A 63,376-nucleotide genomic window follows, 5' to 3' on the forward strand; every position below is an offset into this window, starting at 1 on the left:
TTAGGTCTGCACAAACTCTCCATGGGAAATGTTCCAACAGCTGAATTGATTTTTGCCTTCACCATTCTGAGAATCTTGCACATACAGCCACCTTTGAAAGAAATATTTCCTATACAGAGTGCATGCATGTTTCTATTACTCATGTTCCTCAATTGCTTAGCCCATTTTCTAAATAACTTTAAAGACTGTCATCCCTGTAATCTCAAATTCAGGGCCACTGTCTCCTCCCTGGGGTTTCTGACACTCTCAGGATGTGGTTTTCACACTGTGTCTCTCGCACAGTAATACACGGCCGTGTCCTCAGGTCTAAGGCTGCTCAGCTCCATGTAGGCTGTGCTCATGGGCGTGTCCCTGGTCATGGTGACTCTGCCCTGGAACTTCTGTGCGTAGTTTGTGTTACCATTACCAGGGTAGATCCATCCCATCCACTCGAGCCCTTGCCCAGGGGCCTGTCGCACCCAGTGCATAAAGTTACTGGTGAAGGTGTATCCAGAAGCCTTTCAGGAGACCTTCACGGAGGCCCCAGGCTTCTTCACCTCAGCCCCAGACTGCACCAGCTGCACCTGGGACTGGGCACCTGTGGAGAGGACACAGGAGTGGGTGACGTCTCACTTGACTTGCCTGGTTTCTCCCTCAGCCCTGGGACTGGAAAGCCCTTTACCTGTTGCTGCTGCCACCAAGAAGAAGATCCTCCAGGTCCAGTCCATAGTGATGAGCTGTGCTCTGGGGCTTCTCCGAGGAGGGGTGTGGTTGTTGGGTGATGCCCTCAGGCACAGAGATATCTAAGTTCACCTCAGTTATTTGCATATTCATGAAGGATAATAGTTATTAGCCCAATTCCTGACCCAGTATGAGAAAGAGCAAATAGACGACACATGGAGGACACAATCGTAGAATCTGAGGGTTCAAGCTGTAATCCTGTGAGAAGCCATGTGTCCCCAACATATCCCTGAACTCTGTGTTGACAGAGCTTCCCCCACTGGGGAACAGGCTCCCGCAGGACACGCACCTCAATTTGAACCCACATTTGAGTGTCTCAGGGGCAACTTGAACCATTTCTAGACCTTGATATGTGAATGTGTTATTTTGGGAATGAGTGTGTTACTCCAAAGTGGAACTTATAAATAAGAATCTCTTCCTGACCTCCAGCTGCTTACTGCTAGGCTATCTAGCAGAGTTTGAAATCCCCATTGTAAAAGTGGGTCTCATTACAACATTCAGTTTGACAAATATTCACAATTGAACAGGATATTTATGTGAACATCAGCAGTCCTTGTGAAATACTTATTTTAGATATTTTTAAAGGAAGTCCCAGGACCTGAGAGGAAACGGTCCCCAGCCTCCTATGCTGTGCACCTGCTCCGGCAGGAGCCTGTGCTGGGTGTGTCCTGAGCGCCCCCTGCAGCCCAGCTCTCATTCTGCAAGGAGGTGACACAGTATATTCCTGCCAGTGTCTCTAGCCCAGTATAAAGTGTCTGTGCCCAGGCCCAGAATTCTTTTTTAGTGACACCATATGCTTCACACAACATCTTTTGAAATACTGAATTGGCCTCAGGGCACCCAGAAAAGACTGCAGGGTAACCCTAAGAAAAGATCTCATGCATCACCAGGGAGACCTTTCCTAGAGCTCAAGAGGCACTGAAGCACTGGACACATGGAGAATCCAAAAACTCTTCAGGGTTTTGGGGGAGTGTCTTATTTCCTTTAGGATCCTGCAGTTGATTCTTGCACCTGAGAATGCCTACAAGTGCAGGTGCACACACACAGACACACACACACACACACGTTGTAGCTGATTTTTATATTAATTTGTCCCATGTTTTTTCTATGTAGTTGTTTGAGATCCTGGTATATTGTCATTATTAATCCTTTGCTAGATGGGTAGTAATGTCTTTTTATTTCAAACCGTGAGAGACATGATGTCACCATTCACAGGTGCATTCCTGGATATACACACAATGTCGATGGAAAAGAGTCATTTGGCAGTGTTGCCTTAGACAGCCTCTGCCTGATGTCTCTGAGAGTCTGTATTTCTTACAATAACAACTGGATGTTATTCTGTACTCATTACTGGCATAGTGTCACTGTTTTGTGTCAAAAATGGATCCACAGCCTAATGCAATTATATTTGTTCCTATTTTGAGGGGCAGTTTTTGAGCTTTTTTCATAACCCAGAATGTTATTTTCTTTTTGGAGAAAATGGGTCTAGCAATGTTTTTCAGGCTGGCAACGAAATCCTGGGCTCAAATGATCTTCCCACATTAACATCCTGACTAGTTGAAAATATAGGCACATGGCACAGTGTACAGCTGATTATTCTTAAATTACACTTTTTCTCATTGTGCTAAACCAAGTGTTTTATTGCTCTCCTGGAGCTGTCAGCTTTTCATTACTTACTTATAATAAAAATATATTATGTGCATAAGGAGAACTTTAAGGTAGAAATGATTCACATTTGACTGCAAATAAAGTCACACAATGTAGAGAGTTCTGTATCTCTGTTTTTATGCCCTGCCTCTTTCACTATAAAAACATAATAGCCTATGCCATGGTGCACACAAAGTTATTCATGATTCTCAGTGTGACACTCCTGCTTCAAGAGCACAACACTGTATGTGAATAGTGGACCCATATAGTCTCACTGTGCCTCTCGCAGGAAGCTCCCCAGAAGCTCTGCCATATGAGTGAGCAGGGGGGAGAATCAATGGGGTCCCTGTGTTTTTGGCCTATAATGCTTGGCATGGAAACTCTGTCTTTTAAGTGAAGCTGGGAGGAGATACGCATCCATCACATCACAGATTGTAAATAATTCTCCGCCGTAGAGATCTGACACCGTGGCCTCAACTGAGATATGGGGGAGAGGAAGCACCATCTTCTTGTCAGATCAGCTGAAGGGCAAGACTCTGTCATCCTGAGCTGAAAATGAAAGAGTAATGCTCATCTCTTAAGTATAGTGAACCCTCACTGCCCTTCCTGAGACTTCATAAATGTTTTAGTCTGTTTCAGCTGCTATAAGAGAACTCAATAAAATGGGTGGCTCAGAAATAACATAAACATGTATTTCTGAATTCCCAAGGCTAGGAAGATACAGATCAAGATGCTTTTGAGATTGGTATCTGGTGAAGACCCAATTAATGATTCATAGAGGAGCATCATCCTACTCTGTCCTCACATAGTGGAAGGGGAGCCAGAAAACTCTGGATTTCCACATGAGGGCACTAATCTTACTTATAAAGATGGCACCTCAACACCTCCCAAAAACACCTATTCACTTACCAAAAGCCCCACCTCCTAACACCCTCATGTTGGGTTTATTCCAACATCGATACTGTGGGGTTAATAAACATTCAATCTATAGCAGCATGTTTTATCGATCAATAACTTTCATTTACTGTGTTTTCTTAGAATAATTTGCATTGATGTTGAATGGCTGAAATTTCCATTTATTTTTACCAGATGTGGTTGTTTCAATGGAAAGCGTGGGGCTTCCTACACCATCACTACTGTAATTAGATAACTCTATTCATCCTGTCTTTAAAGTTTCTTTAGTAGGTCCATAAGTATTTTAAATATTTTTCTGCTAAGCCGACTGCCAAGATGGAGTTGATTTGTTCACCCTCTTTGATGGTATCACTGTTTGGAAATACACATTTCTAGCGATTAATGCAGTGAATTCACCTGCTTTTTATTTGGCTTCATCCAGATATATTTCTGTACATGTTAAACTAGGCAATTATTTCATATATTTTTCCATAGTCTTACACTTTGAGAAAAGCCCCCCTAATGAAGTGTGTTCTCATGTACAACTTGCCCTGGTTCCCACACACAGGTCTACACTCTACAAAGCTGGGGTCACCCTCCTGCCATCTGTGGGGCTCACTCTCTGAACAGTGTTCTGCAATCCTCTGTGTATTCTGTGGTCTCCACACTTCCTGGCCTGTCTGAGATCTCAGCTCCTTTTCCTCAGCTTCAGATATACCTGTTCCTACCTGAGCACTGTGCCTGGAAACTCTCTCAAGAAGGTGACCGTGCATTCATCAGGGGCTCTGTTTTATGCTTTCTCTCTTTCAACAATCACTGTCCTTATTACTTGATGTCAAACATTTTAAAATCATGTTTAAGAAATGTCACTGTTTTACATCCAGTGGAAAGATATATCTTGTTTCTGTTGTACAGTTTGTTTGAAAGTGATCATTTTGCAAATACATATTAGAATCAATTTTATAATGTTTGCCAATATTTATGTATATGCGTGTGTATAATACCCACGAAAATTGCAACTCTGTTCCAGGGTGTCCTGCACAATGACGAAATAATCCTGCAGAACTACCTGGAACAGACGAAAGTGAAAATCACAATTCTTTGCAGTCTGCACACATTTTCATAGGCCGTCCAATAAATTAAGAAAAACGTGCGTCCTGTATAAAAATCCGCAGCGTGTTAGCTCTGACAATGCACCTTTCTCCCTGCACCTACAGGCAGAGCCATGTACCTGGATCATGCATCTGGCTGCTGCTCTCCGATGTGCATTACATGGCTCATGCCGAAGCCCATGTCCTGTGCTCCATTCTTGGGAACGGAGTGAGCTCTGCACTCTTCTGAGCCAGAACCCCTGCTGGGGGTCTTGGGGGTTTCCTGAGGGGCAGCATTGACTTTCAGAAGACTCAGTGATATTCTGGACTTTCTTAGCACAGTACAGAAATATAGGAAATTTCCACCCAATCCTCCCTCCATCTCTCCTTCACTCAGGGACAGGCTTCCATCTTATGCCATCAGCTTCCCCAGCCTCATTTGCCCTCCACACATTTTCCCTCAAAAGAATTGATGCCCTTCTTCCACAAACGCATGCAAACTTAAACAACTCCTGGAGATTTCTGCTCGGAAGACCAATAATAACACACATAGTTTAGCAAAATGATTATAACATGAGTCTGATCATATCATCAAATTTAAAATATTAAGTAATATTAATATTGCATTGATTAATGTTAACATTAAAATATTAATCAGTGTAAAATATAAAATATTAATCATGGTAATAATCGGTTTTGAGTGTCACCTCGACCAGAGCATAGTCTCAGTTATTCAATCAAACACGGATTTAGGTGTTGCTCTGATGGGACGCTACAGGCGTTATTAAAGCCTCTCATCACTTTTCTGCAGGTCAGGAAGATTGTCCTGGATGAATTTGGTTGGTCTGATTTAATCCCAGCAGAAGAGAAGATAATGGAACCCTATGACTTGGCTGTGGAACTTCTCAGGAATTCCAGCCTGTCTTTTCTGATGGTCGGCTCCATTGTCTTTAGCTGTGCCTAGCCAGACCTCACAACCGCTGTCACACAGAGCACACAGCACAACAAAGTGTCTATCCTCAGCTCACTCTTGAGTCACAGGTGAGGGGGGCTCTGTGACAGGGTGAGAAGCGCAGGATCAGCTCTTCATCAATATCCCATTCGAAGAAATGACTATCAGTGTCCACTTGCATTTCCAAAATGCGTCCATGCATAGAAGACGGCAGGGGCGTCAAGGCAATGGGGGATAAGAAAGACCCCTCAGCCTTCCAGGTTCTGCAGGAGCCACAGCCTGAGCCACCCCGATTTCCAGGTAATGTGTCTGAGACCTGCGGTTTAGACCACAGGAAGCACACACTCCATTTTCAGAAAAAAGAAGGAGAAAAGGGAAGTGTAAGAATGAAGCCTGGAGAAAAGGAAAGGGGAGCAGCAGAGAAAGGGACAGATGGACTAGTCCTGAGCCAGACGTTCAGCTTTAAAGGACAGTGAGGTTCCTCTGAAAAATGTCAGGGTTGTAAGGACCCTGGGCCTGGATGAGCCTCCCTCTTGGTCCCAATCTGAATCCCAAAGCCTGTTCCAATCAGAGATTCCCACGGAGATGTCTGCCCTGAGTCTGAGTGGAAAACTCTTCCCAGCTTCTCCTGGGCTTCCTCGGGACTCTGATTCTGGTGGCCAGGGGAGGGCCATTTCTGTACCCAGGGTGACACTCGGGCTTCTGTGGAGGTGAGGATGTGTCCTCCTGCTAAAATAAACACCAGGGGGAAAGGTTTCACATTCAGAGACATTAAATGTTAGTACAGAATCATAAATCTGAAAGGTTCTCTGAGGAATCCTGATGAGGAGTCAGCCCCAGACCCTGACATGAAGCCAGCCCTTAGCAGCACCTGCACCTGCCAGAGACAGCCCCGTGCACAGCGCCCGGGGCCCCCCCGGTGGTGGCGGGGTCCCCTGCAGGAGGTTTGTGTCCGGGCTCACACTGACTTCCCCTCACTGTGTCTCGCACAGTAATACACGGCCGTGTCCTCGGCTCTCAGGCTGTTCATCTGCAGATACAGCGAGTTCTTGGCGTTGTCTCTGGAGATGGTGAATCGGCCCTTCACGGAGTCTGCGTAGTATGTGGTTCTACCATCATATCTAATGTATGAGACCCACTCCAGCCCCTTCCCTGGAGCCTGGCGGACACAGCTCATGGCATAGCTACTGAAGGTGAATCCAGAGGCTGCACAGGAGAGTCTCAGGGACCCCCCGGGCTGAACCAAGCCTCCCCCAGACTCCACCCGCTGCACCTCACACTGGACACCTGCAAACAAAGAGACACCCTGGTCAGAAACTGCCACAAATATCCACCGTTTATCTCACTCTTATCACTCACACTCAATTTCAACAGTTCTCCATGAATTACCTTTAAAATAGCAGCAAGGAAAACCCAGCTCAGCTCAGTCTTCATGGTGAGTGCCCTGTGTGCCTCCTGATCAGCAAGCAGAAGCACCTGGGAATCCTGGGCTGGGCTCCTCTCCCAGAGCTGCAGGGTCAGGGCTGCGCTGACTTTCATCAGCAGAGGGAGGGCCCTATTTGCATGTCTCCAGCTATATAGCAAGCTGTGGGGTGAGACACGTAAAGAGAAAGCAGGGCCCCGAGCAGATGAGGGTGTCCTGAGGTAAACTGGTGACAACACCTGGGTTTGAGAAAATGTGCTTATTATTAAATTGTACTGTGATAGAAACTTTGCACTGATCACCTTATTTCAGTTTTATCTATGCGAGTAAATTATGTTCCACAGGAGTCGATGTTCTCTATTTACAGATGTGAAAGTAAGCACACACATGGACGGGCTCTGTATGTATCTCAGGGTTCATGTCTGGGATGAGCGAGTGCTGGTATCTGAGCCTGCGCTTCTCACCACCGGCCCTGACTCCTCCCTCAGCCAACACTAGGACAGAGCTGCACATGCGTAGTGTGGTTTGCAGAAGCCACTGCTGGATCAGAATCGATTTGATTTTGCTGTATTCTCCTGTTTACCTAAAACTACGGAGAGAACTAGGGTTCAGATAGATCTCTGACAATGAACATACTGGCATCTATCTTTCTGCCACTGCTACCTTGTCTGATACTCAACTTGTTTTATTGTTATAAATTTTATAGGGTTTGACTGACAGATTATACACTTTACAGATTTAAAGTATAAAATTGATAATCATGACATAACTATTACCATTATCAAGAAAGTGGACAAGTTAAATTACCTCAACTTTTCTTCTGTCCTTCTACATTTTCTTATCCTTTCTCCTTCCCTTCTTCTGACATATTCACAGACAACTACTAATCTTTTTTTTTTGCTTTTTTTTTTTACACTTTAAGTTCTGAGGTACATGTGCAGATTATGCAGGATTGTTACCTAGGTATACACATACCACAGTAGTTTGCTGCATCCATTCCCCCATCATCTACATTAGATATTTCTCCTGATGTTATTCCCTCCCCAATCCCCCACCTCCTGTTTCCCCAGCCCCCAGTCCCCCATCCTCTTCCTGTGTCCATATGTTCTCATTGTTCAACACTCACTTATGAGTGAGGACATGCAGTGTTTGGTTTTCCGTTCTTGTGTCAGTTTGCTGACAATGACTGTTTCAAGTTTCATCCATGTCCCTACAAAGGACATGAACTCATTCTATTTTAAGGGTGCATAGTATTCCGTGTTGTGTATGTGCCACATTTTCTTTATCCAGCCTATCATTGAAGGACATTTAGGTTGGTTCCAAGTCTTTGCTATTGTAAAAAGTGTCGAAATGAGCATACATATGCATGTGTCTTTATAATAGAATGATTTATAATCCTTTGGGTGTATACCCAGTAATGGGATTGCTGGGTCAAATAGTATTTCTATTTCTAGATCCTTGAGGAATTGTCACACTGTCTTCCACAATGTTTGAACTAATATACACTCCCACCAACAGTGTAAAAGTGTTCCTATTTCTCCACATTCTCTCCAGCATTTGCTGTCTCCAGATTTTTAATGGCTCCTTTATTTTAAATATTATTTTATTTATTTTTATTTTATTTTACACTCATTTTATCCTATTTCATGAATATGTAAAAAAACTGAGTACCTATAAATTTTAAATTTAACAGTCAATTATTAGTAGAAGTAGTAAAAAAAAAATGGGTATGAGGAAGATGCCAAGTAGAAATACCAGAAAATAAAACAAATAAATCAACAAGTTGTCCATGTTTAGAGTGAAACCTGAGGACACAGACTCTGAGAACCTTGTGCTGAATTGTATATGAAGAAGTTCAAATATATTTAATGTCCAAAATGCTGGTCATTTCAGTAAAAAAAAATTTGTACGTGGTATAAGGAACTCGATAGGGATGAAATCACAAACTTGGAAAACCAGGAGACACTCAGTGTATTCAGTATTTTCCCCTTTCCATTTTGCTAGGAAGAGAAAGGGGATGGGCTATACTGTGGGGGTCCGTCACGTCTGCCGGGGGTCTTCCGACCAGCGGAGAGCCTCGGCCCCACTCAATTGTTCTTAACCTGGAAGAGGGAGTGCACGGAAGAAAAGATAGATAGAGAGCGGGGTCTGGAGGACTGCCAGGCAATGCCAGAGCAAGAAGTGCCAAGACAGCAAGTTTATTTGTGCAAACTACAGGTTATATACCTTTCAGTGTTTGAGGAGTGACATACATTCCATTGTATCTTGAAATAAAATCAAGAACAAAAATCACAAGAAAAGAGGTACAGAAAGTATGACTCTTAATCAAATGGTGTACAGCAAAGGGACAATAAAGCTTGCAAAAAGGGGATCATAAATCTAAACATGTGTTTTTCTAAAATCAGTTAAGCAAGCAAGTAAGATTGTTAACAAGGTATAGCTGGACCTTTCTAAATGTCATTCTAACCTTGCCTATTCATATAGGATCATATGCAAACAATATGATTGAGTTAGCAGAGGTAAATGAAGTCATACAGTTATTGTGCAGAGAAGGAACTAGGAGGCACACAATGTCTACCCATACAATGTCTCATTAGACCACAAGGCTTGAGCTCAGCCATTCCCTTGCTATTGTCAGAGGCAAAGATTGATGTTTATAAAATCAGTGCAACTAGACTTCCTCCTTTCCCTTAGCTCAACAGCCTTCAGGAGAGGAGAAACGTGTATGGGCTCAAGCTCAAGATGGCGAGGGTCCTGTCAATGGCCCTTCGCAGGAGCGATCCCCATACTATACCTTCCTGGGAAGTGAGACAAGTGGTTTTTAAGATGGTTCTCCAGGGGAGGTGTCTATTCAATCACTCCAACCGTGCTCTGACACAGGATGGAAGGACTAGACTTGCTGGGTCTTCCGGCTTTCATTTTTCTATCATGCCGGATGCTTCTTGCCATCAAACGTCAGAATCCAACTTCTTCAGCTGTTCACTCTCAGGCTCACACCAGCGGTCTGCCAGGGGCTCTCCAGCCTTTGGCCACAGACTGAAGGCTGCACTGTCGGCTTCCCTACTTTTGAGCTTGTGGGACTCGGACTGGCTTCCTTGCTCCTCAGCTGGCAGGTGGCCCATTAAGGGACTTGACCTGTGATGGTGTGAGTCAATACACCTCAATAAACTCCCCTTTAAATGTGTGCATCTATCCTATTAGTTCTGCCCCTCTAGAGAATCCTGACTCATACCATGAGAAAAGGGAAGATCTCACTACGTAGACCACATTTCATTGATGAGAACTTGTCCCACAGAGAGCAGCGGATGTGCAGGCAGTAGAGAGGAATTGGGGGATATTTTCCATAAAAGAACAGGTGCATTTTTTTTTTTACTTTTCAACATCCTAGTTCCTCACCTCTACTCAATACATTCCTCTGAACACCTGATTCCTTGTGATTCTCCCGTCCCACTGAAACCTCCAATCCATAAAAAAAGAAACCTCCTTAGCAAAGATTATAACTGAGAAAAAAAAAGAACAGATGCAGCATACCTGAACTCCCCAAGGAAGGAGGGTTTAAATGTTTGTTCACAGCTAATAATGGCTTGTGTCATGACCTCCACAAGGTTTCAGAAATAGTTTCTATTAAAAAATATAACACTTTATCCAGGCTTTTTCCCCACAGCTTATACTTCCTCTCTAGGCAGCAGCACAGAATGATGTCTTCAGAATTCTCCCCAATCTTCTGTGAGCTCCTGGTGCAGTTCCTGGAAGAAAAGCCTGCATGGGGAAGGGAGCCCTCCTCATGTGCAGCCCTGAGGCTGTCACACCACCTCACCCACCTCTGCCCTCAGTCACCTGGTCAACATTTCTGAGTTAACCTTCCTTAAACATGGCATTTGGAAGTACCTTTCCTATTTAAAAAAATACTTAAGTTCTGTTTATCTCTGCAGACACCTGTCCTTTCTGGAATGCAGGTTGTTTTGAGCATGTGGTAATTGGTAATTGATAGAAGGTTTGTGTGCAACCTGTCATCTTCCAGAGTGCAGCCACCATGGGGCTGCCACCAGCAAGCAAGGAGGTGGACTCACTCAGCTAAAGGACGAGGCATTTCCATAGCCAGTGACCCCAGTGGAGCTCTCACCTTCCAAGATCAATCGGGCTCATTCCTCTGGCTAATATGCAGCCAGAAATGGGGACCAGTGCCCGCCTAGGAGAGGGTTGCTTCTATTTACCTCCCATTTTACAAATGGAAGCTATTGCTTCTGCCTGAAATACATGTATGTGTTTTTATTTTCTATAAAAAAAAGTCACACAGAAACACCCACAAAAGTTTACAGTGAATCTAATGGAGCTATAGAGAATCATACATGATGTGCCTCATGGCCACGGTCTCCACTTCTCACTAAGGGACATTTCTGATGGGATTCACCAGAACTTGCTGGCTTTCCATAGACATGGGTCTACCTCTAAGCACTTTGGGACCTTAACCTCTGAGAAGGGACAGAAATTACAGAACCTATAGGAAATATACATTTTATGAATCCCCTAAGGAGGAGTCCTAATAGGAATAGCCCCACCCACTTCTCCTAGAACTGGCATAATTCCCAGGAACCCACATCAAGAACCTGTGGTACTTGAAGATAATTTAAGCTTGGCATGCCAAGGAACAGCTAGAAGAGGAAAGTAACAATTCTTCCATGTAAGTTCATTCATTCTAATATATTTATGACTCTGGGGCAGGATGGTGATAGTGGGGCAGGCTGCACACAGATGAAGAGGGGCACAGGGGAACTCTGCACCTTCTGTTTAATTTTGATGTGGTCTTAAAACTACCTTTTGATACATTTTATGTAAAAGGAGTGGCGGAGACATTTTAGAATACATTTTGGCCAGTTTTTAGGAATGATATTTAGTCTTAGTCATGTTACTAGCAATTGTGCTCCAAATTATTTATGTATCTGCTTTTAAAACTATGTCTGCACAAAGTCTCCATGGGAAATGTTCCATCAGCTTGACTGATTGTTGCCTTTACCATTCTGAGAATCTTGCACATACAGCCACCTTTGAAAGAAATATTTCCTATATAGAGTGCATACATGTTTCTATTACTCATGTTCCTCAATTGCTTAGCCCATTTTCTAAACAACTTTAAAGACTGTAATTGCTGTAATCTCAAATTCAGTGCCGCTGCCTCCTCCCTGGTGTTTTTGACACTCTCAGGATGTGGTTTTCACACTGTGTGTCTCGCACAGTAATACACGGCCGTGTCCTCAGGTCTCAGGCTGCTCAGCTCCATGTAGGCTGTGCTCGTGGACGTGTCCGCTGTCATGGTGACTCTGCCCTGGAACTTCTGTGCGTAGTTTGTGTTACCATTACCAGGGTAGATCCCTCCCATCCACTCGAGCCCTTGTCCAGGGGTCTGTCGCACCCAGTGCATAGTGTAGCTTGTGAAGGTGTATCCAGAAGCTTTGCAGGAGACCTTCACGGAGGCCCCAGGCTTCTTCACCTCAGCCCCAAACTGCACCAGCTGCACCTGGGAGTGGGCACCTGTGGAGAGGACACAGGAGTGGGTGACATCTCACTTGACTGGCCTGGTTTCTCCCTCTGCCCTGGGACTGGGGAGCCGCTTACCTGTTGCTGCTGCCACCAAGAAGAGGATCCTCCAGGTCCAGTCCATGGTGATGAGCTGTGCTCTGGGGCTACTCTGAGGAGGGGTGTGGTTGTTGGGTGATGCTCTCAGGCACAGAGGTCTCTATATTCACCTCAGTTATTTGCATATTTATGAAGGATGATAGTTATTAGCCCAATTCCTGACCCAGTATGAGAAAGAGCAAATAGACGACACATGGACGACAGGATCGTAGAAGCTGAGGGTTCAATCCATATTCCTGTTAGAGGCCATGTGTCCCCAACATATCCCTGAACTCTGTGTTGACAGAGCTTCCCCCACTGGGGAACAGGCTCCCGCAGGACACGCACCTCACTTTGAACCCACATTTGAGTGTCTCAGGGGCAACTTGAACCATTTCTAGACCTTGATATGTGAATGTGTTATTTTGGGAATGAGTGTGTTACTCCAAAGTGGAACTTATAAATAAGAATCTCTTCCTGACCTCCAGGTGCTTACTGTTAGGCTATCTAGCAGAGTTTGAAATCCCCATTGTAAAAGTGGGTCTCATTACAACATTCAGTTTGACAAATATTCACAATTGAACAGGATATTTATGTGAACATCAGCAGTCCTTGTGAAATACTTATTTTAGATATTTTTAAAGGAAGTCCCAGGACCTGAGAGGAAACGGTCCCCAGCCTCCTATGCTGTGCACCTGCTCCGGCAGGAGCCTGTGCTGGGTGTGTCCTGAGCGCCCCCTGCAGCCCAGCTCTCATTCTGCAAGGAGGTGACACAGTATATTCCTGCCAGTGTCTCTAGCCCAGTATAAAGTGTCTGTGCCCAGGCCCAGAATTCTTTTTTAGTGACACCATATGCTTCACACAACATCTTTTGAAATACTGAATTGGCCTCAGGGCACCCAGAAAAGACTGCAGGGTAACCCTAAGAAAAGATCTCATGCATCACCAGGGAGACCTTTCCTAGAGCTCAAGAGGCACTGAAGCACTGGACACATGGAGAATCCAAAAACTCTTCAGGGTTTTGGGGGAGTGTCTTATTTCCTTTAGGATCCTGCAGTTGATTCTTGCACCTGAGAATGCCTACAAGTGCAGGTGCACACACACAGACACACACACACACACACACGTTGTAGCTGATTTTTATATTAATTTGTCCCATGTTTTTTCTATGTAGTTGTTTGAGATCCTGGTATATTGTCATTATTAATCCTTTGCTAGATGGGTAGTAATGTCTTTTTATTTCAAACCGTGAGAGACATGATGTCACCATTCACAGGTGCATTCCTGGATATACACACAATGTCGATGGAAAAGAGTCATTTGGCAGTGTTGCCTTAGACAGCCTCTGCCTGATGTCTCTGAGAGTCTGTATTTCTTACAATAACAACTGGATGTTATTCTGTACTCATTACTGGCATAGTGTCACTGTTTTGTGTCAAAAATGGATCCACAGCCTAATGCAATTATATTTGTTCCTATTTTGAGGGGCAGTTTTTGAGCTTTTTTCATAACCCAGAATGTTATTTTCTTTTTGGAGAAAATGGGTCTAGCAATGTTTTTCAGGCTGGCAACGAAATCCTGGGCTCAAGTGATCTTCCCACATTAACATCCTGACTAGTTGAAAATATAGGCACATGGCACAGTGTCCAGCTGATTATTCTTAAATTACACTATTTCTCATTCTCTCCGCTAAACCAAGTGTTTTATTGCTCTCCTGGAGCTGTCAGCTTTTCATTACTTACTTACAATAAAAATATATTATGTGCATAAGGAGAACTTTAAGGTAGAAATGATTCACATTTGACTGCAAATAAAGTCACACAATGTAGAGAGTTCTGTATCTCTGTTTTTATGCCCTGTCCCTTTAACTATAAAAACATAACAGCCTATGTCATGGTGCACACAAAGTTATTCACGATTCTCAGCGTGACACTCCTGCTTCAGGAGCACAACAGTGCATGTAAATAGTGGACTCATATAGTCTCACTGTGCCTCTCGCAGGAAGCTCCCCAGAAGCTCTGCCATAGGAGTGAGCAGGGGGGAGAATCAATGGGGTCCCTGTGTTTTTGGCCTATAATGCATGGCATGGAAACTCTGCCTTGTAAGTGAAGCTGGGAGGAGATAAACATCCATCACATCACAGATTGTAATTTCTTCTCCACCGTAGAGATCTGACACCATGGCCTCGACTGAGATATGGGGGAGAGGAAGCACCATCTTCTTGTCGGATCAGCTCAAGGGCAAGACTCTGTCGTCCTGAGCTGAAAATGAGAGAGTAATTCTCATCTCTTAAGTATGGTGGACCCTCACTGCCCTTCCTGAGACTTCATAAATGTTTTAGTCTGTTTCAGCTGCTATAAGAGAACTCAATAAAATGGGTGGCTCAGAAATAACGTAAACATGTATTTCTGAATTCCCAAGGCAAGGAAGTTAAACATCAAGATGCTTTTGAGATCGGTATCTGGTGAAGACCCAATTAATGATTCACAGAGGAGCATCATCCTACTGTGTCCTCACATGGTGGAAGGGGAGCCGGAAAACTCTGGATTTCCACATGAGGGCACTAATCTTACTTATAAAGATGGCGCCTCAACACCTCCCCAAAACATCTATTTACTTACCAAAGGCCCCACCTCCTAAAACCCTCACGTTGGGTTTATTCCAACATGGACGCTGTGGGGTTAATAAACATTCAATCTATAGCAGCACATTTTATCGATCAATAACTTCCATTTACTGTGTTTTCGTAGAATAATTTGCATTGATTTTAAATGGTTGAAATTTACATTTATTTTACCGGATGTGGTTGTTTCAATGGAAAGCGTGGGGCTTCCTACACCATCACTCCTGTAATTAGATAACTCTATTCATCTCGTGTTTAAAGTCTCTTTAGTAGGTCCATAAGTATTTTAAATGTTTTTCTGCTAAGCCGACTGCCAGGTTGGAGTTGATTTGTTCACCCTCTTTGATTGTATCACTGTTTGGAAATACACTTTTCTAGCGATTAATGCAGTGATTTCCCCTGTTTTTTATTTGCCTTTATCCAGATATATTTCTGTATATGTTAAACTAGGCAATTATTTCATATATTTTTCTGTAGTTTTAGATTTTGAGAAAAGCCCCTCTAACGGGGTGTGTACTCATGTACAACTTGCCCTGCTTCCCACACAGAGGTCTGCACTCTACAAAGCCGGGGTCACCCTCCTGCCATCTGTGGGGCTCACTCTCTGAACAGTGTTCTGCAATCCTCTGTGTGTTCTGTGCTCTCCACACTTCTTGGCCTGTCTGAGATCTCAGCTCCTTTTCCTCAGCTTCAGATCTATCTGTTCCTACCTGAGCACTGTGCCTGGAAACTCTCTCAGGAAAGTGCGCATGCATTCATCAGCGGTCTCCTTTTTATGCTTTCCCTCTCTCAACAATCACTGTCCTTATTACTTGATGTCAAACATTTTAAAATCATGTTTAAGAAATGTGACTGTTTTGCATCCAGTGGAAAGATATATCTGGATTCTGCTGTTAAAATTTGTTTGAAAGTGATCATTTTGCACATACATATTAGAATCAATTTTATAATGTTTGCCAATATTTATGTATATATGTGTGTATATATACCCACGAAAATTGCAATTCTGTTTCAGGGTGTCCTGCACAAGGAAGAAATAATCCTGCAGAACATCCTGGAACAGACGAATGTGAAAATTACAACAGTTTGCAGTCTGCACACATTTTCATATGCCTTCCTGTGTGGATCGCTCCTGCGAAGGGCCCTTGACAGGACCCTCGACATCTTGAGCTTGAGCCCATACACGTTTCTCCTCTCCTGGAGGCTGTTGAGCTAAGGGAAAGGAGGAAGTCTAGTTGCACTGATTTTATAAACATCAATCTTTGCCTCTGACATTTGCAACAGAATGGCTGAGCTCAAGCCTTGTGGTCTAATGAGACATTGTATGGGTAGACATTGTGTGCCTCCTAGTTCCTTCTCTGCACAATAACTGTATGGCTTCATTTACCTCTGCTAACTCAATCATATTGTTTGCATATGATCCTATATGAATAGGCAAGGTTAGAATGACATTTAGAAAGGTCCAGCTGTACCTTGTTAACAATCTTACTTGCTTGCTTAACTGATTTTAGAGAAACACATGTTTAGATTTATAATCCCCTTTTTGTAAACTTTATTGTCTCTTTGCTGTACACCCTTTGATTAAGAGTCATACATTCTGTACCTCTTTTCTTATGATTTTTGTTCTTTATTTTATTTCAAGATACAATGGAATGTACGTCACTCCTCAAACACTGAAAGGTATATAACCTGTAGTTTGCACAAATAAACTTGCTGTCTTGGCACTTCTTGCTCCGGCATTGCCTGGCAGTCCTCCAGACCCCGCTCTCTATCTATCTTTCATTCCGCGCACTCCCTCTTCCAGGTTAAGAACACTTGAGTGGGGCTGAGGCTCTCTGCTGGTCGGAAGCCCCCCGGCAGACATGCCGGACCCCCACACCTTCCAATTAATTAAGAAGTTAAGAGCGTGTTAGCTCTGACAAGGTACCTTTCTCCCTGCACATACAGGCAGAGCCATGTACCTGGATCATGCATCTGGCTGCTGCTCTGTGACATGCATGACATGGCTCATGCCAAAGCCCATGTCCTGTGCTCCATTCTCAGGAACAGCGTGAGCTCTGCACTCATCTGAGCCAGAGCCGCTGCTGGGGGTCTTGGGGGTTTCCTGAGGGGCAGCTTTGACTTGCAGAAGACTCAGTGATATTCCGGGCTTTCTTAGCACAGTACAGAAATATAGGAAATTTCCACCCAATCCTCCTCCCCTCTCTCCTTCACTCAGGGACATGCTTCCATCTTATGCCATCAGCTTCCCCAGCCTCATTTACACTCCACAATTTTCCCTCAAAAGTGTTGATGCCCTTCTTCCACAAACGCATGCAAACTTAAGCAACTCCTGGAGATTTCTGCTCGGAAGACCAATAATGACACACACACTTTAGGACAATTATTATAACATGAGTCTGATTCTATTACCAAGTTTAAAATATTAAGTATTAATATTAATATTGCATTATTAATGTTAGTATTACAATGTTAATCAGTCCAAAATATAAAATATTAATCATGGTAATAATCGGTTTTGAGTGTCACCTGGACTGGAACATAATGTCAGTCATTCAATCAAACATGGATTTAGGTATTGCTCTGATGGTACACTACAGGAGTTATTAAAGCCTGACATCACTTTTTTGCAGGTCAGGAAGATTGTCCTGGATGAATTTGGTTGGTCTGATTTAATCCCAGCAGAAGAGAAGATAATAGAACCCTATGACTTGGCTGTGGAACTTCTCAGGAATTCCAGCCTGTCTTTTCTGATGGTCAGCTCCATTGTCTTTGGCTGTGCCTAGCCAGACGTCACAACTGCTGTCACACAGAGCCCACTGCACAACAAAGTGTCTATCCTCAGCTCTCTCGAAAGTCACAGGTGAGGGGGGCTCTGAGACAGAATGAGAAGCGCAGGATCAGCTCTTCATCGATATCCCATTCGAAGAAATGACTATCAGTGTCCACTTGCATTTCCAAAATGCGTCCATGCATAGAAGACAGAAGGGTCCTCAAGGCAATGGGGGATAAGAAAGACCCCTCAGCCTGCCGGGTTCTGCAGGAGCCACAGCCTGAGCCACCCTGATTTCCAGGTAATGTGTCTGAGACCTGCGGTTTAGACCACAGGAAGCACACACTCCATTTTCAGAAAAAAGAAGGAGAAAAGGGAAGTGTAAGAATGAAGCCTGGAGAAAAGGAAAATGGAGCAGCAGAGAAAGGTACAGATGGACTAGTCCCGAGCCAGATGTTCAGCTTTAAAGGACAGTGAGGTTCCTCTGAAAAATGTCAGGGTTGTAAGGACCCTGGGCCTGGATGAGCCTCCCTCTTGGTCCCAATCTGAATCCCAAAGCCTGTTCCAATCAGAGATTCCCACGGAGATGTCTGCCCTGAGTCTGAGTGGAAAACTCTTCCCAGCTTCTCCTGGGCTTCCTCGGGACTCTGATTCTGGTGGCCAGGGGAGGGCCATTTCTGTACCCAGGGTGACACTCGGGCTTCTGTGGAGGTGAGGATGTGTCCTCCTGCTAAAATAAACACCAGGGGGAAAGGTTTCACATTCAGAGACATTAAAGGTTAGCACAGAATTGTAAATCTGGGAGGTTCCCTGGGGAAATGTGACTACGAGGCAGCCCCAGACCATGGCAGGAAGTCAGCCCTTAGCAGCACCTGCACCTGCCCCGAGACAGCCCCGTGCACAGCGCCCGGGCGCCCCCTGGTGGTCGCGGGGACCCCTGCAGGAGGTTTGTGTCCGGGCTCACACTGACTTCCCCTCACTGTGTCTCTCGCACAGTAATACACGGCCGTGTCCTCGGCTCTCAGGCTGTTCATCTGCAGATACAGCGAGTTCTTGGCGTTGTCTCTGGAGATGGTGAATCGGCCTTTCACGGAGTCTGCGTAGTATGTGCTACCACCACTACTAATGTATGAAACCCACTCCAGCCCCTTCCCTGGAGCCTGGCGGACCCAGTGCATGTCATAGCTGCTGAAGGTGAATCCAGAGGCTTCACAGGAGAGTCTCAGGGACCCCCCGGGCTGAACCAAGCCTCCCCCAGACTCCACCAGCTGCACCTCACACTGGACACCTGCAGACACAGAGACATCCTGGTCAGAAAGTGCCACAAATATCCACCGTTTATCTCACTCTTATCACTCACACTCAATTTCAACAGTTCTCCATGAATTACCTTTTAAAACAGCAACAAGGAAAACCCAGCTCAGCTCAGTCTTCATGGTGAGTGCCCTGTGTGCCTCCTGATCAGCAAGCAGAAGCACCTGGGAATCCTGGGCTGGGCTCCTCTCCCAGAGCTGCAGGGTCAGGGCTGCGCTGACTTTCATCAGCAGAGGGAGGGCCCTATTTGCATGTCTCCAGCTATATAGCAAGCTGTGGGGTGAGACACGTAAAGACAAAGCAGGGCCCCGAGCAGATGAGAGTGTCCTGAGGAGAACTGGTGGCAACACTGGGGCTTAAGAAAATGCGCTTATTAAATTGTACTGTGATAGAAACTTTGCACTGATCACCTTATTTCAGTTTTATCTATGTGTGTAAATTAAGTTCCACAGGAGTCGATGTTCCCTATTTACAGATGTGAAAGTAAGCCCACACATGGACGGGCTCCGTATGTATCTCAGGGTTCATGTCCGGGATGAGCGAGTGCTGGTATCTGGGCCTGCGCTTCTCACCACCGGCCCTGACTCCTCCCTTAGCCAACTCCAGGGCAGAGCTGCACATGCCTAGTGTGGTTTGCAGAAGATGCTGCTGGATCAGAATAGATGTGATTTTGCTGTATTCTCCTGTTTACCTAAAACTATGGAGAGAACTATGGTTCAGATAGATCTCTGACAATGAACATACTGGCATCTATCTTTCTGCCACTCCTGTCTTGTCTGACACTCAACTTGTTTCATTGTTATAAATTTTATAGGGTTTGTTTGACAGATTATACACTTTACAGATTTAAAGTATAAAATTGATAATCATGACATAACTATTACCATTATCAAGAAAGTGGACAAGTTAAATTACCTCCACTTTTGTTCTGTCCTTCTACATTTTCTTATCCTTTCTCTTTCCCTTCTTCCAACATATTCACAGACAACTACTAATTTTTTTTTTTTTGCTTTTTTTTTATACTTTAAGTTCTGGGGTACATGTGCAGATTACGGAGGATTGTTACCTAAGTATACACATATCACAGTAGTTTGCTGCATCCATCCCCCCATCATCTACATTAGTTATTTCTCCTGTTATTATTCCCTCCCCAATCCCTCCACCTCCTGTTTCCCCACCCCTCAGTCCCCCCATCCCCTCCCAGTGTCCATATGTTCTCATTGTTCAACACTCACTTATGAGTGAGGAAATGCAGTGTTTGGTTTTCTGTTCTTGCGTCAGTTTGCTAACAATGATTATTTCAAGTTGCATCCATGTCCCTGCAAAGGACATGAACTCATTCATTTTTATGGGTGCATAGTATTCCGTGTTGTGTATGTGCCACATTTTCTTTATTCAGCCTACCATTGATGGCCGTTTAGGTTGGTTCCAAGTCTTTGCTATTGTAAAAAGTGTCGCAATGAACATACATATGCATGTGTCTTTATAATAGAATGATTTATAATCCTTTGGATATATACCCAGTAATGGCATTGCTGGTTCAAATAGTATTTCTATTTCTAGGTCCTTGAGGAATTGCCACACTGTCTTCCACAATGTTTGAACTAATATACACTCCCACCAACAGTGTAAAGGTGTTTCTATTTCTACACATCCTCTCCAGCATCTGTTGTCTCCTGGTTTTTAATGATCGCCATTCTAACTGGTGTGAGATGGTATCTCAATGTGGTTTTGATTTGCATTTCTCTAATAACCAGTGATGATGATCATTTTTTCATATGTTTCTTGGTCTCATAGTTGTCTTCTTTTGTAATGTGTATGTTCATATCCTTTGCCCACTTTTGAATGGGTTTGCTTTTTTTCTGTGAATCTGTTTTAGTTCTTTGTAGATTCTGGATATCAGCCCTTTGTCAGATAGGTAGATTGCAAAAATCTTTCCCATTTTTTGGGTTGCTGCTTCCCTCTAATGATTGTTTCCTTTGCTATACAGAAACTCTGGAGTTTAATTAGATCCCATTTGTCTATTTTGGCTTTTGTTGCCATTGCTTTTGGTGTTTATACTCACTGTCCTACAAGACCCACACAATGAACCTGGTAACTCGTTTGGAATTGTGGAGACCACTCGGTTTCTGCACCTCTCTCACTGGGAGCTGCTTTCTGGAGCTGCCTCTTATTCAGCCATCTTGGGATCCACCATTCCCTTTCTTTATAATTGGAACAGTCACAAAAATCTTCCCTTCCCAAAGTGTCTGTCTGAAAGAATATGAGAGACCACACTTCTGATATGTGTCCAAGCCCAACTGTCTTGTCTTATCCCCACTAGAGAACTAAGAAATTACTCCATGAGAAAGAACCACAAACACACATACCCTAAAGGCACTGCTGCAACCTATTAGGAACGGAGATGGGAACAGAGTTCCCCACCAAAGTTGTACTGAGACGCAGTTCCCCTGTTTCTTATGGGATCAGAGCCTTAGTCTGCAGGGCAGGGCAGTAGATCTGGAAGGTGATGACACAGGTGGAGAACACTAGAGCTGTGGAGGAAACACCTCGGGGAAACAGGGAGACTCTACCCCAGGGGAAGGGGCAAGAAAACACAAACCAGCATGTCATCTAAAGAATGGTCAGGAAAAATCGCAAGCTCAGGCCCAGACACAGGGTCACAAAGCCTTCTTAGGAATATGGACCAAGGAATATGGACCTAGGAATATATAGCTTTTAGTCTAATGCCTTGCACTGATTTAGAAATTGTCAGTAAATAAAACAGCTTCATGAACCTGAGGGAGCTGAGAGAGATTGTCTGGAGGACAGAACAAGGTGAAGAGACAAAGTCAGGTAGAAAAGACAAGGAAGATGCCATTGGAAGATCTGTAGTCTCTGGTGGACGTAGAGTAACAGACTTCAATTAGTTTTGAAAATTTTATGTCAGTCTTTAGTAATTTTATGTGATAAAACAGTCAGCCTCATCAATGGAATTCTTTTATGCCCGTAACAGATGAGTATCTATGTGGCATGTGGTGAAGTTCTAGTCATGAGGACAGGGGAGATGGTCTGTTGAGGTGTTCCTGGTCCTTCAGAGGAGAGTTGCAAATGTCTCTTCCCCATGTCCAGCCAATATTTAATACATGTGTGTGACTCCTGGGAATGCTGTCACCATTCAGTGCATGATGGGAGTCCCCTGGGAAGTGGAGCTGACTTCCGGATATATCAGTGTGGAAAGTTGAGAAATGAAACTGCCTGGGCACATGAGCTGTCAAATTATTCAATCCCGGAGGCTCTCACATCAAGCTTCGTGGATTGGCATAGTGGGCTGATACTGTCTACAGCCTTGCCCGGCCTCCTATGCACTTTTCTGCCTCCTGCCTCTTCCCCAGACTCCACCACCTGCACCTCAGCCTAGACACCTACAAACATAGAGACATTTTGGTAAGAAACTGTTGCATATAATCATGTTTTTTCACTCATATCCACTCACACTCAATATCTCTAGTTCTCCATTATTTGCATTTTAAAATAGCAACAAGGAAAACCCAGCTCAGCCCTAATTCTATGGTGAGCCATCTGTGTTCAGAGCTGATCATCAAATCAAAATTCCTGGTAATTCTTACTGGGGCTCTTCTCCAGAGCTGTAGGGTCAGGGCTGGGTTGGTTTTCATCAGTAGGGGAAAGGTCCTATCTGTGTCTCATCCTCTGTAGCCAACTCTGAGGAGAGAGCAAAGCCCAGAGCAGACGTGAGACTCCTGGAGGAGTGTAGCGGTGATGGCAGCATTCGAGAAACAATTTCTTATTATGTGAATTTCCCATTAAAATTACTAAGCAATTATTTTATTTCTATTTTACATACTTGTTAAAATAGAAGTGTAACTGTATTGATCAGCTTTAAGTGGTATGAAGGTATAAATAGAAAACAATAAAAAAGAGGAGACTCCAACACCTCACCCTCAATAATGTATAGAACATCCACAAAACAATCTTAGGAAGCCAGTGGATTTACCCAACGCTATTGAACAAACTGACCCAATAGACATCTATAGAAAATTCCAACCAAGAGCAGCATAATATACATGCATCCCAAGCACACAATAAATATTCTTTATAATAGGTGTATGTTAGATAAAAAATGAATTTCAAAATTAAAAAAATAATAATGCCAACTATTCTCTTTTTCAAAAATTGGTGAGGTTCCAACCTTCTCAACTCTCTCTAAAAGGCTACAATAACCATATTACCAGTAATAGACAATGGCGAAAGAAGAAAGTTACACTTCAAATATTCTTAATATACATAAATATACTACTCCCAGTAATAGTCGATTACATTCTAGAGGACTTTAAAAAAATCATACACTGACTGGGTGCAGTGAGTCTCACCTGTAATCCCAGCACTTTGGGAGGGTGAGGTGATGAACCACCTGAGGTCAGACATTTAAGACCAGCAGGGCCAAAAGGTTAAACCTCATCTCTACTAAAAATACAAAAATTAGCGGGGTGTGGTGGCATATTACTGTAATCCCAGCTATTTGGGAGGCTGAGGCAGGAGAATCACTTGAGCCTGGGATGCAGAGGGTGCAGACAGCCAAGATTGCACCACTGTCCTCCAACCTGGGTGACAGAGCAAGACTCCGTCTCAAAAAAAAAAAAAAAACAACAAAAGAGGGAGTTATACATCATAGCAAACTAAAATTTATTTTTGCGACGCACAGATGACTCAATATCCTCAAGTCAATACATTTGGTGTGCTTAACTAAGATAATAAAGAAAAAAATTTCCATTAACTTCTCACTAGACACAGAAAATAACATTTAAAAATCAATATTTCATAATAAAAACTCTAAAAAGTAGGAACAAATGAATATAACCTGTACATGATAAAGGTCATTATGAAAAGCCATGTCTGTTATCATAGTTAATTAATAAAATGTTAAAATATTTTGCTAGAGTATCTGTAACAAGGCAAGAATGAACTTGAAGGCATTTTACTTCTAGATTTCAAAAGTAATTACGAAAGTAGAGTAATAAAAACAAGATGGGATAGGAAGAAATATATATTGAGAGTTCAGACATAAACTGATACACCGAGGACAACCTGATTTTCAGCATGAAAACCAACAATATACAACGGATAAACCAAAGTCTGTCCCTAAGAGAGTGCTGGCAAAACTGGATTTACACATGCAAAAAGTTAAGAATTTTAGTTTAGAATAAACACAAAAATTAACTCTAAATGGGCTAAATTGTTACATGCATAACCTGCAGTTGTACAATTTCCCTCACCCAAAAATAATGTTAACAGAGATTTCCTATATTTCACATTAAAGGCACAGACAACAAGAGCAGATTTGAACAAGTGGATCTTCCAGCAGCCACTAAGACTTCCCACTGATGTCTTCAGCTTCCTCTTTTCTGCCCCTCCCAGCAGACGAGGCTGCTATTCCTGAGGAAATGAGAGGAGGTGGGAGATGAGGCTGTCATTCCTAAGAGAATGGACAGAGCTTTGGAGCTTTTCTTTCCTCTATCTCGATCTTTTCAAAAAAAGGTAGAGATAATATTAGGAAGCACAGAATTCTAAATTTAGAGAGATTCACTAGAGAAACTGTCAGAAGATGAAGTCCCACATCCTGACAGGAAATCAGCCTCCATCTGCACCTGCCTCTGGGGTTGACGCTGATCAGTGGCTCCCGAGCGCCCCCTGCAGCGCATTCCCCCGAGTGTTCCTGCAGGAGGTTTGTGTCCGGGCTCACACTGACTTCCCCTCACTGTGTCTCTCGCACAGTAATACACGGCCGTGTCCTCGGCTCTCAGGCTGTTCATCTGCAGATACAGCGAGTTCTTGGCGTTGTCTCTGGAGATGGTGAATCGGCCCTTCACGGAGTCTGCGTAGTATGTGCTACCACCACCACTACTAATGGCTGAGACCCACTCCAGCCCCTTCCCCGGAGCCTGGCGGACCCAGCTCATCCAGTAGTTGCTGAAGGTGAATCCAGAGGCTACACAGGAGAGTCTCAGGGACCCCCCGGGCTGAACCAAGCCTCCCCCAGACTCCACCAGCTGCACCTCACACTGGACACCTGCAAACAAAAAGAAACCCTGGTCAGAAAGTGCCACAAATATCCACCATTTATCTCACTCTTATCACTTACACTCAATTTCAATAGTTCTCCATGAATTACCTTTTAAAATAGCAACAAGGAAAACCCAGCTCAGCACAAACTCCATGGTGAGTTCAGTCGTGATCACCAAATGGAGACACCTGAAAATCCCAGGGCTGGGCTCCTGTCCCAGAGCTGCAGGGTCAGGGCTGAGCTGGTTTTCATCAGCAGAGGGAGGGCTCTATTTGCATGTCTCCTGCTATATAGCAAGATCTGTGGTGAGAGGCGTGAGGAGAGACCAGGGCTCAGAGCATGGGACAGTGTCCTCGGGGAGATTTGTGACATTGATAGTATTGGGAAATTGTGGTTTCTTATTGGAAGTTTGTTCTGTGATAAACCCTTACAACCTATAAAACTTACATATTTTAATTTCTATTTTAAAACAGTTTTATTGAGGTACAGTAGATCTATATAACCCACATATATGTAAAGTTAGCACCTATCATCTTTTATGTTTACATATGCAGAGAAAACATGGTATGTGGTATCAATGTTTTTCCATGTTACAGGTGAAAATTTACCAGGAAAAGCACAGGTGGGTGGCACAATGTCCCCAGAGCTCACATTTGGTCAGAGTGCACCTGTGTACCTGGGCCTTTGCTTCTCACCACTGGACCCACTTCTCCCTGAAACAAGCCCAGCACACAGAGGATGGCACCTAGTGAGGTTTCTAGAACCTTTTCTCTGTGATGAGAACATGGTGTGATGTGTTCTACATGGTGTGATGTGTACTCACTGCTGTGACTACCTAATAAACGTAAAGAAAAGTGCATTTTCTACAGTTGTATTTTCTCAAGTGTCATACATATTTTATATCGGTGTCTATCTTTCCATCAATCTTTAACAAATTACCCATCCGCTTATTGGCAATACCCTTATTAAGGCATTATTATTTTACAATAAATATTGCATAGTTAATGTCTGCAGTTGAATAAGCACTGAAGCCGAGCCTGGTGGTACACACCTGTGGTCCCAGCTACACAGGGAAGAGGGAGGAGGATTGCTGCAGACCCAGGGTCTGAGACTGCAGAGAGCTGTGATCTCACCACTGAGCTCCAGCATGGATGACAAAGCAAGACCATGACTCCAAAGGAAAACACATCATTTAACACATGCTCACCTGTGCAGCCCATATAACAATCAAGATACCAATGAACTACATTTAAAAGCTTCTGTCTCTTCCTCTGATTCCTGTCTCTCAGTCATTTCCCTCTTATTATCCTGAGACAAACTTTCATCTTTGTTACTTTAGATCTATTTTTCAAGATTTGATAAAGTGAAATCTTGTAGCTTCAATTTCATTTCTGTGGCTTCTTCCTCAGCCTAATTACTTGTGAGTCAGTAATTTGGTTGTGTATAAAAAATGTGTTGATCCTAACGAGGAGCAGAATTGCAGTTAATGAGAGCACCCCTATTATTTATTTATAAAGCACCATAATATTTGTGTTATTTCTAGTTTTTAGTATTAAAAATAAAGTTTATACTCAGAATGGAAATATAGACATCCAAGAAAAATATGTTATTTTTACACTTGACCTAGCTGAGATGCAAATTGGCACGTTTTCTTTAGTACATCAGATTAATGATGTTATAGGACGAACAAGAGACCTTACATCTTGAGAAACTCAGTGATTTACAAAAACAAACAGGGAGAGAATATGACCGTATGTAGGGCAGAGGCCAGCAAATGTCATATAAGATAAAACAAGATTAAACTGGACATTTTCTTTAAATTCTTTAAAATTTAGTGTAGTGAAGGTATTGTTTAAATTCTCAGAGCATGCACAACTGAGGGATTTCTACTGCTACTGAAACCTTTTCTGCCAGGATTGAGGATACGTCACAAAAATCTCCACCCTCTGCCTCCTAAAATGCTTCTGTGTGGGAAAACGGAACAGCAGCTGTGGCTGAAATGCACCCAGACCCACCTCCCCTGCCACCACTGCATTACCAAAGCTCTCACCTGCAGGGGCAAAGGCGCTAACACCTCTGTGTTGCTGGCACTGGAGGAACTCATAGAAACTGGGATAGAAGAAAGAAAAGCTCTAAAGCTCTGTCCATTCTTTTTGGAATGACAGCCTCATCCCCCACCTCCTCTCATTTCCTCAGAAATAGCAGCCTCGTCTGCTGGGAGGGGCAGAAAACAGAAAGCTGAAGACATCAGTGAAAAGACATAATGGCTGCTGGAAGATCTGTGAAATAAAACAACCAAGGAGAGACTCTCCCCAGGAAAGGGAGGAAGGCGCATGGATCAGCATCACACAGGCAGGAGGCGCAGGGATCCTTGGAAGAACATACTCTGAGCCAGGACTGTGATGTCAGCCTGGAGTATGGCCCCCTCAGAAAAGCAGAGAGTGCCCGTTCAGTGCATCCCTTCCCACCTCATTGTCAACACTTAGGTCCACGTACCTCTGGCATGATCTGCGGGATCTGAAAGACAGAGTCTCTCTGTTTAGCAAAGGATTAAGGCCCAAAGCCAAGCAGGAAATAAAATTCAGGTGTCACCGGAGGAATCTGAGTGTCTGGTGTCTGCAGAGGAAACACATTTCAGTTCTGGCAGCCACTGGGACAATGACTTTCAAATGTATCCCTGATTAGTTTCACTCAATTTCCTACAATAAATGCATAGATAAGATATGGTGTCATCATCTACAAAAATTCCAAAAATCATAAAACAAATAATTAGAGGACATAAGGAATCTGAGAGAAGTATCTGGGGAACATTAATTTTGAAATAATTTGCTTAAGTACTTTTAAACATCTACACTTGATCCCTCAGTTAGTCTATATGTAACTCTATAAGAAATTGCCAACATGTGTTTAATTTTACTAATACTTTATTAATGTCATGATTGTGAATGGATAAAAGACCAGAGAGTAGCTTTTCTTAGAAGTATTGATAAAAAGTCCAACTTAGCAAAATACTTAGAGAGATTTATTTTGAGCCAAATGTGAGGACCATGCCCGGTGACACAGCCCCAGAAGATTCTGAGTAGCTTATAGGAACCTGTCCTTGTCAGGGGTATTGGAAATTATTTGCTGAGGTAACCACATTGATGTTGAGACTTGAAAGATGCCAGATTCCTCTCTGAAAACGTTTTCTCTTGACAATAGGAGTAAACTTAGCAGAAAAAAATGTTAGCATTTCTTCTGTGTTCAAAATCGCCACCTACTGGGGAAATAATTAAACTTTAGGGACTTATCTTTACAAACAAATAGTCTAGTAGATTTCTAAAGTCCTTTACAAACCCAACGATTCTGATTAGTTTGCAGATTATGCAGAACATTCCACATAATAGGAATCTGCAATTAGCTGGATTCCCCTGCATTGGGGTTTTCTCATGTTTAATTTATGTAAATATAGAATACTTCAAAACCTTTAAGGGGTACATGTGATATTTTGATAAAAGAATATTTTGTGCAGTGATCAAATCTGGATAACTGGAGTATCCTTCAGCTCAAGAATCAATTATTTCTTTGTGTTAAGAACATTCTAAATCTTGTTTTCTACTTTTTCTGAAATATACACTAAAATATTAACTGTAGTTGTCTATGTGCCATTTCAGAATTTCCACCAGCAAGGAGTGAAAGTTCCTAGGAGTTTCTCAGCTTCCTCATCGCCATTTGGTATTTTCTATACTGTGTGTTTTACTCATCCTAATAGGCTGGTAGTATTTTTTGAATCTATCTCGATTGATAACATGCTTTTGTATTTAGTTTTGCTTATATGATGAATAAAATTTACTGATTTGCATATGTTGAACCAACCTATCATCCCAGGAGCAAAGCCTACTTGATCACGGTGGATTAGCTTTTTGATGTGCTGTTGTGTTCAGTTTGTCAGTATTTCATCGAGCATTTTTCCATCAGGAATACTGGCCTAAAGTTATCTCTTCTTTTTTTTTAACTGAGTCTCTGTCAGGGTCTGTTATCAGAGTACTGTTCCCATAGAATAATTCAGGGAGTGGTCCTGCCTCCTCAGTTTTTGGAAATAGTTTCAGTAGGATTGTTGCAACTCTTATTTATAAATCTGAAAAATAAAGTGGCTGTGAATCTTTCTGGTCCATGGCTTTTTCTGGTTGCTACCACCTGTCTATCTTGATGTCTGACCCTTACCTGAGCCATTAATAATCACATTGAATTCAGATAAAGCTGAATCCAATCCAGTGTTTATTGTAGTTCTTAACAATGTTATTGGCTCACTTAACTTCGGGAACATTTCTTCACCAAAAACAGATTCACTGCCAATAATATTTAAGAATTTCTGCTGGAAGTTTTTTCATGTGTTTTAGTGATGCAATTTATTTTAAAACAACGTTGACTTCTCTACATGCATAATGATCATTCCTACTATTGTTGAACGGGCGAGCAACCCTCTATTCCTGCTGCTTCCCTCTGCACACCTGACTGTGTGCAAGACGTCCCGGGACCTCAGTTCTCTATTGTAGAGGGAAGCTTTGAGAAATGTTGGATTTACTCAGTGCTAAAAATAGAAAATGCTAATGGAAGCTCCTTTTCCCATTGACATGTTAGGCATGTATTCCAGAGGCTGCCTTTATCCCCACATCTGTCCCAGAGCCTCAATTAATGTCACTTCCAATGAATTTTGTGTTATTTTAAACATAATTATAATAGATAAATAATTATTGTAAATGTTCATGAGTTACACAGTGATGTTTTGATACATATAATGTATAGGGGCCAGATTAAAATAATTAGCATATCCATCATCGCAATCCTTTTCATTTTATTGAGAATACTAACATACTTCTTCTACCTCTTTGAAACTCCATATTATTGTTAACTATATTCATCCCACAGTGGTAAATGACACTATAATCTATTCCTCCTACCTAACTGTAATGTTGCATTCTATAACAAATCTCTGCCTATCTCCCCCTTTCCACTACCCTTCCCAGCCTATAGAATCCTGTTTTATTCTTTACTTCTAGGAGACCTTTTTAATTCTTCCTTTCTTTGTTTTTTGCTTCCACATATGAGTGAAAAAACAAGGTCTATTACTTTCTGCTCCGGGCTTACTTCATTTAACATAGTGTCTTCCATTTCCATCCTCATTGCCACAAATAAGAGGATTTCATATCTTATGGATGACTAGTATTCATCATGTATCTGCACCACATTATTTTTAACCATTCATCTCTTCTCCAGCACCAGGGTTGATTTCATATCTTGGCTATTGTGAAAGATCCTGCCATATACATTGTTGTGCAGAAATCTCTGACATAATGATAATGATTTTTATTTCTTTGCGTAAATTTGCACAACTGGAATTGCAGGATCATAAGTTAGTTTCATTTGTAGTTTTTTGAGTTACCGCCACACTGCTCTCCATAGTGACTGTACTAATTTACGTTCTCCCCAACAATGTATAACAGTTTTTTTTCTCTGAATCCTTACTAGCATTTGTTAGAATTTTTCTTTCTTTTCTGACAACAGCCATTTAAAGTGAGGTGAGATGATATCTCCTATCATTCTGCAGGTTTTTTACTCACCATGTTGATTATTTCTTTTTCTGTGAAGAAGCTGTTTAGTTCAATTAAATCCCATTTGTCTATTTTTGTTTTCCTTGTATTTGCTATTGAAGTCTTAGTCATATTTTATTTGCCTAGGCCAATGTCCTGAGAATTTTCTCCTACATTTTCTACAAGTACTTTTACAGTTTCTCTTTATACATTTAAATATTGAATTCACAGTCAATTAATTTTTGTCTGTGCTGAGATGGAAGTCTGGTTTTATTCTTCTACATGTGGCTATCCAATTTTCCCAGCACCGGTTATTGAGCAGAGGTTTGTTTCTCCAGTACTGTGCTGTCTTTCTGAGTATATCTGTGTAGTTTGATTTGAAGTCAGGCAATGTGGTGCTTCCAGCCTTGTTCCTTTTTCTTAGGATTCCTTTTGCTATTCAGGCTTTTTTTTTTATTCCATATATATTTTAGGATTTCTGAAAAAACAGGTAAGCAATTATATTGGTTACTTGATAAAAATGCATTGCATATGCATATTGCTTTGGGCAGTGTATTAGTCTATTTTGCATTGCTATAAATCAATAGCTCAGACCAAATTATTTACATAATTAAGAGGCTTATTTGGCTTACAGTTCTGCAGGCTCTATGAGAAGCCTGGCCCCAGCATCTGCTCCTTGTGAGGGCTTCAGGAAGCTTACAATCCTGGTGGAAGGCAAAGGGGAAGCAGGGTGTGTCACATGATGAGAGGGGCGCAGAAGAGTGGTGGAGGGTTGGCAGACTGTTTTGAACAAGAAGATATCACAGTAGTTAATATAGAAATAATTCACTAATTACCATGGGGTAGATACCAAGCCATCCCTGAAGGATCTCTCCCCATGACACAAAAACTCCTAGTGGGCCCCACCTCAAATATTGTAGATTACATTTCACCATGAGATTTGGAGGGGACAATCATCTAAACTATATCATTTTACCGTTATGCCCTATCATCTCAAGTCCTTCTTAGATTGCAAAATCATCTTTTTAAAAAACAGTTCTCAAAACCGTAACTTGATCAACCTCCAACTGAAAATTCCAAAGTCTTGTCTGAGTCTTAAGGCAATTCCCTCCAGCTGTGAGCTGGCAAAATGTTTTAAAGAGCCATTTACTTTCAAGGTGCAATATTGCCACAGGAATTGGGTAAATATTGTCAATAAAAAAGGAATAAATTGGACAAAGGCACGGTCAACAGACCCCTACCACACCTAAAGCCTAGAAGAACAGATATTAAATCTTGAAGCTGCAAAATAATCTATCTTGACTTTATGTACTTCATTCAGGGCACACTGGGAAATAGGGGGTCCTAAAAACCTCAGGCATCTCATCCCTACCGCTGGGCACAGCCCATGTGGCCACTTTCACAGGCCAGAGTAAATGCCAGGAATTGTTCCAGGCTAAGAGTGCAAGCTGCATTTGTCTCCACCGTTCTGGGGTCTTGAGGGTTGTGGCCACATTCCCACAGCTTTACTATGAAATGCCCTAGTGGAGACTCTGAATGGGGGCTCCAGCCACATCTTTCCCCATCTTTGGCACCGCCTTAGTAGAGGATGTTTGAGGTGGATCCACCCCTGCAGCAGGCTTCTTCCTGGACATATAGGATTCCCTACACATCTTCTAAAATCTAGATATAAACTGCCCAGCCTCTTTTACTCTTGCATTCTGCATATCAGCTAGAATCCAGCTATCGCAACAGCATTTACTGAATACAGGAGAACGTCCTAGTGCTGTCTGGTCTCGCACACACACGTGGGACTCACGGGGGGGCCCAGGTCTTGACAGCCCTAGCTATTGGTGCCCAGCATGGGGAGGCCTGGGCGGACGTCAGGCGGGTTGTTGAACTTCCGGTCCAGCAGCTCCGGGAAGCTGTTCACCTCCACCTCCAGGTGGCGCTGTGGGCGTTTGCTCTCCTCAGTGTATGCCTTTAGGAAGCACCCTCTGTCTTCTGGGTTTTTTTTTTTTTTTTTTTTTTTTTTGAGACGGAGTTTCGCTCTTGTTACCCAGGCTGGAGTGCAATGGCGCGATCTCGGCTCAACACAACCTCCGCCTCCTGGTTTCAGGCAATTCTCCCGCCTCAGCCTCCTGAGTAGCTGGGATTACAGGCACGCGCCAACATGCCCAGCTAATTTTTTGTATTTTTAGTAGAGACGGGGTTTCACCATGTTGACCAGCGTGGTCTTAATCTTTTGACCTACTGATCCACCCGCCTCGGTTTCCCAAAGTGCTGGGATTACAGGGTTGAGCCACCGCACCCGGTCCCCCGGGTTTTCATTCCCTCGGCCACCTCGAGCTCCTTAGAGACACAGCCGCGCTGTGACAGGAGCTGAGGTGGGATTTCACTTTGTTTTCAGGGACCTTTCAGCTCCGTCTCCTGTTCTAGGAGCTCCGCCTCCAGCTCCTCCGTCCTCCTCTTGAGCTGCGTGTTCTTCTGCTCCTCCCTGTTGGTGTCCCGGCCTCTTCCCGGCTCCGCGCTGGCCGCCGCCTACTGCAGCGCCGTGGTCCGCGGGTCGTGGCTCTCCTCAGGGGCTGCAGCCGCAGCTTCCGCTCCTGCGCGGTGGCCGCGCTCTGCCTCACGGCGATCTCAGCGCGTCCTTCTCAGACTTCCGGTGCGTGTCGGCTGCAGCGGCTGAGAGGCCTTTTCATCGCCGCCCTCGACACTGGATGCCGCAGCCGCAGATGGGGCTTCACGCCCAGATCACTGGGAACCCTGACTCCAGGTCTCGGTTTTCTCCCGGGCCTTGTCTTTGGGCATCTCGGCAGCTTCCTCCAGCTCCTGGAATTTCTCTGCAAACGTTGTCAGCTGCTGCTCAGAGGAAAACCCCAAAGCAAACACCGTGTGGGCTCCGCTGTCGGCCCTGCCCAGACTTCTGTGGCGTTTTGGGGAAGGGCGTATTTGGTGCGATTGTGCTGTTGATGGTCGCCTTGGCCCCGCCCACGCTGACGATCTGACAGCGGTTCCTTGTGACGTCATAGAAGGAGGAAACGGTGACCGCTGAGCTCGCAGGATCCAGTTCTTCCTGATGTTGGGGACGATCTGGAAGCCATGGGCTCGGGCGAGAATGGGCTGTTCTGTCTCCGGCGCCATCAGACCAGGCGTCTCACGCTCTCTCTCCGCCACGTCTGCATCTGCTCCCGGCGTGGAAGATGTGGCGGCTGGCTCTGGGGTCAGCCCGGCACCGCCCCATTCCGTGGGGCGCACTGGGTGGCCAGGGCTCTGGAAACAATAATTCTAAGAGATAAATTAAGGGTAATTTCCAATAAGGAGACGTCCTCTATGTCATCTGAGAGAAGCAAGAAACATCATGGTTTCCATATAAAATGCATCGACGGTGTGTTGGCCCTGGGACTGCACCTCCCGCTTCTCCACCATCAGGGAACGCACTGCGGGGCACACGGCTGATCCCTGATGGGCACCTATAGCCCAGGGGGGCCTGCTGGCCATGCTGGACTTACTGTGCACCTCGTGGTGGTTGGGGAGCCCCAGCGAACTCCCCATTTCCCCTTCTCTGCTTGTGAAACTTGAATCCTGGGCGGACACTGTCCACAGCCTCACCCGGCCTCCTGCACACTTTTCTTTCTCCCTCAGTGGCACCTGCCTTGGGGCATTTGGTCATGGCTGCTCCTATAGTTATAAACTTCACAAACGTAGAAGCCTCAGTAGCAGGGACATAACTGTAAATACACAGACCCTCCCAGGGAACGTTAGATGCAGAGGAAGCCACAGGCCCTGAAGGAGAGCAGCCCTTGACCTGCACCTGCACCTGCCCTGGGCTGCCCCGTCCTCTGTGTATCCCGATCGCCCCCTGCTGGTTCCAGGCGCCCCTGCAGGAGGTTTGTGTCCGGGCTCACAATGACTTCCCCTCACTGTGTCCCGCACAGTAATACACGGCCGTGTCCTCGGCTCTCAGGCTGTTCATCTGCAGATACAGCGAGTTCTTGGCGTTGTCTCTGGAGATGGTGAATCGGCCCTTCACGGAGTCTGCGTAGTATTTTTCACCTCCATCATACTTTATGTTGGCCACCCACTCCAGCCCCTTACTCGGAGCCTGGCGGACCCAGTACATCCTGTAGTCACTGAACGTGAATCCAGAAGCTGCACAGGAGAGTCTCAGGGGACCCCCCCGGGCTGAACCAAGCCTCCCCCAGACTCGACCAGCTGCACCTCACACTGGACACCTGCAAACACAGAGACATCCTGGTCAGAAACTGCCACACACACCCACTGTTTCTCTCACTCATGTCCACACACACTCAGTCTCTCTATTTCTCCATGAATTACCTTTTAAAATAGCAACAAGGAAAACCCAGCTCAGCCCAAACTCCATGCTGAGTCCTGTGTGCTCAGTGCTGATCACTGATAGAAACACCTGGGAATCCTGGGGCTGGGGCTCCTCTCCCAGAGCTGCAGGGTCAGGGCTGGGCTGGTTTTCATCAGGAGAGGGAGGGCCCTATTTGCACGTCTGCTACTATATAGCAAGCTCTGGGGCAGGACGCCTGAGGAGAGGGCAGGGCCCAGAGCAGATGAGACTGTCCTGGGGGATTTAGATGACAATGATTGTATTTGGAAAAATGTGCTGTCTTATTGTGAAATTGTTCAGATAAACATTTAACAACTATCACATTTTTAATTATGTTTACTTATGTGTACAAATGGTGTTATTTAGAAGTCAGTGTTTTCCTCATTTACAGATGTAAAAGTGAACCCACACATGGAGGGGCTACGTGGTGTGTCTAAGGGCTCATATCTGCCATGAGTGAATCCTAGTATCCGGGACCATGCTCCTCACAGCTGGCCTCGATTGCTCTTAATCAACTCTAGGACCGAGCTAAATGGGCCTTGTGTGGTTTGGAGAATTCACTTTCTGCCCTGAGATCCTGTGTGATTTTTCTCTATTTACTGAGAAATGTGGAGACAAAGATCAGGCAGATAAATGTTGAGATTTACCTGACATTTAACATGTTTATTTGTTCCTTCCTACCATTCATTTCTTGTCTATAATTAAAGTTGTTTACTTATAATTAATTTTATTAGTTTTAATTGACAGATAATAAAATACATAAAATAAAATAAATACATAAATAAAATAAAATAAGATTGTGAGCATCTTGTCTACTTTGTAGTCCTAGAGGAAATAAAATTTTCATCGCTGAGTGTAATGTTAGATGTGGGCTTGTTATATGTGGCCTCTATTGTGTTGAGGTATATACCTTTTATGTAACTTGTTCAGACTTTTATAATGAGACTGGTGAGTTTAGTCAGAGGCTCTTTCTGCATCTATCGACATGAACATCCAGCTTTCGTCCTTCAGTGTTTTAATTTGATCCATCACACTGGGTTGTGCAGGCTGAACCTTCATTGCATGGTGGAAGTAACCACACCTGATCGTGGTGAATCACGTTTTAATGTGCTGTTGAATTTTGTTTCTCACCACTTTGAGAGGTTTTGAAACTCTGTGAATCACGGATATTGGTCTGTAGTTTTATTTACTGGTAGTGTCTTTTCCCTGCTTTGGACATAGGGCCTTCTAAAATAAGTTTAGATGTATTATTTCCTCTTTATTTTGTTGGAAATTTGAATGGAGATCCTAGTTTTTTTTTTAAACATTTGATAATATTCAGTAGTGAAATCATCAAGTTCTTGATTTTTCTTTACTTTGAGATGTTTAAAAAATCAGTGACTCAATCTCTTTACTCATTCATCTGTTCACTTTTTTTTTTTGAGACAGAGTCTCACTCACAGGCTGGAGTGCAGTGGTGTGATCCCAGTTCATTGCAACCTCTGTGTCCTTGGTCAAGTGATTCTCATGCCTCAGTCTCCCATGTAGCTGGGATTACAGGTGAGCGCCACCATGTCCAGCTCATTTCTGAGTATTTTTAGTAAAGGCAAAGTTTCACTGCATTGCCCAGGCTGATCTCAAACTCCTGACCTGGTGATCCACCTGTCTCCCTGTCAAATTGCTTGGATTACAGGCATAATCCGCCACACACAGCTCAGATTTTTTATTTCTTTATGGTTCAGTTTTGATAGGTTGTATGTTTTTGAAAATTTCTCTGTTTATTTTAATTTATCATATTTTCATGAAAGAAGTCTTTATTATACCCAAAAACTTGTAATGGCACAAAACGAACTGTTCATTACACATTATTGAGAGGAAACGACAACAAAAACAACCAAACAAGAGGACCTACTAATAGTTCAAAAAGGGATTAAACGATTCTGTAAAATTGAGCAGGAAATAAAAGGCGGGTGTGAGAGAGGACAGGAGGGAGAAGAGCAAGCCAGCAATGGTTAACTGTAAAATCTTCATGAATTAAAAGACTGTCATATTTGACAGCTGCCTATTAGGCAGGCTTTTGATGTTAACTGTGTGATACAAGCCATGAACAACCTTCTAGAACACACAGTGGGAGCTTCTCAGAGAATCCACTAGCAGGAGAGGTCCCCCATCCAGTTGCCATAGGGGCTGGGAACCCTCTCATGCTGTTGTCTGGTTCTTGCTCCTGAGGAAACAAACAGCCAGCGATTCCTCCCTGGGGGGAATGGAGAGGGCCCTGGGGAGGGCGTCTCTGGCAGCTCACTCTGCACCTGCCCTGTGGAGGGTTTTAGATGGACCCAGTGCTGGTTTCTCACACTGTGTCTCTCGCACAGTAATACATGGCAGCGTCCGAGGCCTTCAGGCTGCTCCACTGCAGGTGGGCGGTGTTGCTGGACTTGTCGGCTGAGAAGGTGATGTGGCCTTGGAAGGACGGGCTGTATTTGGTTTCAGAGTCACCAGGATAGATCCTCCCCATACACTCCAGGCCTTTCCCGGGCATCTGTCGCACCCAGCTGATCCAGTTGCCAGTAAAGCCAGAAGCCCTACAGGAGATCTTCAGCGACTCCCCGGGCCTTTTCACCTCTGCTCCAGACTGCACCAGCTGCTCCTCAGCACAGACACCTGTGTGGGAGACAGAACATTTGAATCAGGGAGTCCCTGTGCCCTCAAACCCTTCTTCTCTGTGACCTCAAACCCTGGGCAGGACTGACCTTGGAGAACAGCCAGGAGGAGGGCAAGGACGGTGGTTGACCCCATCCTGGAGGAGGACAGGAAAGGAAGCCCTGACATCCCAGCTGGGCGGTGAGGGAGACGCACTGTGGAGGGGAGCCCTGGGTTTAAGAGGGGAGCCCCCACTTGAATTTGCATAGTTGATGGCCTGGCCTGAAGGGAAGAGTCTACAGGGTTTATAACCCAGAAACGCGATTGCAGACAAAAGGCCGACCTGCGCCTCATGGGAGAGGCAGAACAAGGTCTGAATAATTCCTTACACCCTCCTCGTGCTCCTCCCACTCTGTCCGTGCTTCTGGAACAGCCATACCAGGACCGCCCTTCTTCAACCGTTCTCTGTGACACTAAGAAACTGGCAAATCTAGATGAAAGTATGCGCATTTAAAAATTAGAAATAGAACCAGAGGCCATGAAGAGAAAATTCAAAGGCACATATGCCTGATAACAAGAACAACCAAAAACTACTCTATTCCCTGGCAATTTTCCATGACTGTGACTATGGCCTGAACACACCGTAAGGGCAGGACCACCCCAGGCCCTCAACAGTCCTCAGCTTGATTAACTTGTCAGACCCTCACCCACGCAAAATCACACATCTTTCCTCATCATTTTGTCTTCTGGATTTTACACTCTGCCAATTCACCATAAATAGGGAGACTTGTTTGGGTCTCTGAATTGCTGATGGACCTGAAGGGATTTCCATCACTACACCCACTCCTGGAAGTGTTGTTTTAAGTCCTTTGTGTCAACCCCAGCTCCTTCTCGTCGAGTTCTTTCATTCTTTGCCTTTTATTTTATGCTACCCACATTGTGTGGAGGCCCTTAACTCTCCCCTGTGTCTGCCCCATTTTCCTGTGAACCACACTTATTTCCTTAGCATCTTCTGATCCAAATGGAAAGCCAAGGTGACAGAAACTGCACAGGTTCTAAAATGTTTGCAAGGTTATTCACAGGAATTGCACCTGGGGAGCAGAGCAAAAGGACTTCTCTTCAGCACAGCACAGGCCACGACCTGTGTAAGGTGCAGGCAAAGCAATGACCATCAGCATCACCAGAAACTCCCAGCAGCAGGTGATGCAGAATGTGCAGCATTGGCCTCCCCATCTGCAGAGCCCACTTTGTATTTCAAAGAGGGGAAAAGCAGACTCATCCTCCGGGCAGAGAAATTACACAATCTGGGATCCAGTGCACTGGGAAAGCTGTCCCATCCAAAGCATCCACGGGAGGTTGGGATCAGCTAAAGTCATGTGTGATGTTACTGTTTTGAGCTGTGGATCCAGCCTCCTCCCAGACATGCCCCTCCCTTCTGCAGCACAAGAAGCCAAACAGAATCTGCTATGTCAGCTCAGCCACTCGCAGTCCATTGGCTAATGTTTTTCACGTTCTGATGAGAGTAATTAATGATATTAATCGTATCGCAAAGCGATGCCACTTTCCACACTGTCCTCCCTGTTCTAGGTTTCTAGTGGGTTCCCCTGCCCAGCCCAACCCCTGGGCTGCCTTCTGTGTGGCTACTGTGTGTTGTGTGCTTCTCTTCTGCACAACTGTATTCGGTGGTGGTGGAGGGGGTTCTAGCAGCCTTGGGTCACAGGGCACAGTGCAGGGCTGGATGCAGCATCTTTGTATTTCATTTTAGCTGTCACAGATGTGAGTTGCATAGTCAGGTTTTTCTTCTTTATTTTACTTTTCCTTATTAGGGGATCACCTCTGAGGGAGCTGTGTCTATCATTTCAAATTTCCATGGATTCCCTCATCTTCCTGCTTCTTACTGGAGTGCACACGCCATCTCATGCCATGTGTCTCAGTAACCATCCAGGCATTGGATGACTTTATGTCACCATTTCTCATCCTTTGATGTTATAAACAAGGGTCTAGCCATGTGTCAGTCATCACAGTCTTTCTAGCAATTTCCACCTCTGATGTAATTGTGTTGAGTGTCCCAAAACCATCCTCAGGACCCATAATCAGTACAAATGAAGGACCCAGGACAAGCTGTTATTCTCATGGGTACAGCTTTACTCTAGCAGAGGAATATGAATTTTAATGAGCAAAGGCTCCAGGAGGAAGGTTCTGAGAATCCGGCATGAGCTTCCAGATGTTCTTTCCCTGAGGAGTCTCTTGTCCCCAATTCTCCCAGCGGTGATGAATGACAGCACATGTGACGCATTGTTCAAAGGGAAGTTCACCTGAGTGCTGGTGCCCAGTGCTGTTTATTGAGGCCCTTCACAGATGTGTGTGGCACCTGCATACCTGCCCTCCAGCACTCAGACAAGAGCTCTTTCAGCAAGGATGGGCAATTACCATAAGTCATTATGGAACAGCTAGGGTACTGTGCACCCAGAATACACACACACACACACACACACACACACACACACACACACACAATTTTTAATAATAATAGTAATAATAGGAATACAGGAATGCTTTGGAAGTGATGGCTGTGGTTACGACCTTGATGGTGGTAATAACTTTGCAGGTATACACTTATGCCAAACTCAATGAGGTAAGTATGTTAAATAATGTATAGTTTTATAGATGTAAACCTTACCTTAAAAAAGTGGTTTCAAAAATATTACCAGGAGGAGTATGCCAGAAAAGCAGATATCATCTCCCAGGAGCTGGATGCGGACCTAGCTTGAGAAAGGACATTTTCAGGAATGTTCAGGGTTTGAACACCCCAAGCATGCTTGAAAAACCTTTCCTGTACACAAGTCCAAGTGACATGGAAACAGGCTGCTGGGATAAAAAGCTCAGAAGAAAGCAGAGCGGAAGTGGTGGACAAGGTCTGACCCCACGTAGGGTCAGCGTGGATGGGAGGCGCTTCTGAGAGCCTGAGGATGGATAAGAATGTGGATCAGCAGCAGGAGAAAAACAAGGCAGGGGACTCTTTCTGAGCTGAGAGGATGTTTCACGGAGGGTGTGGGCAGGGGCCATGCACAGGCACAGGTGGTGTCGTGGAGCAGGGGAGCCATCGGGGTATAGGCCCAGGACAGAGCATAAGAAATGTTGACATTCGCAAGGGAGCAGGCACAGAAACAGCGGCTGACAAGCCTCTCTCTTGGGCTCCCATCCATCTGTCAGAGATGAAGTTAAGTGATGTTCCCACCTGGACAGAAATGACTGCATCTCAGAGTGAGGATGGACATAAGTGGTGCCACCAGGGTAAGAAACACTGGACCTTCTGTCCATCCTCCTCCCTCACACTTCCCGGCCTGTCTCCCATCCCCAAAGCTTGGAGGTTCTCATTCTTTTCCAGTGTGGGAGTCACACTCAGTCCCTAGAACCCTCAGGGGGCTTCCCGACATGCTCAGCTGAGTCTAACAAAAATATGGCATTTACAAACAAGTTCTCTATCTGCATGTAGTCAACGTGCTTATGAGGCTTTAGAGTAAATGAAATAAGCTAAAAAGAGACTTTAAGAGGCTACAGAAAAATAAACAAATCTAGGAGTTTCTTTCCAAATAAAATAAAATAGACAAATTCTTAGCTAGATTAAGAGAAGAAGCGAGAATCCTTTAATAACCAAGATCTGAAATAATAGAGAAAGCCTTAGAATAGATAAATCTGAAATTTAGAAGCAGTTACAGATGATTGCTCTGACATTGTTCAAAGTTGTCTCAGTCTGCCAGGTCCTAATGGAATTCCTTGTCACAGGACCCAAGAAGGGGCATGAAACACACAGTTGTTGGTGCTCATGGGTTCTGGACAAACTATCAACAATTTAAAACACAGCAGCATAGAAAAAAAGAAGAATCTGCTTCTGTGCAGTTTGCAAGTGTTCTAGACCATTTCAGGAGATTCTGACACTAGATTTATGGTAGCAATTTTGTCCTCCAAGGTACACTCCAATAACAATAATAAATGTGACAACAATTGGTGTTGTATTATTATTTCTATCTATAATGATGGTAATTTTTGAGGCATAATAATTTAAAAGTTCTAATTCTGAACCCACAGATCTAACTGGGCAGAATCACTGGCAGCTGAGCTCCCCCACATGGAGACACACCTGACTCCATAAAGCTGCCCTCAGGGGTCTCTGCAAGCTCTAAGGTGTGGAGAAGCAGCTCCCACCTCAGACACAGTTGGAAAAATCTCTTCTTTTTATCTGAGGAAGGTGAGGTTTAGCCTGGGAAAAGGACCAGATCTGCTCTACTCAGGATCTCTGAAGCTGAACAAAAACCAAGGAGTGAGAACCACGTGGCTTCAGCTGGGACTGAGCAGTTTCTTACGAGAAAGCCCATGCTCTGCTGAACCCACACTCAGACTCAGACATAACGCAGTTAGTCAGGAGAAATGTGGACACTGCAGTTGTTTGAAGACGGTCTTCTTGCTCCTCTACGTCATCTGAGAGAAGCAAGAAAAATCATGGTTTCCATATAAAAATACATGGACGGTGTGTTGGCCCTGGGACTGCACCTCCCGCTTCTCCACCATCAGGGAACCCACAGACCAGGCGCCCAGAGTTGATCTGTGACACCCACGACCTGGTTAATGCAAAGACACGTGTCCTGGGAGCTCCTCCAGGCAGTGACTACACACAGTGGAGACACTGAGGCGCATCTGCTGCTGGGACCCGGGACTGACCCCTGATGGGCGGGTTTGGCTCAGGGAGGCATCAGCGGCTTTACAGGATTTAGAGTGAATCACAGGTAATTAGGAGGTTTCATCAGACTCCTCTGATGTTTATGTCTCTGTCATCAGTTCTGCACCCACATCCCACAGTTTCCACAGCCCCTCAGCCTCCTGTGACATCTTCTGCCTCCATTAGTGATGCGGTCCTTAGGGGCATCCGAGAATGTTTTATTTTATATTTTCTAGTAATGAACTTTTCCAATCCAGAGGCCTCAGTGGTAGTCAGAGAACCATAAATACAGAGAGGATCCCAGGAGAATGCTTTCGATGCAGAAGAACCACAGACCCTGACAGGAAAGCAGCCCTTGGACTCCACCTGCCCCTGCCCCTCCCTGGGCTGCTCCTGTCTTCTCTGGGTGCTGAGCGCCCCCTGCAGCCAAGCCGCCTCCTGTGTCCTGCGGGGCGGTCTGGACGTCCCATCACGATGTCTCCTGCACAGTTATCCGCTGCCCTATTCTTGGTTCTCAGGCTGCTCATTTGCATGTACAGCATGAACTGGGTGTTGTCTCTGGAAATGGTGAGTCTGCCCCTAACATAGTCGGCTTCGTATTGATGACGTTTCCCACCTTAGGTAACTGCGACCCACTCCAGCCCCTTCCCTGAGACCTGGCAAACCCAGTGACTCTCATAGCTACAGGTGAATCAAGAGGCTGCACAGGAGAGCCTCAGGGTCCCCTCTAAGCTGTATCAAGTCTCCCCCAAGCTCTGTAAGCTGCATCTCACACTAGAGACTTTCTGGTTCAAAACTGTCACATAGCCACTATTTCTTTCACAAACATCCACTTGGATTCCCAGGATGTGCTGGAACTCAAGGTCCAAGGTCACCTTTGGGGGCCGTGGTCTACTGCGAGGTCGTGGCACTTGCTCTGTCTCCAGGAACCTGCAGCTGTGGGGAAGGGTCAGGAGAGTGGCTCCTTAATTTTGCTCACTGGATCTGATTCACATAAATTCAAGTGGATAGTTGGACATATTTAATTATGTGCAGACACCTGATAATATGAAAGAATACAAAAGTACACATATAAGGATTGATGAAAACAAAAATTAATAATTTAAATTTTTAAAAATTACATTAAAAACGATGGCATTTGGATTTAATTTTCTTTGAAAAATTAAAGGCAAATATTATGAAATTACTATTTTAAAAGCATATGGTAAAATATTCCTAACCAGCCTATAAACTGCCAAGCACTGTGTGTGTGTGTGGGTGTGTGTGACATGCAGAGAGAGAGAATACAGACAGGAGAAACACAAAAAAGGAGGCACATCTGACATAAAGTATTATAATTTATAAGGTCCTTGAATAAGGTGGGAGATGCCGTCTTTAAGGGTCACATAAGGCGGAAACAACAAATTGCTACACTAAGTATGATTATACATCTATATAAATTCCATTTTCTAGTTGTACTATGCATATTACAACTCAGCATAGCCATAGTGTAGATTATCATGAGGTGAAATGTGAGGGCAACAGGAAACCCATTCTCCAGCTTGGGCCCCGTCTTCATGGAGCCCGAGTGCCCTTGGTGGTACTGGGCCCCTCTCCAGGGAAGTTTGTGTCTGGGGTCACACTCATGTCTTCTATGTGTGTCCCTCACAGTAATACAGGCTGTGGCATTGTTGGTCACAGAGCTCAGTGGCAAGAACATTTGGTTTTTGGACATGGATCTGGAGATGGTGACTGAGCTCATGAGGAGGGGGTTAGAACTTGTGCTCCCTCGTGACCTATGCCCCGATCCACTCCCTTTCCTGAGGACAGGCGAATCCTGCTCCAGCAGGAAGTGCTGGTTGTGATGGAGAATCCAGAGACAGGACAGGTCAGGGAGGGACCTGGGAGGCCGCACCAGGCCAGTAAATGACCATGACCCACAGTGGTCAGTGTGCACGGGTTCTGGACAATACACTGAAGTTCCTACATATACACGTTTTGGTAAGAATGATGAATTTACTTTTATTCAATTTGTGAGATTTCTAGACAATTCAGTAGATTTGAAGATTAAATTAAGGCACATAAATAGTAAACTTGTAACCAAATAAAAAAAAAAAACTCTTTTCAGAGGAATGAACATTGAACTATTTCCTTTTAGTATAAAGAGGGTGATTTTCAGAATAGAAGTGAATCATGATACCCTAATAGCGTGTTAACTCTGAAATCACAGGTAATTTTCAGCAGAAATCAGAGACAGTGGAGGTCACCCCTCCTCAAGGAGAAAACCCCTGAGTCTATAAACCTGACTTGGCGGTCTCTGCAGGCTCTTAGTGTGCAGGACCAGCCCCTACCCCAGACTCAGGGATAGTGAAAGACTCTGCTCTTTCTGTGGGGACGTGAGGCTTAGTGTGTGGAAAGGTTCAAACTTACTCTACTCTAAGTCTCTGTACATGGACAGAAACCAAAGAATATGAGAAACATATGGACTCACTGTAGATGCAACAATTCCTCATGAGAAAAGCAACTCGATGGTTGGATCCTGCACAGAATTAAGGACGAACCCATTTGTGGTCATTGTAGAGATTGTCATTATTTGCCGACCGTGTGCCTGCTTCTCTACGTCCCCTGAGAGAAGCAAGTAAACTCGTGGTTTCTAGAAAAAAATCCATAAAAAGAGTCCTGTCACTGAGAATGCTCCTCCCATTTCTCCAACATTAGGAGCCCATAACCCGGCGCCAGCTGCTGCTCTCTGAGGTCCATCACCGGGTTTGAGCCAAACACACACATCCTGGGAGCTCCTCGCAGACAGTGACTGAGCACAGCAGGGATGAAAAGGCTCGATGTCTGCGGGACACACGGCTGATCCCGGATGGACACCTATAGCCCAGGGGGGCCTGCTGGACATGCTGGACTTAGTGTGGACCTCGTGGTAGTTAGGGAGCGCCATCGAACTCTCCATTTTTTATTCACTGCTTGTGAAACGAATCCTGGGACGACAGTGTCGACAGCCTCACCCGGCCTCCTGCACACTTTTCTTTCTCCCTCAGTGGCACCTGCCTTGGGGCATTTGGTCATGGCTGCTCCTATAGTTATAAACTTCACAAACGTAGAAGCCTCAGTAGCAGGGACATAACTGTAAATGCACAGACCCTCCCAGGGAACGTTAGATGCAGAGAAAGCCACAGGCCCTGAAGGAGAGCAGCCCTTGACCCCCACCTGCACCTGCCCTGGGCTGCCCCGTCCTCTGTGTATCCCAAGCGCCCCCTGCTGGTTCCAGGCTCCCCTGCAGGAGGTTTGTGTCAGGGCTCACACTGACTTCCCCTCACTGTGTCTCTCGCACAGTAATACACGGCCGTGTCCTCGGCTCTCAGGCTGTTCATCTGCAGATACAGCGAGTTCTTGGCATTGTCTCTGGAGATGGTGAATCGGCCCTTCACGGAGTCTGCGTAGTATGTGTTTCTACCATTATAACTAATGATTGAGACCCATTCCAGCCCCTTCCCTGGAGCCTGGCGGACCCAGCTCATGTCATAGCTACTGAAGGTGAATCCAGAGGCTGCACAGGAGAGTCTCAGGGACCCCCCGGGCTGAACCAAGCCTCCCCCAGACTCCACCAGCTGCACCTCACACTGGACACCTGCAAACACAGAGACACCCTGGTCAGAAACTGCCACAAATATCCACCGTTTATCTCACTCTTATCACTCACACTCAATTTCAACAGTTCTCCATGAATTACCTTTTAAAATAGCAACAAGGAAAACCCAGCTCAGCTCAGTCTTCATGGTGAGTGCCCTGTGTGCCTCCTGATCAGCAAGCAGAAGCACCTGGGAATCCTGGGCTGGGCTCCTCTCCCAGAGCTGCAGGGTCAGGGCTGCGCTGACTTTCATCAGCAGAGGGAGGGCCCTATTTGCATGTCTCCAGCTATATAGCAAGCTGTGGGGTGAGACACGTAAAGAGCAAGCAGGGCCCCGAGCAGATGAGGGTGTCCTGAGGAAAACTGGTGGCAAAACCAGGGTTTGAGAAAATGCGCTTATTATTAAATTGTACTGTGATAGAAACTTTGCACTGATCGCCTTATTTCAGTGTTATCTATGCATGTAAATTATGTTCCACAGGAGTCGATGTTCTCTATTTACAGATGTGAAAGTAAGCCCACACATGGTCGGGCTCCATATGTATCTCAGGGTTCATGTCTGGGATGAGCGAGTGCTGGTATCTGGGCCTGCGCTTCTCACCACCGGCCCTGAATGCTCCCTCAGCCAACTCCAGGACAGACCTGCACATGCCTAGTGTGGTTTGCAGAAGCCACTGCTTGATCAGAATTGATGTGATTTTGCTGTATTCTTTTGTTTACCTAAGACTACGGAGAGAACTAGGGTTCAGATAGATCTCGGACAATGAAAATACTGGCATCTATCTTTCTGCCACTCCTGTCTTGTCTGATACTCAACTTGTTTCATTGTTATAAATTTTATAGGGTTTGATTGACAGATTATACACTTTACAGATTTAAAGTATAAAATTGATAATCATGACATAATTATTACCATTATCAAGAAAGTGGACAAATTAAATTACCTCAAATTTTGTTCTGTCCTTCTACATTTTCTTATTCTTTCTCCTTCCCTTCTTCCAACATATTCACAGAAAACTACTAATCTTCTTTTTTTATATGCATTAAGTTCTGGGGTACGTGTGCAGATTATGCAGGATTGTTACCTAAGTATACACATACCACAGTAGTTTGCTGCATCCATCCCCTCGTCATCTACATTAGGTATTTTTCCTGATGTTATTCCCTCTCCAATCCCCCTACCTCCTGTTTCCCCACCCCCCAGGTCCCCCATTCGCTCACTGTGTCCATATGTTCTCATTGTTCAACACTCACTTATGAGTGAGGACATGCAGTGTTTGGTTTCCTGTTCTTGTGTCAGTTGGCTGAGAATGATTGTTTCAAGTTTCATCCATGTCCCTGCAAAGGACATGAACTCATCCTTTTTTATGGGTGCATAGTATTCCAGGTTGTGTATGTGCCACATTTTCTTTACTCAGCCTATCATTGATGGGCATTTAGGTTGGGTCCAAGTCTTTGCTATTGTAAAAAGTGTCACAATGAACATACATATGCATGTGTCTTTATAATAGAATGATTTATTATCCTTTGGGTGTATACCCAGTAATGGGATTGCTGGTTCAAATAGTATTTCTATTTCTAGATCCTTGAGGAATTGGCACACTGTCTTCCACAATGTTTGAACTAATTTACATTCCCACCAACAGTGTAAAAGTGTTCCTATTTCTCCACATCCTCTCCAGCATCTGTTGTCTCCTGATTTTTTAATGATCACCATTCTACCTGCTGTGAGATGGTATCTCAATGTGGTTTTCATTTGTGACCAGTGTTGATGAGCATTTTTTTTTTTAATGTTTCTTGGCCTCATAGTTGTCTTCCTTTGTAAAACGTCTGTTCATATCCTTTGCCCACTTTTGAATGGGTTTTTTTTTCTGTAAATCTGTTTTAGTTTTTTGTAGATTCTGGATTGCAGCCCTTTGTCAGATAGGTAGATTGCAAAAATCTTTCCAATTTTGTTGGGTTGCTGCTTCCCTCTAATAATTGTTCCTTTGCTATCCAGAAACTTTGGAGTTTAATTAGATCCCATTTGTCTATTTTGGCTTTTGTTGCCATTGCTTTTGGGGTTTATATTCACTGTCCTACCAGACCCACACAATGAACCTGGTAACTCGTTTGGAATTGTGGAAACCACTTGGTTTCTGCACCTCTCTGGCTGGGAGCTGCTTTCTGGAGCTGCCTTTTATTCAGCCATCTTGGGATCGACCTTTCCCTTTCTTTATAATTGGAACAGTCACAAAAATCTTCCCTTCCCAAAGTGTCTGTCTGAAAGAATATGAGAGCCCGTACTTCTGAAATGTGTTCAAGCCCAACTGTCTTGTCTTATCCCCACTACAGAACTAAGAAATTACTCTGCAGGGGAAATCCACCAACACACATACCCTAAAGGCACTGCTGCAACCTATCAGGAATGGAGATGGGAACACGTTTCCCCACCAAAATTGTACTGGGAAGCAGTTCCCCTGTTTCTTATGGTATCAGAGCCTTAGTCTGCAGGGCAGGGCAGTAGATCTGGAAGGTGATGACACAGGTGGAGAACACTGGAGCTGTGGGAGAAAACACCTCGGGGAAAAAGGGAGACTCTACCCCAGGGGAAGGGGCAAGAAAACACAGACCAGCATGTCATCTAGAGAAGGATCAGGAACAATCGCAAGCTCAGGCCCAGATACAGGGTCACAAAGCCTTCTTAGGAATATGGACCAAGGAATATGGACCTAGGAATATAGAGCCTTTAGTCTAATGCCTTGCACTGATTTAGAAATTGTCGGTAAATAAAACAAATGCATGAACCTGAGGGAGCTGAAAGAGATTGTCTGGAGGACAGAATAAGGTGAAGAGACAAAGTCAGGTAGAAAAGACAAGGAAGATGCCATTGAAGATCTGTAGTCTCTGGTGGACGTAGAGTAACAGACTTCAATTAGTTCTGAAAATTTTATGTCAGTCTTTAGTAATTTTATGTAATAAAACAGTCACCCTCATCAATGGAATCCTTTTAAGCCCATAAGGGATGAGTGTATATGTGGGCTTGTGGTGAAGTTCTAGTCATGAGAACAGGGGAGATGGTCTGTTGAGGTGTTCCTGGTCCTTCAGAGGAGAGTTGCAAAAATGTCTCTTCCCCACGTCCAGCCAATACTTAATACATGTGTGTGACCCCTGGGAATGGTGTCACCATTCACTGCATGATGGGAGTCACCTGGGAAGAGAAGCTGACTTCTGGTTATATCAGTGTGGAAAGTTGAGAAATGAAACTGCCTGGGCACATGAGCTGTCAAATTATTCAATCCCGGAGGCTCTCACATCAAGCTTCTTGGACTGGCATAGTGGGCTGATACTGTCTACAGCCTCGCCCGGCCTCCTATGCACTTTTCTGCCTCCTGCCTCTTCCCCAGACTGCACCACCTGCACCTCACCCTGGACACCTACAAACATAGAGATATTTTGATAAGAAACTGTTGCATATAATCATGTTTTTTCACTCATATTTACTCACTCACACTCAATATCTCTAGTTCTCCATTATTTGCCTTTTAAAATAGCAACAAGATAAACCCAGCTCAGCCCTAACTATATGGAGAGCCATCTGTGTTCAGAGCTGATGATCAAATCAAAATTTCTGGTAATTCTGGACTGGGGCTCTTCTGCAGAACTGTAGGTTCAGGGCTGGGCTGGTTTTCATCAGGAGGGGGAGGGTCTTATTTGTGTCTCGTCCTCTGTAGCAAACTCTGAGGAGAGAGTGAAGCCCAGAGCAGACGTGAGACTCCTGGAGGAGTGTAGCAGTGATGGCAGCATTCGGGAAACATAATTTTTTGTTATGTGATTTTCCCATTAAAATTACTAAGCAATTATTTTATTTCTATTTTACATACTTGTAAAAATAGAAGTATAACTGTATTGATCAGCTTTAAGAGATATGAAGGTAGAAATAGAAACAATAAATGGAGGAGACTCCAACACCTCACCCTCAATAATGTATAGAACATCCACAAAACATTCTTAGGAAACCAGTGGGTTTACCCAATGCTATTGAACAACCTGACCTAATAAACATCTACAGAACCTTCCAACCAAGAGCAGTGTAATATACATGCATCCCAAGCACACAATAAATATTCTTTATGATAGGTGTATGTTAGATAAATACTGAATTTGAAAATTAAAAAAATAACAATGCCAACTATTCTCTAACTTTTTCAAAAATTGGTGAGGCTCCAGCCTTCTCAACTCTCTCTAAAAGGCTACAATAACCATATTACCAGTAATAGACAATGGCAAAAGAAGAAAGTTACACTTCAAATATTCTTAGTATGCATAAGTAAACTACTCCCAAGTAATAGTCAACTAAGTTCTAGAGGACTTTAAAAGGATCATACACCGACTGGGTGCAGTGAGTTACACCTGTAATGCCAGCACTTTGGGAGGGCGAGGTGATGAACCACCTGAGGTCAGACATTTACGACCAGCATGGCTAATATGTTAAACCTCGTCTCTAGTAAAAATACAAAATTAGCCGGGTGTGGTGGCACAGGCCTGTAATCCAAGCTATTTGGGAGGCTGAGGCAGGAGAATCACTTGAGTCTGGGAGGTGGAGGGTGCAGAGGGCCAAGATTGCACCACTGCCCTCCAGCCTGGGTGACAGAGCAAGACTCTGTCTCGAAAAAAAAAAGGAGGGAGTTATACACCATAGCAAACTAAAATTTGTTTTTGCGATGCACAGATGACTCAATATCCTCAAGTCAATACATTTGATGTGCTTAACTAAGAGAATAAAGAAAAAAATTTCCATTAACTTCTCACTAGACACAGAAAATAACATTTAAAAATCAAGATTTCATAATAAAAACTCTAAAAAGAACAAATGTATATAATCTGTATATGATAAAGGTCATTATGAAAAGCCATATCTGTTATCATACTTAATTAATTAGCAAAATGTTAAAATATTTTGCTAGAGTATCTGTAACAAGGCAAGAATAAACTTGAAGGCATTTTACTTCCAGATTCCAAAAGTAATTACAAAAGTAGAGTAACAAAAACAAGATGGGATAGGCAGAAATATATATTGAGAGTTCAGACATAAACTGGTACACTGAGGGCAATCTGATTTTCAGCATGAGAACCAACAATATACAACGGATAAACCAAAGTCTCTCCCTAAGAGGGTGCTGGCAAAACTGGATTTACACATGCAAAGAGTTAAGAATTTTAGGTTAGAATAAACACAAAAATTAACTCTAAATGGGCTAAATTGTTAATGCATAACCTGCAGTTGTACAATTTCCCTCACCCAGAAATAATGTTAACAGAGATTTCCTATATTTCACATTAAAGGCACAGACAACAAGAGCAGATTTGAACAATGGGTCTTCCAGCAGCCACTAAGACTTCCCACTGATGTCTTCAGCTTCCTCTTTTCTGCCCCTCCCAGCAGACGAGGCTGCTATTCCTGAGGAAATGAGAGGAGGTGGGAGATGAGGCTGTCATTCCGGAAAGAATGGATAGAGCTTTGGAGCTTTTCTTTCTTCTCTCTCGATCCTTACAAAAAAAGGTAGAGATATTAGGAAGCACAGAATTCTAAATTTAGAGAGATTCACTAGAGAAACTGTCAGAAGATGAAGTCCCACATCCTGACAGGAAATCAGCCTCCATCTGCATCTGCCTCTGGGGTTGACTCTGATCAGTGGCTCCCGAGCGCCCCCTGCTGCTGACGTCCCCGAGTGTTCCTGCAGGAGGTTTGTGTCTGGGCTCACACTGACTTCCCCTCAGTGTGTCTCTCGCACAGTAATACACGGCCGTGTCCTCGGCTCTCAGGCTGTTCATCTGCAGATACAGCGAGTTCTTGGCGTTGTCTCTGGAGATGGTGAATCGGCCCTTCACGGAGTCTGCGTAGTATGTCTTGCCACCATCATATCTAATGGCCGAGACCCACTCCAGCCCCTTCCCCGGAGCCTGGCGGACCCAGTGCATGCCATAGCTACTGAAGGTGAATCCAGAGGCTGCGCAGGAGAGTCTCAGGGACCCCCCAGGCTGAACCAAGCCTCCCCCAGACTCCACCAGCTGCACCTCACACTGGACACCTGCAAACAAAAAGAATCCCTGGTCAGAAAGTTTCATAAATATCCACCATTTATCTCACTCTTATCACTCACACTCAATTTCAATAGTTCTCCATGAATTACCTTTTAAAATAGCAACAAGGAAAACCCAGCTCAGCACAAACTCCATGGTGAGTTCAGTCTCTGTGTTCTGCGCTGATCACCAAATGCAAACACCTGACAATCCCAGGGCTGGGCTCCTCTCCCAGAGCTGCAGGGTCAAGGCTGGGCTGGTTTTCATCAGCAGAGGGAGGGCTCTATTTGCATGCCTTTTGCTATATAGCAAGATCTGTAGTGACAGGTGTGAGGAGAGATCGGGGCTCAGAGCACGGGACAGTGTCCTGGGGGAGATTTGTGACATTGATAGTATTGGTAATTGTGGTTTCTTATTGTAAGTTTGTTCTGTGATAAACCCTTAAAACCCATGAAACCTATATATTTTAATTTCTATTTTAAAACAGTTTTATTGAGGTACAATAAATCTATATAAACCACATATATTTAAAGTTAGCACCAATCATCTTTTAGGTTTACATATGCAGAGAAAACATGGTATGTGGTATCAATGTTATTTTCATGTTACAGATGAAAAATTACCAGGAAAAGCACAGGTGGGTTGTACAATGTCCCCAGAGCTCACATTTGGTCAGAGTGCACCTGTGTACCTGGGCCTGTGCTTCTCACCACTGGACCCGACTTCTCCTTGATCCAAGCCCAGCACAGAGTGGGTGGCACCCAGTGAGGTTTGCAGAACCGTTTCTCTGTAATGAGAACATGATGTGATGTGTACACACTGCTGTGACTACCTAACAAATGTAAAGAAAAGCACGTTTTCTACAGTTGCATTTTCTCGAGTGTCATACATATTTTATATTGGTGTCTATCTTGTCATCAATCTTTAACAAATTATTTATCCGCTTATTGGCAATACCCTTATTGAGGCATTATTGCTGCATAATAAATATTGCATAATGAATGTGTGCAGTTGAATAAGCACTGAAGCTGAGCCTGGTGGTGCACACCTGTGGTCCCAGCTATGCAGGAAGAGGGAGGAGGATTGCTGCAGACCCAGGGTCTGAGGGTGCAGAGAGCTGTGATCTTACCACTGAGCTCCAGCCTGGATGACAAAGCAAGGCCATGTCTTCAAAGGAAAACACGTCATTTCACATGTGCTCACCTGTGCAGCCCATATAACCGTCAAGATACCAATGAACTACACTTAAAAGCTTCCGTCTCTTCCCGATTCCTGCCTTCCAGTCATTTCCCTCTTATTGTACTGAGACAAACTTTCATCTTTGTTACTTTAGATCTATTTTTCAAGATTTTGTTAAAGTGAAATCTTGTAGCTTCAATTTTACTTCTGTGGCTTCTTCCTCAGCCTAATTACTTGTGAGCCAGTAATTTGGTTGTGTATTAAAATGTGTTGATCCTAATGAGGAGCAGCATTGCAGTTAATGAGAGCACCCCTGTTATTTATTTATAAAGGACCATAACATTTATGTTATTTCTAGATTTTAGTATTAAAAATGAAGTTTATAGTCAGCATGGAGATACAGGCATCCAAGAAAAGTATGTTATTTTACAACCGATCTTACTGAGCTGCAAATTGGCGTGTTTTCTTTAGTACATCAGATTATTGATGTTATAGGACAAACAAGAGGCCTTACATCTTGAGAAACTCAGTGATTTACAAAAACAAACAGGGAGAGAATATGACCGTTTGTAGGGCAGAGGCCAGCAAATGTCACATAAGATAAAACAAGATTAAACTGAACATTTTCTTTAAATTATTTAAAATTTAGTGCAGTGAAGTTATTGTTTAAATTCTCAGAGCACGCACAACTGAGGGATTCCTACGGCTACTGAAACCTTTTCTGCCAGCATTGAGGATACGTCACAGAAATCTCCACCCTCTACCTCCCGAGATGCTTCTGTGTGGGAAAACAGAACAGCAGCTGTGGCTGAAATGTATCCAGAACCACTTCCCCTGCCACCACTGCATTACCAAAGCTTTCACCTGCAGGGGCAAAGACGCTAACACCTCTGTGTTGCTGGCACTGGAGGAACCCTAGAAACTGGGATAGAAGAAAGAAAAGCTCCTAAGCTCTGTCCATTCTCTTAGGAATGACAGCCTCATCTCCCACCTCCTCTCATTTTCTCAGAAATAGCAGCCTCATGGAAGGGGCAGAAAAAAGAAAGCTGAAGACATCAGTGGGAAGACTTAGTGGCTGCTGGAAGATCTGGGGAATAAACAACCAAGGAGAGACTCTCCCCAGGAGAAAGAGGAAGGCACATGGATCAGCATTGCACCTGCAGGAGGCTCAGGGATACTTGGAAGGACACACCCTGAGCCAGGACTGTGATGTCAGCCAGCAGTATGCCCTCCTCAGAAAAGCAGAGTGCCCATTCAGTGCAACCCTTCCCAACTCATTGTCAACACTCAGGTCCACGTACCTCTGGCACGACCTGGGGGATCTGAAAGACAGAGTCTCTCTGTTTAGCAAAGGATTAAGGCCCAAAGCCAAGCAGGAAATAAAATGAAGATGTCACTGGAGGAATCTGAGTGTCTGGTGTCTGCAGAGGAAACACACTTCAGTTCTGGCTGCCACTGGGACAATGACTTTCAAATGTATCCCTGATTAGCTTCACACAATTTCCTACAATAAATGCCTAGATAAGATAGGGTGTGATCATCTACAAAAGTTGAAATAATCATAAAATAAATAATTAGAGGTCATAAGGAATCTGAGAGAAGTATCTGGGGAACATTAATTTTGAAATAATTTGCTTAAGTACTTTTAAACATTTACACTTGATCCCACAGTTAGTCTACATGTAACTCGTTAAGAAATTGCCAGCATGTGTTTAATTTTACTAACACTTTATTAATGTCATGCTTGTGAATGGATAAAAGACCAGAGAGTAGCTCTTCTTAGAAGTATTGATAAAAGTCCAACTTTGCAAAATACTTAGAGAGATTTATTCTGAGCCAAATGTGAGGACCATGCCTGGTGACACAGCCCCAGAAGATCCTGAGTAGCTTATAGGAACCTGTCCTTGTCAGGGGTATCGGAAATTATTTGCTGAGGTAACCACATTGAAGTGGAGACTTGAAAGATGCCAGATTCCTCTCTGAAAACCTTTTCTGTTGACACTATAAGTAAACTTAGCAGAAACAAATGTTAGCATTTCTTCTATGTTCAAATTCGCCACACACTGGGAGAATCAACTTTGGGGACTTATCTTTACAAACAAACAGTCTAGTAGATTTCTAAAGTCCTTTCCAAACCCAACGATTCTGATTAGTTTGCAGATTATGCAGAACATTCCACATAATAGGAATCTGCAATTAGCTGGATTCCCCTGCATTGGGGTTTTCTCATGTTTAATTTATGTAGATACAGAATACTACAAAACCTGTAAGGGGTACATGTGATATTTTGATAAAAGTGTATTATGTGTAGTGATCAAATCTGGATAACTGGAATATCCTTCAGCTCAAGAATCGATTATTTCTTTGTGTTGAGAACATTCTAAATCTTGTTTTCTACTTTTTAAAAATATACACTAAAATATTAACTGTAGTTGTCTATGTGCCATTTTAGAATTTCCACCAGGAAGGAGTGAAAGTTCCTAGGAGTTTCTCAGCTTCCTCATCACCATTTGGTATTTTCTATACTGCGTGTTTTAGTCATCCTAATAGGCTAGTAGTATTTTTTGAATCTGTCTCGATGATAACATGGTTTTTGTATTCAGTTTTGCTTACATGATGAATAACATTTACTGATTTGCATATGCTGAACCAACCTTGCATCCCAGGAGCAAAGCCTACTTGATCATGGTGGATTAGCTATTCAATGTGCTGCTGTGTTCAGTTTGTCAGTATTTCACTGAGCATTTTTGCATCAGGAATAGTGGCCTAAAGTTACGTTTTCTTTTTTTTTAATTGAGTCTCTGTCACGGTTTGTTATCAGAATACTGTTCCCATAGAATAATTCAGGCAGTGGTCCTTCCTCCTCAGGTTTTGAGAATAGTTTCAGTAGGATTGGTGCAACTCTTATTTAAATCTGAAAAAAATACTGGCTGTGAATCTTTCTGGTCCATGGCTTTCTCTGGTTGTTACCACCTGTCTATCTTGATGTCTGACCCTTACCTGAGCCAGTAATAATCACATTGAATTCAGATAAAGCTGAATCCAATCCAATGTTTATTGTAGTTCTTAACAACTTTACTGGCTCACTTAACTTCGGGAACATTTCTTCACAAAAAACAGTTTCACTGCCAATAATATTTAAGAATTTCTGTTGGAAATTTTTTCATGTATTTTAGTGATGAAATTTATTTTAAAACAACGTTGACCTCTCCACATGCATAAAGATCTTTCTTACTACTGTTGAACGGGCCAGCAACCCTCTATTCCTGCTGCTTCCCTCTGCATACCTGACTGTGTGCAAGACCTCCCCGGACCTCAGTTCTCTATTGTAGAGGGAAGCTTTGAGAAATGTCAGATCTACTCAGTGCTAAAAATAGAAAATGCTAATGGAAGCTCCTTTTCCCATTGACATGTTAGGCATGTATTCCAGTGGCTGCCTTTATCCCCACATCTGTCCCAGAGCCTCCGTTTATGTCACTTCCAATGAATTTTGTTATTTTAAACATAATTATAATACACAGATAATAATTGTAAATGTTCATGAGTCACACAGTGATGTCTTGATACATAAAGTATATTAGGGCCAGATTAGGGTAATTAGCATATCCATCATCGCAATCCTTTTCGTTTTACTGAGAGTATTAACATACTTCTTCTACCTTTTTGAAACTCCATATTACTGTTAACTATATTCATCCCACAGTGGCAAATAATACTATAATCTATTCCTCCTACCTAACTGTAATGTTGCATTCTATAACAAATCTCTGCCTATCTTCCCCTTTCCACTACCCTTCCCAGCCTCTAGAATCCTCTGTTCTACTCTCTACTTCTAGGAGACCTTTTTTATTCTTTCTTTTCTTTTTTTTTGCTTCCACATATGAGTGAAAAAACAAGGTCTATTACTTTCTTCTCTGGGCTTACTTCATTTAACATAGTGTCTTCCATTTCCACCCTCATTGCCACAAATAACAGTGTTTCATTTCTTATGGATGACTAGTATTCCTCATGTATCTGCACCACATTATCTTGAACCATTCATCTGTTGTCCAGCACCAGAGTTGATTTCATATCTTGGCTACTGTGAAAGATCCTGCCATATACATTGGTGTGCAGAAATCTCTGACATAATGATAATGATTTTCATTTCTTTGGGTAAATTTGCACAACTGGAATTGAAGGATCATAAGGTAGTTTCATTTGTAATTTTTTGAGTTACGTCGACACTGCTCTCCATATTGACTGTACTAATCTACATTCTCCCCAACAATGCATAATAGTTTTTTTCTCTGAATCCTTACTGACATTTGTCGGGATTTTTTTCTTTTCTGACAACAGCCATTTAAAGTGAGGTGAGATGATATCTCCTATCATTTTGCAGGTTGTTTATTCACCATGTTGATTATTTCTTTTTCTGTGCAGAAGCTCTTTAGTTCAATTAAATCCCATTTGTCTATTTTTGTTTTCCTTGTATTTGCTTTTGAAGTCTTAGTCATATTTTATTTGCCTAGGCCAATGTCCTGAGAATTTTCTCCTACATTTTCTACAAGTACTTTTACAGTTTCTCTTTATAAATTTAAATATTGAATTCACAGTCAATTAACTTTTGTCTGTGCTGAGATGGAAGTCTGGTTTTATTCTTCTACATGTGGCTATCCAATTTTCCCAGCACCGGTTATTGAGAAGAGGTTTGTTTCTCCAGTACCGCACTGTCTTTCTGAGTATATCTGTGTAGTTTGATTTGAAGTCAGGCAATATGGTGCTTCCAACTTTGTTCCTTTTTCTTAGGATTGCTTTTGCTAGTCAGTCTTTTTTTGATTCCATATATATTTTAGGATTTCTTAAAAAACAGGTAATCAATTATATTGGTTACTAGATAAAAATGCATTTCATATGCATATTCCTTTGGGCAGTGTATTAGTCTACTTTGCATTGCTATAAATTAATACCTGAGACCAAATTATTTACCAAATTAAGAGGCTGATTTGGCTTACAGTTCTGCAGGCTCTATGAGAAGCATGGCCCCAGCATCTGACCCTTGTGGGGGCCTCAGGAAGCTTACAATCCTGGTGGAAGGCAAAGGGGAAGCAGGGTGTGTCACATGGTGAGGCAGGCGCAGAATAGCGGTAGAGGGTTGGCAGACTGTTTTGAACCAGCAGATATCACAGCAGCTAATACAGAAATAATTCACTAATTACCATGGGGTAGATACCAAGCCATTCCTGAAGGATCTCTTCCCATGATGGAAAATCTCCTAGTGGGCCCCACCTCAAATATTGTAGATCACATTTCACCATGAGACTTGGAGGGGACAATCATCTAAACTATATCATTTTACTGTTACCTCCTATCATCTCAAGTCCTTCTTAGAATTCAAAATCATATTTTAAAAAAACAGTTCTCAAAACCTTAACTTGATCAACCTCCAACTGAAAATTCCAAAGACTCCTCTGAGACTCAAGGCAATTCCCTCCAGCTGTGAGCTGGCAAAATCTTTTCAAGAGTTATTTACTTTCAAGGTGCAATATTGCCACAGGCACTGGGTAAATATTGTCAATTAAAAAGGAGTACATTGGGCAAAGGCACAGTCAACAGGCCCCTCACACACCTAAAGCCTAGCAGGACAGATATTAAATCTTGAAGCTACAAAACAATCGATCTAGACTTTATGTCCTTCAATCAGGGCACACTGAGAAATAGGGGTCCTAAAAACCTCAGGCATCTCATCCCTACCGCTGGGCACAGCCCATGGGGCCACTTTCACAGGCCAGAGTAAAGTGCCAGAAATTGCTCCAGGCTAAGAGTGCAAGCTGCATCTGTCTCCACCATTCTGGGGTCTTGAGGGTTGTGGCCACATTCCCACAGCTTTACTATGAAATGCCCTAGTGGAGACTCTGAATGGGGGCTCCGACCACATCTTTCCCCATCTTTGGCACCGCCTTAGTAGAGGGTGCTTGGGGTGGATCCACCCCTGCAGCAGGCTTCTTCCTCGGCATATAGGATTCCCTAGACATCTTGTAAAATCTAGATATAAATTGCCCAGCCTCTTTTACTCTTGCATTCTGCATATCAGCTAGAATCCAGCTATTGCAACACCATTCACTGAATACAGGAGAACGTCCTAGTACCGTCTGGTCTCGCACACACACGTGGGACTCACGGGTGGGCGCAGGTCTTGACAGCCCTAGTTATTGGTGCCCAGCGTGGGGTGGTCTGGGCGGAAGTCTGGCAGGTCATCGAACTTCCGTTCCCGCAGCTCGGGAAGCTGTTCTCCTCCACCTCCAGGTGGCGCTGTGGGCGCTTGCTCTCCTCAGTGTCTGTCTTTAGGGAACGACCTCTGCCTTCCAGGTTTTCATTCTCTCTCGGCCGACTGGAGCTCCTCAGAGACACAGCCGCGCTCTGACAGGAGCTGAGGTGGGATTTCACTTTGTTTTCGGAGACCTTTCAGCTCCGTCTCCTGTTATCGGAGCTCCGCCTCCAGGTCCTCCGTCCTCTTCTTGAGCTGCGTGTTCTTCTGCTCCTCCCTGTTGGTGTCCCGTCCTCTTCCCGGCTCCCCGCTGGCCGCCGCCTCCTGCAGCGCCGTGGTCCGCGGGGCGTGGCTCTCCTCAGGGGCTGCCGCTGCAGCTTCCGCTCCTGCGCGGTGGCCGCGCTCTGCCTCACGGCGATCTCAGCGCGTCCTTCTCAGACTTCCGGTGCCTGTCGGCTGCAGCGGCTGAGAGGCCTTTTCATCGCCGCTCTCGACACTGGATGCCGCAGCCGCAGATGGGGCTTCACGCCCAGATCGCTGGGAACCGTGACTCCAGGTCTCGGTTTTCTCCCGGGCCTTGTCTTTGGGCATCTCGGCAGCTTCCTCCAGCTCCTGGAATTTCTCTGCAAACGTTGTCAGCTGCTGCTCAGAGGAAAACCCCAAAGCAAACACCGTGTGGGCTCCGCTGTCGGCCCTGCCCAGACTTCTGTGGCGTTTTGGGGAAGGGCGTATTTGGTGCGATTGTGCTGTTGATGGTCGCCTTGGCTCCGCCCACGCTGACGATCTGACAGCGGTTCCTTGTGACGTCATAGAAGGAGGAAACGGTGACCGCTGAGCTCGCAGGATCCAGTTCTTCCTGATGTTGGGGTCGATCTGGAAGACAGGGGCTCGGGTGAGAATGGGCTGTTCTGTCTCCAGCGCCATCAGACCAGGCGTCTCACGCTCTCTCTCCGCCACGTCTGCATCTGCTTCCGGCGTGGAAGATGTGGCAGCTGGCGCTGGGGTCAGCCCGGCACCGCCCCATTCCGTGGGGTGCACTGGGTGGCCAGGGCTCTGGAAACAATAATTCTAAGAGATAAATTAAGAGTAATCTCTAATAAGGAGACGTCCTCTATGTCATCTGAGAGAAGCAAGAAACATCATGGTTTCCATATAAAAATGCATGTACGGTGTGTTGGCCCTGGGACTGCACCTCCCGCTTCTCCACCATCAGGGAACGCACTGCGGGGCACACGGCTGATCCCTGATGGGCACCTATAGCCCAGGGGGGCTGCTGGACATGCTGGACTTAGTGTGCACCTCGTGGTGGTTGGGGAGCCCCATCGAATTCCCCATTTCCCCTTCTCTGCTTGTGAAACTTGAATCCTGGGCAGACAGTGTCCATAGCCTCACCCGGCCTCCTGCACACTTTCTTTCTCCCTCAGTGGCACCTGCCTTGGGGCATTTGGTCATGGCTGCTCCTATAGTTATAAACTTCACAAACGTAGATGCCTCAGTAGCAGGGACATAACTGTAAATACACAGACCCTCCCAGGGAACGTTAGATGCAGAGGAAGCCACAGGCCCTGAAGGAGAGCAGCCCTTGTCCTCCACCTGCACCTGCCCTGGGCTGCCCAGTCCTCTGTGTATCCCGAGCGCCCCCTGCTGGTTCCAGGCTCCCCTGCAGGAGGTTTGTGTCCGGGCTCACGCTGACTTCCCCTCACTGTGTCCCGCACAGTAATACACGGCCGTGTCCTCGGCTCTCAGGCTGTTCATCTGCAGATACAGCGAGTTCTTGGCATTGTCTCTGGAGATGGTGAATCGGCCCTTCACGGAGTCTGCGTAGTATTTTTCACCTCCATCATACTTTATGTTCGCCACCCACTCCAGCCCCTTACTCGGACCCTGGCGGACCCAGTACATTCTGTAGTCACTGAACGTGAATCCAGAAGCTGCACAGGAGAGTCTCAGAGACCCCCCCAGGCTGAACCAAGCCTCCCCCAGACTCCACCAGCTGCACCTCACACTGGACACCTGCAAACACAGAGACATCCTGGTCAGAAACTGCCACACATATCCACTGTTTGTCTCACTTATGTCCACACTCACTCAGTCTCTCTATTTCTCCATGAATTACCTTTTAAAATAGCAACAAGGAAAACCCAGCTCAGCCTAAACTCCATGGTGAGCCTTCTGTGTTAGGGGCTGATCACTGAATAGAAACACTTGGGAATCCTGGGGCTGGGGCTCCTCTCCCAGAGCTGCAGGGTCAGGGCTGGTCTGGTTTTCATCAGGAGAGGGAGGGACCTATTTGCACGTCTGCTACTATATAGCAAGCTCTGGGGCTCGACGCCTGAGGAGAGGGCAGGGCCCAGAGCAGATGAGACTGTCCTGGGGGATTTAGATGACAATGATTGTATTTGGGAAAATGTGCTGTCTTATTGTGAAATTGTTCAGATAAACATGTAACAACTATCACATTTTTAATTATGTTTTCTTATGTGTACAAATATTTAGAAGTCAGTGGTTTCTTCATTTACAGATGGAAAAGTGAACCACACATGGAGGGGCTACGTGGTGTGCCTAAGGGCTCATGTCTGCCATGAGTGAGTCCCAGTATGTGGGACTATGCTCCTCAAAGCTGGCCTCGATTGCTCTTAATCAACTCTAGGATGGAGTCAAACGGGCCTACGGTGGTTTGGAGAATTCACTTCCTGCCCTGAGATCCTGTGTGATTTTGCTGCATTTACTGAGAAATGTGGAGACAAAGTTCAGGCAGATAAATGTTGAGGTTTACCTGACATTTAACATGTTTATTTGTTCCTTCCTATCATTCCTTTCTTGTCTATAATTAAAGTTGTTTACTTATAATAAATATTATAAGTTTTAATTGACAGATAATAAAATACATAAAATAAAATAAATACATAAATAAAATGAAATAAGATTGTGAGCATCTTGTCTACTTTGTAGTCCTAGAGGAAATAAAATTTTCATCGCTGAGTGTAATGTTAGATGTGGGCTTGTTATATGTGGCCTCTATTGTGTTGAGGTGTATACCTTTTATGCATAACTTGTTCAGACTTTTATAATGAGACTGGTGAGTTTAGTCAGAGGCTCTTTCTGCATCTATCGACGTGAACATCCAGCTTTCGTCCTTCAGTGTTTTAATTTGATCCATCACACTGGGTTGTGCAGGCTGAACCTTCATTGCATGGTGGAAGTAACCACAGCTGATCGTGGTGAATCACGTTTTAATGTGCTGTTGAATTTTGTTCCTCATCACTTTGAGAGGTTTGAAACTCTGTGAATCACGGATATTCATCTGTAGTTTTATTTACTGGTAGTGTCTTTTCCCTGCTTTGGACATAGAGCCTTCCAAAATAAGTTTAGGTGTATTATTTCCTCTTTATTTTTTTGGAAATTTGAATGGAGATCCTAGATTTTTTTAAACATTTGATAAAATTCAGTAGTGAAATCATCAAGTTCTTGATTTTTCCTTTGCTTTGAGATGTTTAAAAATCAGTGACTCAATCTCTTTACTCATTGGTCTGTTGACTTTTTTTTTTTGAGACAGAGTCTCACTCACAGGCTGGAGTGCAGTGGTGTGATCCCAGTTCGTTGCAACCTCCGCGTCCTGGGTCAAGTGATTCTCATGCCTCAGTCTCCCATGTAGCTGGGATTACAGGTGAGCGCCACCATGTCCAGCTCATTTCTGTATTTTTAGTAAAGGCAGAGTTTCGCTGCACTGGCCTAGCTGATCTCAAACTCCTGACCTCAGGTGATCCACCTGTCTCCCTCTCAAAGTGCTGGGATTACAGGCTTAAGCCACCACACCCAGCCCAGATTTTTTATTTCTTAATGGTTTAGTTTTGATAGGTTGTATGTTTTAAAAATTTTATCTATTTATTTTAATTTATCAAATTTTCATGAAAGAAG

The 63,376-nt window shown here is 44.1% G+C and overlaps 1 protein-coding gene, 3 pseudogenes and 4 gene segments (V, D, J or C); all 8 read right to left on the reverse strand.

Moving 5' to 3' along the window:
- Window positions 1–17,804: 17,804 nt before the first annotated feature.
- Window positions 17,805–19,289, reverse strand: LOC144577253 (uncharacterized). The gene is made up of 3 exons (XM_078333194.1): window positions 19,127–19,289; window positions 18,609–19,024; window positions 17,805–18,053 (listed from the first exon to the last, which is right to left on the reverse strand). Exons 1-3 carry the CDS (start codon window positions 19,275–19,277, stop codon window positions 17,805–17,807), a joined length of 816 nt encoding a protein of 271 aa, XP_078189320.1. The 5' UTR covers window positions 19,278–19,289.
- Window positions 19,290–24,613: 5,324 nt separating this feature from the next.
- LOC100385955 (immunoglobulin heavy variable 3-23-like) lies at window positions 24,614–25,335 on the reverse strand. The segment is given in 2 exon segments: window positions 24,614–25,117; window positions 25,220–25,335. Coding segments are annotated over 2 exon segments (543 nt in total).
- Window positions 25,336–33,300: 7,965 nt separating this feature from the next.
- LOC108590315 (homer protein homolog 2 pseudogene) lies at window positions 33,301–34,215 on the reverse strand (annotated as a pseudogene).
- Window positions 34,216–34,564: 349 nt separating this feature from the next.
- LOC144577254 (immunoglobulin heavy variable 3-7-like) lies at window positions 34,565–35,123 on the reverse strand. The segment is given in 2 exon segments: window positions 34,565–34,895; window positions 34,999–35,123. Coding segments are annotated over 2 exon segments (377 nt in total).
- Window positions 35,124–37,346: 2,223 nt separating this feature from the next.
- LOC118151197 (immunoglobulin heavy variable 5-51-like) lies at window positions 37,347–37,848 on the reverse strand. The segment is given in 2 exon segments: window positions 37,347–37,657; window positions 37,747–37,848. Coding segments are annotated over 2 exon segments (390 nt in total).
- Window positions 37,849–45,631: 7,783 nt separating this feature from the next.
- LOC100390506 (immunoglobulin heavy variable 3-23 pseudogene) lies at window positions 45,632–46,234 on the reverse strand (annotated as a pseudogene). The gene is made up of 2 exons (XR_004739326.3): window positions 46,072–46,234; window positions 45,632–45,969 (listed from the first exon to the last, which is right to left on the reverse strand). The product of XR_004739326.3 is annotated as an immunoglobulin heavy variable 3-23 pseudogene (transcript).
- A 4,698-nt stretch (window positions 46,235–50,932) lies between these two features.
- Window positions 50,933–52,271, reverse strand: LOC103790592 (immunoglobulin heavy variable 3-23-like). The segment is given in 2 exon segments: window positions 50,933–52,040; window positions 52,143–52,271. Coding segments are annotated over 2 exon segments (543 nt in total).
- A 7,607-nt stretch (window positions 52,272–59,878) lies between these two features.
- LOC100391591 (uncharacterized) lies at window positions 59,879–61,360 on the reverse strand (annotated as a pseudogene).
- Window positions 61,361–63,376: the final 2,016 nt, after the last annotated feature.

The sequence above is a fragment of the Callithrix jacchus genome, chromosome 8 (genome assembly GCF_049354715.1).
Source record: "Callithrix jacchus isolate 240 chromosome 8, calJac240_pri, whole genome shotgun sequence".
Lineage (NCBI taxonomy): Eukaryota > Metazoa > Chordata > Mammalia > Primates > Cebidae > Callithrix > Callithrix jacchus.

Coding starts and splice junctions, on each gene's coding strand:
- LOC144577253 (XM_078333194.1), bottom strand. CDS start 19,277: ATGAAAGTCAGCGCAGCCCTGACCCTGCAGCTCTGGGAGAGGAGCCCA. Junction 19,025..19,126: donor CCTTGTTGCTGTTTTAAAAG/GTAATTCATGGA, acceptor CTGTGTCTGCAG/GTGTCCAGTGTGAGGTGCAG. Junction 18,054..18,608: donor CTGTCTCGGGGCAGGTGCAG/GTGCTGCTAAGG, acceptor TCTAAACCGCAG/GTCTCAGACACATTACCTGG.